The sequence below is a fragment of the Anopheles marshallii genome, chromosome X, assembly GCF_943734725.1.
Source record: "Anopheles marshallii chromosome X, idAnoMarsDA_429_01, whole genome shotgun sequence".
In the NCBI taxonomy this organism is placed as follows: Eukaryota; Metazoa; Arthropoda; class Insecta; order Diptera; family Culicidae; genus Anopheles; species Anopheles marshallii.
The window spans coordinates 15,392,952-15,465,040 of record NC_071325.1 but is presented as its reverse complement, the minus strand read 5'-3'; positions in this window follow the sequence as shown (position 1 = coordinate 15,465,040).

Here is a 72,089-nt window from a genome sequence, read left to right as displayed (position 1 = left end):
TTTAATCGTAAGAGTTGTATTGTAAAACTTCGAGAGCCCAATTTGTAAAGATAGATGAACCGTACTGATACCTGGTACCTTAAAAACGAAACGATGAGGGGGTAATTCAAAAACGCAAAGTGAGAGACGACGCAAGTTAACTTCTATAGGCTATTGACACTGTTCTGTTGACACTGCTGGCATTTAAAAATATTTACAAGTACAGTATCTGACAAAAAAAGTACAACTAGTGCAACGGCATGGAAAAATGGTTATTGCAATTGATATCAGATGTATTGTCAAGAATAATTACAAATTCAGATGAGTTCTCAGGAACCATACCAATACTAAAAAACGAAACTTTGTGTATGATTACGATAAGAGCAATGACAAAGGAAAATCAAATTGCTATATAAGAGAAAGAACAACAGACAGGGATTGGTCACCCCACAATGGTGGAAGCAGATAGACCATCAGAAGTAAGAAAACTATTTAAACTGGAAATGGACATAAGAAATAATAAAATAGGGGCTGGTAGTGAACAATAAAACTACTAAAAACACGCTACGAATAATTGAAATCGCAATTTTTAGAAAGCGAAAATAAGCCCAACATTAGAGGTTGCGCTGCATCAAATATGCCTAACGGAAAAGAGGTAAAATAAATAAGCAAACAAGTGAGCACTACCAACGAATGATAGAATTTTCGAATCTTACTCACTGCAAACAATCAAAGAAATCGCTAATAAGGTGAATTCCGCTAGTGAAATTGTCAAATTTACTCAACCTCCAAGCAGGAAGAAAGGCTGATAATTATTTTCATCGTGTGACCTCTTTGGGAGGACATATAAGCCAGTATAGACACTGTTGCAAAATATGAGACAAATATCGATGGAACAAACGTCAATGAATATCAATAAGGCTATTAAACATACGAAAGAGGAAAAAATCATGACGGTAGCTCCCTCAAAGCCCTATAATGTAATTTCTATAGATACAGTAAGAACATTACCCAAATCCAATAATACAAACAAATATGCAATAACATTACAATGCAACTTAACAAAATATGTAACTGTATTGACAAAATTATATATTATATATTAACAAAATTATATAATTATATATTCACAATATTATTTGCTTTAGCAGAAAACTTTATGCTTATTTTCGGAACTTTTATGGAATTTAAATCCAAGGGCCAAGAATTAGAATATAACAACGAAGTTTAGAGTAAGATTTTCAGAAGCATTACAATTTGAACAAACATTTGCAGCAGGGCTCCTGAAACAATCTGTTTTTTGGAAAAAATAACAAATGTATGAAAGAATATTTTAGAAATTATTCGAATTAACACCACGATGATTGCAAGCAATAGACAAAGTTTTATGTATCCATTTACAATAGCAAAGGACATATAGTTGCAAAATATAATCCATATGAATTAGTATTTGGCAGAAAAGCATATGTTTGTGTCGTCAAGTTATTGGCTTCGTTGATTTGAGACAAAACTTCAAGAGGTTTACTTTTCTAAGCTTACACCGTAAGCTGCACTGAATGTCGTTCAATCTATGATATGTTTATGTTTTAGAAAGAAATCTGGTGATTTTCAACCCATTATAGCAAAGGTTTTTCAAACCTGAAAAATTCCCAGAGGGTAATTCGAAAAGGCACCGCATAGAACGGATAGTTGCATACCTTCGGGGGCTGCTCTGATTCCTAGATGGATCCCCAGATCCCCAGATGGATCCGAATGCAGCGTTCGTCCAATCAAATAATGCTACATTAATATGCCCCATATTCTATGCATCCTGCCGGGCGACTGTTCCAGCAGTACTGTATCGACCAGTACAGCAAGATGAGATGCAACGCCTGAAATATATGTGTGAACCTTAAGCATAGCTTCAGGCACCGAAGCGGGCGTGGGCAAAATAGAACTTTCTGGTGCTGAACAAACCATAGATCAATCAAACCAAACCACGATTCCTTTATATATTTATTAGTTAGTCAGTTGTACTATTTTGTATAGCCCAATGAGTAAACAACAATAATTTAAGTTTAATATCAATAATTTATGTTCCAAATAACCGGGCAACTAAATTGCTAGGGAAAGTTTCTGTGTTAGAAGACTGGATCTATGGCCTTGACAATGAGATCAAATACGGAAAGACAGCTCCCTTGCGTACACTTCGGAGTTCTGATTCGTAGCCCTGTAACCGGGCCGTTGAGCTAGTCAATAGAATCAAATAAAAGTACCTCAATATTATCATCAGGCGTGCAACTGGTCAAATATAGGAGTGATTATTGTAATCTTTTACAATTCCAGGTCGTATTTTTCCGAAAATGTTGGAATTGTCCATTTTTTCATTCTTCATACATTCTTATTTCATTAATTTCATTCTCATATACTCCACAAAATTCACTTCGTCTTTCAGCAGCAGGGGAAACAATTATTATTATTATCATTTTTATTGTTCAATGGACGTATGTCAAATTTAACATGGATTACATGGATTATAAATATTACATTTTACATTTTACATTTACATTACCAATCTCAATTAAAAATTATCCTATCCTATTCGTCCACGTAAGTAACCTGTTAGTTTTAAATGCATTTGTGCTAATGTGAAAGTCATACTGTTTGCATAACTCATTAAATGTTTTGCGTTCCGGTGAGTATAAAATAAATTTCTCTAGCAAGTATGGGGCATCAATTTCATTGGCAAGAAGCTTTGCTACAAATGTTGCCTGGGTTATATGTCGTCTGTAATAAAGTTAATGTCTAACGTTGAATCACAAAACGACCAGTCAGTGTTTTGGAATATTACTGACATTTTTTAAAAGTTAGCTTTGGAAAAGTCATAAGCATTGAAAGCTTTAACGGAGAGATTCCCAGCACTATTATTCGCAGTCAATGTAGCAAACTCGCTCTTTTTAGGTCATTCTTTGAGGAGTTTAGACTTTCCCAGCCTTCTATCCCGCTCTATTGCCGCGATTAAAACAAGATTTATTGCACAACTGCTCTGCAACAACCAATAAGGATGGTGAAAAGGTCACTTAAAAGGTAAAAGGGGCACTTCCGATTTTGAAACTGCTTTTGCTTTTGAACAACAACAAAATGCAAGCAAGACTTGCTCGTTGTTCAGCGCGTAGACCAGATTTGCTCATTGAACATTTGTTCAATGTTTATTGTCTGTAGACCACCGGGTTAAACTTATTGTTGATCCCAGTTACCATCCGTTTACGAAAAGTATCTATTTCTTTTCGTCTCATCGCGACTTCGATGACAGCTGAGAATACTATCATGCGAGTCAACTTCGATAATTTCTGTGATTTGGTCCACATTTTCGACGACGACCTGTCTTTTCTAGATGCAGCTTAAACATAAAGAATGCCTCTATAAATCCAACATCTCATTGGACATCCAACATTGATGTGAAAGTTTTGAGCGTTTGGAACATTCCTTGACCATAGCACCACTTTCGAATGATTTTGGCATTCAATGTCTCGAATAAGTGTCAATGGAATAAAGCGAATGAAAATGCTAGATATTGTTGTAGTCGTGAACGGTCTTCTTAAGTGATATACTAGGTGATTGTAAATTACGAACTGACTGAGGGCTGACTATCTTGAGGCCTGCGCAGGGCTGAGCTACGGGTAAATCTAGTCAACGAAAGTCATAACTGGGTAACTTGACCTCTTGAGATTGTAGTACCACTTATGATAAAGAAAAAAAAAGTCATTGGCTATTTCCTACAACCTATTTTTAACAAAGGTTTTCTTTTACAAACTATATTTTATTGATTTCATTCCAGCCATTTTCATCCACTTTCGTTTAGGTACAATGTCAATGGTATTTTAATGTCTAAACTGATTTAACTTGTTTTGTTGGCCATTGATATTTTCCTGGGTGTCATCATTTTCCACAACCTCCAGGCGTGTCTATTTTTTGTTTTGTTTTGAGAGAGCGTTATCCGTAGATTCATGTTCTGTCGTTTTTGCTCAAGCAATCGTAAAACACATTTTAAACATAATTTACTGTACCTTAAGTTACATACATTTACATACTTATACATTTACGATCGAAGTCCAAAAATATTCCTTACACGGTATTAATGAAAAGATTCTGTATAGTCCTTTAAAACTGATACGTATAATTTGTAACACTACAGCTGCACAGTTAGCTAAGTTGATTAACTGGTGGAGACTACTTTGTTTGAAATAACTAACATTGTGGACCGCGTTTTGGAGATGTTTGCATCTATAGCTGTGAATCGAATCGTGTAAATTAAAAGTTATTTGTTGTCTATTTATGCCAAAAGGATTTGGTGGATATTTTGAGATTTTATATAAGAAAACGTTAAAATGGTATGCTTTGAAAATTTTCAAATTGAAATGTAGCTAGCTGATAAATCAATACTAATAGACAATTCTCATGGTCATCGAATCCGCAAAATGTGTCACCACTGGCCTTTTAAACGCGCATTGCTTAAGCTACATCTGTAGCAGGCTTGCCATGGAGCACTTGCGCGATTCATCATCTGCTAGCGCGATTTTACGGGACTCGCAATAGACATCGTGAAGGGTAGAAGGGTAGCCTGTTGCAATTACGTCACTGTATTGCTGCTTTTTATTGTAGCTGTAAAAGATAATTAGATTTCGTAGTCATTTGTCTAGCGCTTGCGTAATATTTGTTTATTGATCTCACAGTACCTTGATAGATTTGCATAGTCGAGCTCATAGATGGATCTCAGAAACAAAGGTTGATGGTAGCACCACTCACTTAACGAATTCAAGGTCGTTTAGTTGGTTTGTGTATTAACATATGTGGCTGCAAATAGATTTATCCAACGTAGGTTGTAAATGGAATCATTGTGCATATATGTGTTCAGAGTCTGAGTACTCCCAATATACAATTTAATGGTGTAATGAGAATACTTACCAAATCTCACCAAATGTACTCCATTATCACTCCAAGCACCTCTCAAAAGCTCAGTTTTAACACCTTGCTTCAAGTATTTTATTTTCGTGGCTCCATGTGTTTTCTCGATTATTGTCCAACTGTGTGTTCCACCTATCCTGTTCTGCGGCGTTGTCCACTTGTTAGAAACTCTTGCTGTGCGTTATGCACTATTATATGACTATACGACAGCAGAACTTCGTAATCTTCTGCTACATTTGTTTCGTTTAATGCTTCTCTGTATATTTGGTTTGTAATGGAAAAATAAAATCGTTTTCTTGCTGAGGGTGCGTCTGACTCGATCACAATTTTCCAAACTAGTTTTTGCAACCAACAGACAGCGTCTCTCAAAACACTGTGGAGATCGTCAATCGTGGGTGCAGAGCGATGTGCCCTTCTTCTATTATCCGCGTTCATTATTGATTTCTGACTTGTTGCAACCTTTTGTGCTCTGAGTGGCTCACACGCGTATTCGTATCAATTAGCGAAAGATTTCCTTTCAAGGGTTCACTTCTTGCACTTAGAAGGTCATGTAATAACCACAAATTGTTCGCTTTGCCGGTGAGAGCGAAACTAAATGAAGCTCCATGTTGCCCGTTGCGGTATATTCAGCCAATGCACAATGGGCAGTTGTGAACAAAAGTTGGTATAATACATTCTTTTGGTAAACAACCTAATGGAACATGTAATTGTAAATGCTTCACTTTTTCAAATAGAGCTTTGACAACTCATGTTTCTATGATGGAAATATAATAAATCCGTCTGTAAAGATTACAATTTTGTCGCAATTAATTAGAAGATTTTTGGCCCGCCAAAGGTCCATCGTGCGAGTTGAGTATCGCGACAGCGCGCAAGTGTTGTCTGGAGCATTCGCAAATGCTGCTTCATAAATTCTGCTGTAGAAACACAAGTGTTCGAATGACTCATTCCACGTGTCATTCACAGTAGCCAGGGGGCGGAATCATCCATGCAAGCAAAACGATCATCGACAGTGGTACGACGAGAGAATTGTGTTGTCTCGTTTTTACATTCTTTTCACATGCTGTAACGTGCGTCAACTCTACGAAACTCTACAATTTGTGCTTTCTCTATCCTTCTTTTCTGTGTTCTGTTATTTCGATTTTTGGTCTCCGCTGAGAATAGTTGCGTATCATGCATTTTTGTACTCTGGTGTTTGAGAGCGTAAGGGAGGAGAGTTTGTTTTATAAATCACGATGTCTCTTTCCCCTTCCCTTTTATGTGTAAAGCGATTGTGCGTTCGTTAATTTGGGTAAAATTCTGCTAGTTTGCATCTCTTTCTCTCTTGCACTGAGGTATTTTGAATCGTACAGACTGTGGTTTCGATCAGTAAAATACGCCATTATTCGTTTAATGATATTTTGCACGCAACTATTGTGGCTGCGAGTTTGTTAACGATAATTTCGCAATGCAAGATACTCTATGAGTATAAATGTACATTATGATCGATGTATGTATGTTTTCCATTTTCTTCAAGTGAGATCTTCAACTCACTGTAATCCTCCGAGACACTACCGTTCGTATTTGTTAAATTTCGCGATGGCGGGATGAAAGTGTTTGGTTTGGGAGCCCAGTGTCAAAATGACCGTATTAAACATTTGCTTACCTGCTGTTTACACAAAATGCAGGCGCGAGACACAGAAACTACGCTTCCGCATCTTCCGCATTAAACGCTGGATAGTTAATTCGCAAGCTCGATACCGCGATCTGCTTCTCTTCCTAGGACTCAGCGGTTGCAGTGGTTAAATTGTTTATTCGAGAGGCCGGAAAAAACCGAAAAGATACTGTTTTCAGTTTGTATAGAAACCAATAGCCCTTATTAGACCTTAGACCTTCACTTGTTTTCTTTGTCGCGCAAAGGCGAGGTAACGTGCGCGCATTCCTCAATAAAAACGCGCACGAGTGATGTGACTGTTTGCATTGCATGCAAATTGTAAACCGGTTTTGGATTATTATTACTCTATCTTGCTCGGGCACATGGAATAGTGCTTGTAATGCGTGAGTAGAAGCAGCAGAACAATATTTTATTGTCAGATTTTACGAGCGTTTCAAGTCCGACCATCCAGTTCCATCGGAACAGGGAAGACAACAGTGCAGGATCGACGAGGAGGGTGCACAACACACACTCCTCTGCAAAGAGTACAACGCATTTCGGCGCATCGACAGTGTTCGAGGTCGAGGAGTTTTTTTGTTTTTTTTTTTAATTAATTTTATAGAGGCTTTGGACCTTCTGGCTGACATTCGCCTCCTGAGGTCGAGCAGTGGTTTAGCGGGACTGCGCCAAAACGCTAATTCCTTTCCCTCCGGATCTAGATGACCCCGGACGGTGGTTTACAAATGCCCGTGGCAACCGTATCCACCCTCCACTCACGTGTTCGTCTGTTGAAAATTCCGACTCCGTTAGTAAGCAAAGAAAAAAACGCAACACAAGTGATGTTTGGAGCGTTGTAAGCGAGCAATTTCGCGATGGACAGGAGACTTCAGACGAAAGTTTCATTCATGTGTCGCGGTGCTGCATAGGTCAGCATCCCTCAATGATGACAGTCGTTTGTGATTGTGACTCTCCTTGATGCGACTCGCTATCTATCTCGCTCTCTTTTGTTTATCCTCCCAGATGATCGATGATCGGCGACATAAGCGAGTATTGCAAAACTGCAAACGCTCAACCAATACGGACTAAAAATTTTGTAATCTAGGTTTGATTTTGGAGTAAATCAACGCATCATTATAATAATATTAAATGAATATTCGGATTTTCTTAAACTCCATTCGCGTTAGTAAACTTTCCATGCTCAACATAACTTTAAGTTTAACATACTGTTCCGTCTTCTACAGAACGGATTACATCCATACCGCATACTTATCCCTAGCGCATTCCCATCCCTAGCGCATTCCCATCACTAGCGTGTACCCATCCCTATCGCGTTCCCATCTTGAAGTGTCAGAATTTTACCGCCAAGCGTGGAGGGAGTAGTTATATTCCTGAACCATTAAAGAAGTGAAATATTCCAAACCAAATCAAAAGTGTTACAGTCCACTTATACCAGATTATGTTAAGCTCACCCTGACGGAGTTTGTACGAACACATACTTTACTGTATGGTCCCGACTTTACTTTACATACAAAACTGAGACGAGGTCATCTTACACCCTTTTCAATATTTGTATCAAATCAATGTCCAAATACTAACATTTCTTCCTGTTGCATTCCGCTAGATTGATCGATAACATAAAGTGAACTCACTAATTTATTTATGTAAAACACAATTACAATACAACAGATTAAAACACTTTTATCCGTCCGGTCAGTCAACGCTCTCTGTTCTCCGTCCTGAGTTGTACCACGCTCTTACTACTATGGTATACTTACTACTTACTAATGGTAGCGCGTTACTGTCAATGAGAGTAACAGCGTTACAACACAGAATGGTTTCTTTATCTTTATACTTTATACTTTATACTATCTTAAGCGGTGTGTACGAGCAGGGCGTGTGGAAAAGAAGAATGACCCCGAGCTCGCTGAGCTATTTAATAGAATTGATATCCTGACGGGAGTCAAAACCAGAAGGATACGATGGTTGCGACACATGATTAAATTGCCGAACTCATGTCTCACCAGGAAGGTGATCGTCAACGACCCGTTCGACATGAGGCGCAGAGAAATGAGGCGCAACGAGTTCGATGGCTTGATCAAGTAGAGTAGAACCTGTCAAGGATGGGATGCAGCCAGGGGTGGAGGAGAGCAGCGTTGGATCGAGATTGCTGAAAACGAATTGGTGACCTGGCCATGTCAGCACGACATGCTTAACTGTGAGCGGATCAAGAAGAAGAAAAAGGACAACGTTCAACATGCCAAAGCAAGGATCCATCTAAAGACCTTCAAGAAGTAGATTAAAAAAAACGGAGTGACAAGCAGGCCACGTCCGTTAAAGCGCAAGCTCGAAAGCTGTATCATAATCTACTGCGTAGCAAATCCGTATGTGTTTTCATGGACGATGAGTCGTTAAATTCGACTACAAGACGCTTCTGAGAAGTCAATATTGCACCATGCGCGAAGTCCATGTAGTCGATGATGCCGATAAATCGATTATTACTAAAAAATTCGGTTAAATTAGTATGATTAATGTGGTCAGAACCATTTGTGACATGAACGAAACTGCGCCCAAAAGAAGGACCAATCGAAACCAAGGGATACCTCAGAAAACTCGTTAAAGTAGCGGAAACAATCGAAACATTTGCGGAAGATTGGCATAAGGTGTTCAATTTAGTCTGATGAGTAGCGTTAAGGCAAAAGTGCGGTCGTTGGCATATGATTGACATAGTTGTTATTTCTTTCTATGCAATAAACTAAGAACACGATAGTGACATGATTATTAACTAAACAATACACATTTTGCCAAAAGTTGTATATTTTTCCGTATTTTTTATGGTGCTTCTACTTTCTGGAGCATCCTATAGCCAAAGAAGCGATCCGAAACTTCTCCATTGTTTGGTAATTTTGTGCAGAAACGTCGATTGGAGCGTTCTCTTGCAGTCTCTCACTCTTGCTTCCAAAGATGTAATACTTTGATTCGTCACTAAATAACCTTACTTTGCACTCCAAGAAGCGTGATATATCGAAAGATTTAATTTTTCATAACTAATATCTCTTTTTCTTTTTCGCCGGCCATCGATAGTTTATCCATTTTTGTATAATCCGTTGTCTGACTATTTATAGGTCAATGTTCATGGACGTTTGGTTCTAGATTTGGTCATTAATCAAGTCAAGATATGAAAGCAGTTTTTTACGATGTTAACAAATAATGAAGTCTCTCAGATTGTTATGTAATGACTTATATCATGTCGCAGACATATATTAGGTCAACAAACGAGATTGTATCATCCTCACGATAAGGGTTAGTTATACAGTTAGTTAGAGTACACATTTACACATGATCAAATGTTATTAGAAATAGCGATGTTAAGCCTTATTTACACGTTATCAAGGCATTAGTAGTACACGTGATGTTAATAAAATCGCTCATCGCTTTTCAAATCAAATAAAGAATACAAATCAAATATAAATAAAAGGGTCGCGTTCGTAAGAATATGATTAAAAAATATGTAACAACATTGCACTTGTTTTGTCGGATACTGAATATAACCATCGCCTTCCCTGCTCATTCCATCTTGCGATAACACGGCCTACCTACGGCCAAAACGATCCGTTTTACGAGTGAAACTATAATTTAACAGCTATGCTCTCTTTGTTCTTTTCATAACGATAGTTGCCCACCGGACCCGAATAATCAACTTCCCTTTTTTAGTTTTTCATATTGGACTATAAGATTATAATTGCTAAGCCTAATGGGTGGACATATATTTCTTGAATAAAGGAGTAAACGAACGATTAAACTTGTTTAAAATAATGAATGTTGTGGACTGCATCTGCATTTCATGCAAGTTTTGGGTTACTGTACAAGGAGGAGTTCAAATGCTTTGATTAGACAAATTACAAAATGAATTGTGACCAGCTGAGACATCAGTCCTAACTATCAATTTAAATTGAAAGCTTTTCTCTATCTACCGCAATAAGGCATGTCGATTACTTTCGGCATTAGATCGCAGTAACATTTTCGATGATCATCAAAGCTGGCAAGTTGTAGCTTGTAGACTTGTGGTTGGAAGTTTTGAAACTCGCATTGCTGTTGGGTATATCTATAGCAGATTTGCCATGGAGCACTTGCGCAATTCATCGTCTGCTAGCGTAAGTTTACGGGGCGCATAGGCATAGTGAAGGGCAGCCTGTGACGCTTACGTCGCTGTGTTGCTGCGTTTTATTGTAGCTGTAAAAGATAATAAAATGTCTTATTCATGTGTTTAGCACTTGCGTTATAGGATTTGTTTATTGAACTCACATCACCTTGACACATTTGAATAATCGAGCTCATGGACGGATATCAGACACAAAGGTTAATACGGTAACCCCTCACGTTGATTGAATCCTGGGTCGCTTCGTAGGTTTATATAATAGGATATTTCCAGCTGCAAACAGATTCATTCATTGTAGGTTGTTTGTCGACAAATTGTTAAGTACACTACAATAACAATTTAATGGTCTAATGAGAACACTCACCAAACTCCACTAAATACACACAGCTATGTTCATTATCACACTTTTCCGTCCAAAACCTACCAAAATAACTGTTTTTATCGAATTGTTTTAAGATTTTTTTGTTTTAAGGACTCCGTGTCACGAATTGTTTCAGTTTTCAAATCTTCCATCTCCATTCTGTTCCTAACGCTTGCGATTTAATTATCCCCTTATCACGTCGAAGTTCTGCGTATACTTTCCTCAGTTGCACAATATAGTATTATGTGGGCACAATTTAGCAACCTTCGGAAATCAATTGTCCGATTTGCTTCATGATTGGCTCTACGAATCAAATCACTTGCATTGTAAATAAAAAAATCTTTTCTTTCTGAAGGTAATTCAGATTCGTTCACAATTATCCAAATCATCACTACCACCAAATGGATAGCTTTTTTCAATGTATGGTTCAGATCTGCATTCAGGTTAGCGTTGTTCGATGGCCTTCTCCTTCTGTTATTCGCGTTCATTGTTCAGGACTTCAAACTCTTTCACTTCAAAAAGGGTTAACTTTTACTTGCACTCAGCAGATATTGCCTGCTGTTCTATGTAACTGATCGTTGTGGTGGTGCGTTCGCCAACTCGATTCACGCTTAGTAAATAATCACGGCTGTTAGCTTTGCCGATGAAAGAGGAACTAAACAAAGCTTCATACCGCTCGATGCGGTCTACGCTGCCAATGCACAGTGTCGAGATATAATTTTATTTTTGGTAAATAATATAACAAAATATGAAAATTCCATGATACATCATACACGATGATTTCTTCTGAATAAAAAACATTACCAGTTGACAATGGTAAAATAGTAATTCTAATTATTTTACCGAAAGATACAGATTCAAAAACAAATAATTTGTATCTAATAAACGATGTCGAAAAACGGTAACTTTTGCTATCTTTTAAAAAATAAATTAACTTATATGTTGTATATATACTTTGACCATTTAACAGCATACCTATTACAAACTTTTTTCGGAACGTCCTCGAAAAGCCAATTAAGCGTAAAGCAGATTAAGTATTCACTTGAGTAAAAAATCGTCCTATTACAGGAAAATATGTTCGAAGAAGATGTTAAAACATCGAGCTATGGTCAATATTGAGCAACTGTCGAATTTTGCGTTTGAATTTAATGACAATAAATTATCTGCTTATATGTTTGAAAATATAACTATATTTATATGACACAAACAAAAACAATGAATCTTTCGAATTTATTTTGGTTTAAATGGATTTTAACACAATATCAAAGTTTAGATTTTTGCCACGACATACGCCCATCGTGCGAACAAAGTCGAGTGCAAAGCACGTAGTGTTGGAAACGTTGCGATTGCTGATTCATTTGTTGAAATTCGCTGAAAAATAACGCAAGTGTTCGAAGGACGGATACCTCAGTTGACGGGAAACTCAGAGATGGAGGTTTTGTACATGTGTCGCGTAACTGCATGCGTAGGTCAGCATCCCTCAATGATGACAGTCGTTTGTGATTGACTCTCCCAGATGCAACTCGCTGTCTCTCTCGCTCTCTTCTGTTTATTCTCCCAGATGATCGATGATCGACGACATCAAGCGAGCATTGAAAAGTTACAAACATTCAACTAATGTTCTAAAATCCGGACCTAAAATTTTGTACTCTAGGTTTGATTTACTTCAAACAATGCATCATTATAAACATGGTCACAATGGGAGCGCTGACGAAATAATTTTTAAAAGAAGATCTGGATTTTCTTAAACTCCATTCGCGTTAGTAAACTTCCATGCTCAACATAACCTTTTGACTACACATAGTCTACTATCATGTGACAAAACTGAGACGACGTCATCTAACACTCTTTTCAATATTTGCATCAAATCAATGTCCTATTCCTTGTTGCTTTCCGCTGTCTGATAAGAGAAATGGCAGACATGACCAAGTAGATCTTCACGCCTATAAGAAGAAGGCAAGAAAAAGAAAGAAGAAGAGAGATCGTTGCCTCGTGGCACAGTCTACAGTCAAATGCCCATCGTGCGAGTTGAGGATCGCAAAAGCGCCGCAACTGTTGTCTGAAGCTTCGTAAATGCTGTAAATGCTAGAACAATGACAAGCTCTGCTGAAAACAACGCAAGTGGTCGAATGAGGGACCACGTGTCACCGGGATGCATGCAAAACGATCAACGGTATTGGCATGAGGAGAGGAACGCAATAAGAATATGGTACGTCTTCTCCACAATTGTTCGATTGTCTTCTCCACTGATCGCTCAAATAGATGACTCTCTTTCGGCTGGATTCTCTGGTTAGCTGTTATTCATTCCGTTTCGTTTCCGAATCCCGCTATGAAGTCTGATGGACAATTAAATGCAGTTTATTTTTATATTAGCTTTATATCATCATGTGGTATAATAAATGAGAAGCTGCCCTACAGCGTTACTGCTGGTATAACCTGTCAAGATCAGGAGCGTTGTTGACGACAGCACCGCATGATTGGGTCAACACGGCCTGGTAACTGATCGACGGAAACAAAATGCAAGCAAGTCAATTTTAACAAATAAATGATAGCATGCAGGATAAAAATGCTGACTGCGATTGATCAGCATTAAGCTATAAGAAATATTGAAATAGTAGGAAAATGCTGACCGGGATTCAATCATCTTTAAGTTGTAAGCAATATTGAAATGCTGACCGCGATCGATCAGTATAAAACTAGTATATAAGCTGGAATAAATCTTAAATAAAGCGACTTTCAAACCAGAACTCACCAAAGAACTAGCGTTTGATTATTCTCGCCAAGTCGCACGGTAAATCCTACTGTCTTGGCTCTTTCCCAACGAGTTTAGATTCGTTGCGGAAACTTTAAGCGTTATAGTGGCAGCTAAAGCTAACAACGGAAGCGGCAGTTGACACGTACTCTCTTCTAGATTCATACGCCGGCTAGGCAGGACGTTTCATGGGGTAATTATTAAAGTTAGATTAGTTAGGTAAGTTAGGTTAGTATAGCTTAAAATTCTTACAAATGTTATAATAATTAATAAATTTTAATACAAAAATATATATACATCAGATATCCCTGCAATGCTTAACTGCGATTAATATTTATATGCAGACGATTTTGCTATCTAATCATCATCCAAATTTCCCAAAACCTTAAACAGATCACTAAATAACGCCTTGAAATCATATAGCAGAGATTGTACGAAGTGGAAGTTGAAAATAAATGGTGTCAAATCAAAGGCTATATTTTTCACGAGGTACACATCAACACGCAGATTACCACAACAAAATTTGAATATAGAGTTATGGGTATGGAATCACAGCTGTTCATTAAAAACCGAAATACGTGTTTGTCGTTTGGGCGCTGATGCCGATCTGACATCTGACTGATCTGTTGATTGGATGCAGATGTAAAGCTGTCGGTGATAGTGGTGATAGTATCGGTATCTAATAACCATCTATGAAGTTCACGTCTTTATCTTCTATTACACGAATTTCTTTGTAGCGCTCTTGGTGTTTTAATTTGCTTCTTTTTCACAAAAACATGGTTTCTTCTTCTGAAAGGCTAGGTTCTTCTCTTGTTTCATTCAACTTGATAATGCTTTATTCTTTTTTTCTTGCATTTTGTGATGGACGTCTGAATACATTTTCTCCTTCAGTTGTATGCGCTCGTCGAGATATGATGGTATCGGTTGATCACTTCTAAGACCGCGAAACAATTCATTTGGCGAGAGTTTTGTTTCAGAATGGATGGAATCGTTATACGTAGCGATCGCCAAATTCATTTTCGTTAATTCTGTTAGGTCTTTTGTGCTTTCCTTCTAAAACAAAATGTTGTGTATTTCTCGAATTGTTCGATGAACGATTTCAACCGTGCCGTTAGACGATGATTGGGCTACACTGGTGTAATGGAATTTGATCATATTGTCGTTCAAAAACGATTGAACAACGATTGATTTGAAGCTACACTCCTGGTCCTTTACTAACAGTAAAGGTTTTCCTATCTTAGCGATAAATGTGGATATTCCTTTCAGGATATGCACAGTATTCCGTGTTCTTATAGGGACCGCCAGAGCTAATCTTGAGAATCTGTCACAAAATGTGAGATAATATTTATCCTTCATGATAAACATGTCTGTATGAACAGTTTCGAATGGCCTTTTGGGTGTCTTTCGTATTTGGATATTTTACACAACACACACAGATCAATGTTTTTGACTATTTTGGATTTAATTTTCGGAAAGAAATACTTTTTCTTAAGATGTTTTGTACTTTCCGTTACTCCTCTATGGCAGGTACCGTGATACGTTTGAATAATTTGGTCTTGCTCTAGTTTCAAAATGTTCGTGTCACAATATACTTCATTTACATAAGCAGGGTCGGCAAATTTTTGAATAATCTCAGCTAAGCTATCTTTAGTGAAGACGGGTCTTTTAATTATTATTCTACAATATTTGGGAAAGTTTCTAAATGTTTCTTGGCTATTTTCATTATGTTCTAGAAATATTTGATTTCTGAATTCTTTAATCGGTCTTTCAGTACATGGAATGTACTCATTATCAACTGTATTTGAAGAATTTTGGGCCATTAAGCTTTCAGATAAATTTACGTTTATGGCTGGTTCTATTCGCGAAAGTGAGTCAGCATTGCTATTTGTAGTTCCTTTTTTGTACTTTATATCGAATTCAAATTCTACTTGCTCTAATTTCCATCGTAGTAATTTTCTATTCAAATCGTTTTTTTGTCTTAGCCATAATAAAGGTTTATGGTCTGTACGAGTTTCGAACTTATTACCGTAAATGTATGTTCTGAAATGTTTTATAGCATAGATAATAGCGAGAAGTTCTTTTTCTGTAGCAGAATATCTACACTCGGTATTAATGAGAGTTCTGGAAGCATACGCTATGGGATGTTCCTATGAATCCTCGAATCTTTGCGAGAGAACGGCTCCCAATGCAAAATCACTTGCATCTGTTTCAAGGATGATTTTTTTTTAGAAAAATCAGGATATTTGAGGATAGGGTCTAAAACTAGCAATTGTTTACAATCCCTGAAGTCGTTTAAGAAAGTTTCATCGTGCACGATCTTCGAATCTGTTTTAGACAATTTGTTAATGGCTTGGTTAGTTTAGCAAAATCCTTAATAAATTGACGGTAATACTCTAAAATTCCAAGGAATGCTTTAATTTTTTGTAACTGTTTTAGGTAGAGGCCATGAGACAATTTTTTTCGATTTTATTCGGATTAGGCTTGATACCCTCTTGTGCCACAATGTATCCCAAAAATTCACATTCTTTTTGCAAAAATTGGCATTTATCAATTTTAATTTTTAAATTGGCCTATTTTAATCTGTGAAGAACTTTCTGTAGCTTTTCGATATGCTGTTGCAATGAGCTTCCGAAGACGATAATATCATCCAAGATAATACCCTATGCTACATGTACCGATTCGTTAAGTATGTTATTCATTGCTCGCTGAAACGTAGATGCAATGTGGTGAAGTATATACTACGTCCTAACTTGTCTAATATTTCTTCTATATTGGGTATCGGATACTTGTCATCAATCGTCTTTTCGTTAAGTTTTCGATAATCAACGACGATTCGCCATTGTTGTTCGCCTTTTGAATTGGGCTTTTTCGGCACGATCCAGTTTGGTGAAGTCCAGGGAGATATCGAATGCTGGATATAGGAATGCCATCAGCAAGCATTTCGTTAATCTGCTTTTGTATTTCAGCTTTGTGAATGTATGGGTATCTATAGGATTTGCAGTGCATAGGTATTTCATCTACCGTGTTAATATTGCATTTCACAGATGTAACGCAAGATAGTTTTTCGTAGTCCCTGGGAATGATGGAAATATTTTCATACAGCACTTTTATCAAATATTCCTTTTTTTCTTCTTGATTTAAATTAAATTTTCAATTTCAATTTTCGAAGCAATATCAGGCTCTTGTATTGTATTGTTAACTTCGACTTTGAAAGTTATTGCTGGAGTTATTGCTATTGGAATCCCTTTTTTCTTCCAAAATTACTTGCAAGTGCAGTAATATAGCCATTTTTTGCAACATAAAACCCTGATGGAATAACGATATCGGTAACGCGTATATCTTTGGCCAAAAACACATTGCCAGTTTGTTGTGATACGGGTACCTGAATTTGTGTTACAGAATTGGCCTCCACTGTATGTGTTTCTGGGTTAAGAGTTCGTATGCTCAGGTCTATGCTTGTATTCGGAAAAATAAGTTTATTTTAACCCGTATCTAAAACAGCTTGGACTTCAGAGAGGCTTTCATACCCTAGAATGCCGTCGAAATAATTATTTGAAATAATTACACACTATCGATATTGGTCTACAATTTATTTCCTTCGATTTTCGAAACATGTTAGACGCAATAAAATTTGTATCGATCCACTATCGATTAAAATGTTTACGCTTCTATTATCGAAGTGTATCAATATGTAAGGCATGCCAATTACTGCGTTTACCTATGAGGCAGGGGTGTAACGACCTCTTGAAAATTTACTTTGTTATCATAGTGCTGTTCTGCATCCTCGCTAGTATGCGTGAATACCTTCAAACCTGTTCTTGTCGTATCGTCAACTTCCATTAGTGCGTGCTTTTGTTTATAGATGTTTAGTTTCTCGGAACTATTCGGCTTTTTAATAGTGTTGTGTTGTGCACACCTGAAGCCGAGTGTGAGGCACTCACCGATAACCCGCCGTTATCGGTAAATGAGTGGTCCCGGGTTGGCGATCATTCGGATGGCCATAAGGGGGCACTCGATCGTACCGCTCGCACACGACGCACGCATTTTTGTTCTGTGTTGTATTATCTTCGTACTAGTGTATCTTTTAAGTGAATAAACGGCAACGGCCTTTTAAAACGTTAACCTTTGTGAACCATAACAAATAGTGTTGGTAAATGTATTTTGTTTATGTGTTCCAGATTTTGAAATTTGCAAAGGAACGAATATGTAGTTTCCAAATCTTCGGGTTTAGCAGCATGTACGTAGCCAAAATATTCTTTATTTAACCCTTTTACAAAAGCAGCTAAACATTATTGGTCTATAAAATCATTTATAGCCTGCCAGTGATTACTATACAAATCCTTTTTTTTTGCCAAACACTTCATACTATGGGCAATCTCTTTTGTACGCTTGTAGTACAGATGGATCGAACAATCCATTTTCATAGACCACAACATCGTTTGATACGTAGCCATGTCTTTTTTGTCGCCAAATGAAGCATCTAATACTTCGATGACCTCATCCAACGATGTAGGATTACCGTATCTCTAGCTTTACCTTCCACTTTATTATCACTACCTGTTCATACATAGCGTAAACTGCGGCAGAGACAATAGGCTGGTACATGCTTAGTGTTTTTTTAACAGTGGCAATCCATGATGCCAAATGAGTTTTATTTCCATCGAACGATGGTATACTTTTCAAAGGGTCAGGAGCTTTGAAAAGATCGTTTTGATTAACACCCGAAGGTCCGGGGGAAGAGAACACGTTTGGTTAATCTAAAATAAAATAACTGTCTAAATAATTCGCCATTTTGCAACTGGAGAGCGATCATGCGCTGCTCCAAGGTGGATCATTTTTGGAGGGTGGACATCTAGGCATAAGCTTTTTACAACAATGTTTACCTCAGTGGGAGTAGGTACGGTGCCTATTCTCCTGATTGTAATCCTCTAAGGTGTTTTAGTTTACCTGAATGTCACCGCAAATCGTCCACGGGTCGGAAGATGGTTAACACCGAATGATACCACAAAATAAATCACAGGTCACTGCACTTATCACATGGAATACTAAAATACATTTAGGAAAGGCCCGAACGGCTACGCCAGTTATGAGTATGGAACCACAGCTGGAACCACTGAAAACCGAAATACGTGTTAGTCGTTTGAAGGCTGATGCCGATCTGACATCTGACTGATCGATTGGGTGCAGATGCAAAGCTGTCAGTGAGAGTGGTGATAGTATCGGTATCTAATACAAGTGTAACGCAGGATCGCACTGCGTTATCCCGTCTGGTCATAACTATAAATTCTTCAGAATTCCCTGGAAAGACTCAGTGAAACACCTTGGTCTAACACTAGATAAATGACTGACGTATAAATACCACATAGAAAAATCGTGCATTAAATCTGGCAAATTACTAAAATCTCTGTACCCTTTTCTGAACCGGAAATTCAAACTAAATTTAAAACATATTTTGCAATAAGCATTTGCAAATGTTTTGGGAATGAATTTATGATAGATAAGAAACTGCACTTATTTATAATGTAAAAATCCATATGGATGGGAACTACTGGAACTAATGTTACTAATGTTAGAACTAATGTTATAAGGCTTCCTATCGTACTTGTTTTAGTTACAAATCGCGCAGCTAAAAATATAATCACGAATCCATTTTAGCATACATGAAAAAAAATATGATCGTCGCAGTTGATTTTCTACTTCACATATTCCGCTATGTGCCCCATCGTGCTCTGATGTTACAAGAAAGTTCTGTTATTCGGGGATTGTAACATCTTCCAAGAAATTTGTAGTAATAACAAAATGAACTTTTGTGAATTGGTGGTTACATAGGGTTTCTTGTAATATTTGCATTATGTTTTCTGGGGCGAGAATCGCTGTTTGTCTACCATTATGATACGTGGTTATGTGTTGCCTAATATTATTCGAATCCAATTTATCTTCCGTGATTATTGTTCTAACAATATTTGGAAAACGGGTTTCTTGTGTAATTGAGTTCGCATCCCCGAATTTAAATACTAACTGAATAGTGTAATAATTTATAGGTCAAGCCGTGTAGTGAATATAACAGTCGTTTGATTTTACAGCTGAATGAATGGTTGAGTCAGCTGATGAATGGTTTGCTTGCATTATCGCTATTTCCAGATTCTATGCTGTGTTGTGAATCTGTAATAGAGGAAGTATTAATTTCTTGCAAACAGCTTGTATCATTGGGTCTCCTACTCAATGCGTCGGCAACAACGTTAGTTTTTCCCTCTTTGTATTTGACTTCATAATCAAAGCTTTCTAATTCTAAACGCCAATTTAATATTTTGAGTTCTTGAAAGAGGTTTTCATAAAAGTAAGTGGTTAGTGATCCGTTATCAAAGTGAATTTTTGTCCGTAGAGATAAGGCTTACACTTTTTAACTGCCCAAATTATTGCGAGGGCCTCTTTCTCAGTTGCAGGATAATTTGACTCAGTGCTATTGAAGGTTCTACTAGCAAATGCTATAGGTCTTTCTCAATTGTCTTGAATTTGTGACAAAACTGCTCCCAATGCAAAATTGCTTGCATCGGTAGTCAATATGAATGGTAGTTCAAAGTTTGGATAAACAAGAATTTGATCAGAACCAATTATTTGTTTAAGTTGTGTGAAAGCCTTTTCATAATCATTATCTACGTGCAATATTGTTGCTCCTTGTTTGAAGTATTTTGAAAAGGCCTTGTTATTTTCGCATAATCTCTAACAAATCTATGATAGTAGCCAGTTAGCTTGAGAAACTGTTTAATTTCTTTTTGATTTGAAGGCAATTTCCACTCAATGATTTTTTCTTATTTGATCGGGATTAGGCTTAATACCATGCTGAGTTCTTATGTGCCCTAAGAATTCAGTTTCTCGTTTGTGGAATTTACACTTGTCTACTTGGATTTTTAGATTGAATGACGCTAATCTTTTTAAAACTTTATCTAAATTATCTAAATGCGAAGTTCAATTAGAACCAATTACAATAATATCTTCCAAGTAGACAAAACAAAATGAACCAATGTATTCTGCTAATACGTGATTCATAGCACGTTGAAACGTTGCAGGCGCGTTTTTCAACCCAAACGGCCGTTTTTTGGCGATGTATGGGATCCATTTCTGTCTGGTGGAATCCAGATTTTAGATCAAGCGTCGTAAAATTTTCAGATTTTCCCAAACAATCTAAGATTTCCTCTATTTGAGGAATAGGATACTTATCATTGATAGTTTTCTCGTTTCGTTTGGGGTAATCTATCACAACTCGAACTTTTCGCACTTATGATATGTCGGTTATTTTGGTACAACCCAAAAGGGTGACGAGTATGGACTGTTAGAAGGTACAATTATACCATTATCGAGTAACTTATTAATCTGTTCTTCAACGTCTTTTTTTAAATGGTTGGGAAATCGGTAGGTTTTTGTGTACGTTTTAGTTAATATTCTGTGCTTTATTACGGTAGTTGAAGAAAGTTTTTCATTGTGCTTGAGAAGTACTTGCTGATTTTCCAAAATGACATTTAAAAGATTATCTTTCTCAAAAGGTGTTAAATGTTGCGAACGTATAAGCATGTTTATGGATTGTTTATCAAGTTGATCAGTATTTCTCAGCGCAATTCGAAATTATGAACTTTCAGATGAAATGTCTGTAATAATTTTGGACGTATTCGGGATTGGCTCAAAATATTGACCGCAGACTTATTTCCATTTGAATTATAAAGCCCTGGCTCAATTATGATATTATCACATAGTTTTGAATAAAAAAGAACAAACCAATCACCATTTTCTAACGAGTTAACAAAAACAAAATGATGAAAATATTTTGGAGCAGGACAATATTTTACGAATGGAACAGTTCTATCTCCAAAGTAAATTATTTCTTTGTCATAATCAACCAATGCTCTACATTTAGCTAAATATTCTGTTCCGATAATTCTATAAAAAAAACATGGAAAATCATTTCCTAATAGAGTTAGTCAGGATGATTTTTTCCAATTAATTTGATAATTCCTTTTCGAGTTGCGTTATGGTTTCCAACTATATTTTTGATAAAAGTATTATTTGCTTGCATTGAAGAAACAATACCGCTTCTTAGAATGTTTTTGTTGGCACCAGTGTCTATAAGCAATTTAAATTGATTTGCGGTATCAGGATGTGTCCCTATTATGTATGGTAGAAAGTTTAATTCGGTGCTTTTGTTTTTACAGCCTCCCAAAAATTTACCAAAATATCATAGTCGTCGATTTTTGACGCTCGAGGTTCATTTGAAGCGAACGTTTCATTCGAATTGAACCCTTTTCTGTTCAATGTTAGTTTAGCTCTGCTAGTCTCCGTTTCCATAGGAACAGGATAGTTAGAGGATAAAGGTGGCGTGCTACTAGTGTTTTGCTTGTTATAACTTGATCTCGGAGACTGATTCATCTCTTTGCGGAATATATTTGAATAAGTTGGCAAACGCTCTTGAGGTGATTTCGAAAACTTTGGGTTTGTTTCCACCGTTTTTTTTTATTGCACATTTAGTGCTGTAGATTCGTAGGATTTAAATTTGCAAAAAACGAACATGCTTCTTCTAAATCTTCAACACGTGCAGCTTGAACATATCTAAATTATGGATGAGAAAGTCCAGCAATGAATGCAGCTAAGCTTGTTCATCGATAAAACTGTTAATTGCAGACCAACTGCCTTTATATTTTTCATTCCGTTTGGCCAACATTTCAATTTTTTTAATAAACTCCTTTGTTTGGAGATAATAATTTCTCCATATATTAGAATTGCTTTTCATTTTATTTTGCCATAGCTGGCTCATATGAGTTGACAAATCAAATTTATCACTTAATCCTTTTAATAGAATTTCTTTCACCTCAATCAATTCATGTGGGGTGCCCTCGAGACAAATTATGTCTCTTGCACGCCACTGCACAATATTTATAACAGCATCCTCATACATTCGGAAGATACCTGGATGAATGTTATTTTGAAAAATATTCAGAGCATTTTCAGCGGTTTTAATCCACAAAAATAATGTTTTTTGTTCCCGGTATCGCTTTTATTGTATCCGATATTTTGTAAAATGCGTTTATCGACAAGGTAGGGTCAACGTCCAAAGCAGTACCGTTGCTTGAACCATCCTTGTTCGTAGATGACAACGATAGGATTTGTTGCGTTTGACGCTCCTGCGTTAGGGCAAGTGTCTGAACAAGGTGCGTAAGCTGTTCGATTTATGATTGTATTTGTTCCATGGCACGATTATTTTCGATGTGTAAATTACCAATTGGAAGATCTGCTTTTATTGGTATGTGAGAGAGATTATCCGAATCGTGAGATAACGGAACTGAATCTGATGCACTTTCTGTAACAGAATTTCTCCAATCCATGTACAGGGATAACCACGTTAGTTACATAATAATGAGGAGAGTATAAATATCGAACCTGTTATGCCAAGGCAAAAACAAAAACCGTGTACCAATAACACAGTATATTTATGTAACCAATAAATACACACTACTACTATTTCTCTACGGACGGCCCGGTGGCATTATGCAAGCGGCGCCGGTCTTCACATGAACAGACCGGACCAAAATTCCATCCGGACCAATCCCCCGTAGCAAGAAATTACTATCCGGCTACGTGCTAAAATGAGTCATTCGTTTACCATTAAAAAAACAATTTTTTACCATATTACCACTGTCAAATAACTATCAAATGAAAACATCTGTTATGAAAGCTCGGTATAAGGCTCATAACTGGGAGGAAATATCAAAAAAACATTTAATTTCGGCAAACTTTGTCTTGGCCCCTTGACCGCTGTTGCGTTACCGCAACAGACTTTTCGAATCTTCGATTTAAATATGCTCCTTCGACACCACAAGTTCTTTCAACACGTTTATTAGTCTTTCACGAGTGTACATGAGGATTAAAAAATTTACTTGTGTTCAGCTAGTCAAAAAAGAGGCTCGAATGAGCGCCGGCACGTGCTTATTTCTAGTCGATCCTTGGACGTCCACCCAGCCTCTTCGGTCATCGCTCCAACGCTGTTTCGGGCTCCTTCGGGTTCTGCGAGTCGACCTCGAACGGCTGGGTATAACAATTTCGGTCAGACTGTTTACATTTGTTAACAGCCGTTGTAATGGAAAATAAAAAAAGCAAGTAAAAACATCTTTCCTCATCTTTCCCCCAATATTTTTCATTGAGGTTTTCTTTTACAAACTATATTTTATTGAATTCGTTTTATTCATTTTCAATCACATCTGTAAAAGCACACTGTCAAAGGTACTTTAATGTCTAAACTGATTTAACTTATTTTGTTGGCCATTGATATTTCCCAGGGTGCCATCATTTTCCATAATCTCCAGGCGTGTCTATTTTTTGTTTTGTTTAGGGATAACGTTATCCGAAGATTCGTGTTCTGTAGTTTTTGCTCAAGCAATCGTAAAACACATTTTAAACATAAGTTACTGTACCTCAAGTTACATACATTTACATACTCATACATTTACGTTCGAAGACCAGAAATGTTTGTTGCACGGTATTAACAAAAAGATTCTGTATAGTCCTTTGAAACTGATACGTATAATTTGTAACACTACAGCTGCACAGTTAGCTAAGTTGATTAACTGGTGGAGACGTAGGCAAAAACATCTTTCCTCATCTTTCCCCCAATATTTTTCATTGAGGTTTTCTTTTACAAACTATATTTTATTGAATTCGTTTTAGTCATTTTCAATCACATCTGTAAAAGCACACTGTCAAAGGTACTTTAATGTCTAAACTGATTTAACTTATTTTGTTGGCCATTGATATTTCCCAGGGTGCCATCATTTTCCATAATCTCCAGGCGTGTCTATTTTTTGTTTTGTTCAGGGATAACGTTATCCGAAGATTCGTGTTCTGTAGTTTTTGCTCAAGCAATCGTAAAACACATTTTAAACATAAGTTACTGTACCTCAAGTTACATACATTTACATACTCATACATTTACGTTCGAAGACCAGAAATGTTTGTTGCACGGTATTAATGAAAAGATTCTTTATAGTCCTTTGAAACTGATACGTATAATTTGTAACACTACAGCTGCACAGTTAGCTAAGTTGATTAACTGGTGGAGACTACTTTGTTTGAAATAACTAACATTGTGGACCGCGCCTTGGAGATGTTCGCATCTATAGCTGTGAATCGAAACGTTTCAATTAAAGGTTATTTGTTATCTATTTATGCCAAAAGGATTTGGTGGATATTTTGAGATTTCATATAAGAAAACGTAAAAATGATTTGATTTGAAAATTTTCAAATTGAAATGTAGCTAGCAGATACATCAATACTAATAGACAATTTTCATGGTCATCGAATCCGCAAAATGAGTCACCGTTGGCCTTTTAAACGCGCATTGCTTAAGCTACACCTGTAGCAGGCTTGTCATGGAGCACTTGCGCGATTCATCATCTGCTAGCGCGATTTTACGGGACTCGCAATAGACATCGTGAAGGGTAGAAGGGTAGCGTGTTGCAATTACGTCACTGTATTGCTGCTTTTTATTGTAGCTGTAAAAGATAATTAGATTTCGTAGTCATATGTCTAGCGCTTGCGAAATATTTGTTTATTGATCTCACAGTACCTTGATAGATTTGCATAGTCGAGCTCATAGATGGATCTCAGAAACAAAGGTTGATGGTAGCACCACTCACTGAACGAATCCAAGGTCGTTTCGTTGGTTTGTGTATTAACATATGCGGCTGCAAATAGATTTATCCAACGTAGGTTGTAAATGGAATCATTGTGCATATGTGTGTTTAGAGTCTGAGTACTCCCAATATACAATTTAATGGTGTAATGAGAATACTTACCAAATTTCCCCAAATGTACTCCATTATCACTTCAAGCACCTCTCAAAAGCTCAGTTTTAACACCTTGCTTCAAGTATTTTATTTTCGTGGCTCCATGTGTTTTCTCGATTATTGTCCAACTGTGTGTTCCACCTATCCTGTTCTGCGGCGTTGTCCACTTGTTAGAAACTCTTGCTGTGCGTTATGCACTATTATATGACTATACGACAGCAGAACTTCGTAATCTTCTGCTACATTTGTTTCGTTTAATGCTTCTCTGTATATTTGGTTTGTAATGGAAAAATAAAATCGTTTTCTTGCGGAGGGTGCGTCTGACTCGATCACAATTTTCCAAACTAGTTTTTGCAACCAACAGACAGCGTCTCTCAAAACACTGTGGAGATCGTCAATCGTGGGTACAGAGCGATGTGCCCTTCTTCTTTTATCCGCGTTCATTGTAAATTTCTGATTTGTTGCAACCTTTTGTGCTCTGAGTGTCTCACACGCGTATTCGTATCAATTAGCGAAAGATTTCTTTTCAAGGGTTCACTTCTTGCACTTAGAAGGTCATGTAATAACCACAAACTGTTCGCTTTGCCGGTGAGAGCGAAACTAAATGAAGCTCCATGTTGCCCGTTGCGGAATATTCAGCCAATGCACAATGGGCAGTTGTGAACAAATGTTGGTATAATACATTCTTTTGGTAAATAACCTTATGGAACATGTAATTGTAAATGCTTCACTTTTTCAAATAGAGCTTTGACAACTCATGTTTCTATGATGGAAATATAATAAATCCGTCTGTAAAGATTACAATTTTGTCGCAATTAATTAGAAGATTTTTGGCCCGCCAAAGGTCCATCGTGCGAGTTGAGTATCGCGACAGCGTCGCAAGTGTTGTCTGGAGCATTCGTAAATGCTGCTTCATAAATTCTGCTGTAGAAACGCAAGTGTTCGAATGAATCATTCCACGTGTCATTCACAGTAGCCAGGGGGCGCAATCATCCATGCAAGCAAAACGATCATCGACAGTGGTACGACGAGAGAATTGTGTTGTCTCGTTTTTACATTCTTTTCACATGCTGTAACGAGCGTCAACTCTACGAAACTCTACAATTTGTGCTTTCTCTATCCTTCTTTTCTGTGTTCTGTTATTTCGATTTTTGGTCTCCGCTGAGAATAGTTGCGTATCATGCATTTTTGTACTCTGGTGTTTGAGAGCGTAAGGGAGGAGAGTTTGTTTTATAAATCACGATGTCTCTTTCCCCTTCCCTTTTATGTGTAAAGCGATTGTGCGTTCGTTAATTTGGGTAAAAGTTCTGTTTCTGTTTTCAGTTTGTATAGAAACCAATAGCCCTTATTAGACCTTAGACCTTCACTTGTTTTCTTTGTCGCGCAAAGGCGAGGTAACGTGCGCGCATTCCTCAATAAAAACGCGCACGAGTGATGTGACTGTTTGCATTGCATGCAAATTGTAAACCGGTTTTGGATTATTATTACTCTATCTTGCTCGGGCACATGGAATAGTGCTTGTAATGCGTGAGTAGAAGCAGCAGAACACTCTTTTATTGTCAGATTTTACGAGCGTTTCAAGTCCGACCATCCAGTTCCATCGGAACAGGGAAGACAACAGTGCAGGATCGACGAGGAGGGTGCACAACACACACTCCTCTGCAAAGAGTACAACGCATTTCGGCGCATCGACAGTGTTCGAGGTCGAGGAGTTTTTTTGTTTTTTTTTTTTATTAATTTTATAGAGGCTTTGGACCTTCTGGCTGACATTCGCCTCCTGAGGTCGAGCAGTGGTTTAGCGTGACTGCGCCAAAACGCTAATTCCTTTCCCTCCGGATCTAGATGACCCCGGACGGTGGTTTACAAATGCCCGTGGCAACCGTATCCACCCTCCACTCACGTGTTCGTCTGTTGAAAATTCCGACTCCGTTAGTAAGCAAAGAAAAAAACGCAACACAAGTGATGTTTGGAGCGTTGTAAGCGAGCAATTTCGCGATGGACAGGAGACTTCAGACGAAAGTTTCATTCATGTGTCGCGGTGCTGCATAGGTCAGCATCCCTCAATGATGACAGTCGTTTGTGATTGTGACTCTCCCTGATGCGACTCGCTATCTAACTCGCTCTCTTTTGTTTATCCTCCCAGATGATCGATGATCGGCGACATCAAGCGAGCATTGAAAAACTGCAAACGCTCAACCAATACGGACTAAAAATTTTGTAATCTAGGTTTGATTTTGGAGTAAATCAACGCATCATTATAATAATATTAAATGAATATTCGGATTTTCTTAAACTCCATTCGCGTTAGTAAACTTTCCATGCTCAACATAACTTTAAGTTTAACATACTGTTCCGTCTCCTACAGAACGGATTACATCCATACCGCATACTTATCCCTAGCGCATTCCCATCCCTAGCGCATTCCCATCACTAGCGTGTACCCATCCCTATCGCGTTCCCATCTTGAAGTGTCAGAATTTTACCGCCAAGCGTGGAGGGAGTAGTTATATTCCTGAACCATTAAAGAAGTGAAATATTCCAAACCATATCAAAAGTGTTACAGTCCACTTATACCAGATTATGTTAAGCTCACCCTGACGGAGTTTGTACGAACACATACTTTACTGTATGGTCCCGACTTTACTTTACATACAAAACTGAGACGACGTCATCTTACACCCTTTTCAATATTTGTATCAAATCAATGTCCAAATACTAACATTTCTTCCTGTTGCATTCCGCTAGATTGATCGATAACATAAAGTGAACTCACTAATTTATTTATGTAAAACACAATTACAATACAACAGATTAAAACACTTTTATCCGTCCGGTCAGTCAACGCTCTCTGTTCTCCGTCCTGAGTTGTACCACGCTCTTACTACTATGGTATACTTACTACTTACTAATGGTAGCGCGTTACTGTCAATGAGAGTAACAGCGTTACAACACAGAATGGTTTCTTTATCTTTATACTTTATACTTTATACTATCTTAAGCGGTGTGTACGAGCAGGGTGTGTGGAAAAGAAGAATGACCCCGAGCTCGCTGAGCTATTTAATAGAATTGATATCCTGACGGGAGTCAAAACCAGAAGGATACGATGGTTGGGACACATGATGAAATTGCCGAGCTCATGTCCCACCAGGAAGGTGATCGTCAACGACCCGTTCGCCATGAGGCGCAGAGAAATGAGGCGCAACGAGTTCGATGGCCTGATCAAGTAGAGTAGAACCTGTCAAGGATGGGATGCAGCCAGGGGTGGAGGAGAGCAGCGTTGGATCGAGTTTCATGAAAACGGATTGGTGACCTGGCCATGTCAGCACGACGTGCTCAACTGTTGGCGGGTCAAAAAGAAGAAGAAGTCGAAGAACAACGTTCAACATGCCAAAGCAAGGATCCATCTAAAGACCTTCAAGAAGTAGATTGAAAAAATCGGAGTGACAAGCAGGCCACGTCCGTTAAAGCGCAAGCTCGAAAGCTGTATCATAATCTACTGCGTAGCAAATCCGTATGTGTTTTCATGGACGATGAGTCGTTAAATTCGACTACAAGACGCTTCTGAGAAGTCAATATTGCACCATGCGCGAAGTCCAGGTAGTCGATGATGCCGATAAATCGATTATTACTAAAAAATTCGGTTAAATTAGTATGAGTAATGTGGTCAGAACCATTTGTGACATGAAGGAAACTGCGCCCAAAAGAAGGACCAATCGAAACCAAGGGATACCTCAGAAAACTAGTTAAAGTAGCGGAAACAATCGAAACATTTGCGGAAGATTGGCATAAGGTTTTCAATATAGTTGCGAAGAAGTCTGTGTTGAGCCTGAGGAGTAGCGTTAAGGCAAAAATGGGGTCGTTGGCATATGATTGACATAGTTGTTATTTCTTTCCATGCAATAAACTAAGAACACGATAGTGACATGATTATTAACTAAACAATACACATTTTGCCAAAAGTTGTATATTTTTCCGTATTTTTTATGGTGCTTCTACTTTCTGGAGCATCCTATAGCCAAAGAAGCGATCCGAAACTTCTCCATTGTTTGGTAATTTTGTGCAGAAACGTCGATTGGAGCGTTCTCTTGCAGTCTCTCACTCTTGCTTCCAAAGATGTAATACTTTGATTTGTCACTAAATAACCTTACTTTGCACTCCAAGAAGCGTGATATATCGAAAGATTTAATTTTTCATAACTAATATCTCTTTTTCTTTTTCGCCGGCCATCGATAGTTTATCCATTTTTATATAATCCGTTGTCTGACTATTTATAGGTCAATGTTCATGGACGTTTGGTTCTAGATTTGGTCATTAATCAAGTCAAGATATGAAAGGAGTTTTTTACGATGTTAACAAATAATGAAGTCTCTCAGATTGTTATGTAATGACTTATATCATGACGCAGACATATATTAGGTCAACAAACGAGATTGTATCATCCTCACGATAAGGGTTAGTTATACAGTTAGTTAGAGTACACATTTACACATGATCAAATGTTATTAGAAATAGCGATGTTAAGCCTTATTTACACGTTATCAAGGCATTAGTAGTACACGTGATGTTAATAAAATCGCTCATCGCTTTTCAAATCAAATAAAGAATACAAATAAAATATAAATAAAAGGGTCGCGTTCGTAAGAATATGATTAAAAAATATGTAACAACATTGCACTTGTTTTGTCGGATACTGAATATAACCATCGCCTTCCCTGCTCATTCCATCTTGCGATAACACGGCCTACCTACGGCCAAAACGATCCGTTTTACGAGTGAAACTATAATTTAACAGCTATGCTCTCTTTGTTCTTTTCATAACGATAGTTGCCCACCGGACCCGAATAATCAACTTCCCTTTTTTAGTTTTTTATATTGGACTATAAGATTATAATTGCTAAGCCTAATGGGTGTACATATATTTCTTGAATAAAGGAGTAAACGAACGATTAAACTTGTTTAAAATAATGAATGTTGTGGACTGCATCTGCATTTCATGCAAGTTTTGGGTTACTGTACAAGGAGGAGTTCAAATGCTTTGATTAGACAAATTACAAAATGAATTGTGACCAGCTGAGACATCAGTCCTAACTATCAATTTAAATTGAAAGCTTTTCTCTATCTACCGCAATAAGGCATGTCGATTACTTTCGGCATTAGATCGCAGTAACATTTTCGATGATCATCAAAGCTGGCAAGTTGTAGCTTGTAGACTTGTGGTTGGAAGTTTTGAAACTCGCATTGCTGTTGGCTATATCTATAGCAGATTTGCCATGGAGCACTTGCGCAATTCATCGTCTGCTAGCGTAAGTTTACGGGGCGCATAGGCATAGTGAAGGGCAGCCTGTGACGCTTACGTCGCTGTGTTGCTGCGTTTTATTGTAGCTGTAAAAGATAATAAAATGTCTTATTCATGTGTTTAGCACTTGCGTTATAGGATTTGTTTATTGAACTCACATCACCTTGACACATTTGAATAATCGAGCTCATGGACGGATATCAGACACAAAGGTTAATACGGTAACCCCTCACGTTGATTGAATCCTGGGTCGCTTCGTAGGTTTATATAATAGGATATTTCCAGCTGCAAACAGATTCATTCATTGTAGGTTGTTTGTCGACAAATTGTTAAGTACACTACAATAACAATTTAATGGTCTAATGAGAACACTCACCAAACTCCACTAAATACACACAGCTATGTTCATTATCACACTTTTCCGTCCAAAACCTACCAAAATAACTGTTTTTATCGAATTGTTTTAAGATTTTTTTGTTTTAAGGACTCCGTGTCACGAATTGTTTCAGTTTTCAAATCTTCCATCTCCATTCTGTTCCTAACGCTTGCGATTTAATTATCCCCTTATCACGTCGAAGTTCTGCGTATACTTTCCTCAGTTGCACAATATAGTATTATGTGGGCACAATTTAGCAACCTTCGGAAATCAATTGTCCGATTTGCTTCATGATTGGCTCTACGAATCAAATCACTTGCATTGTAAATAAAAAAATCTTTTCTTTCTGAAGGTAATTCAGATTCGTTCACAATTATCCAAATCATCACTACCACCAAATGGATAGCTTTTTTCAATGTATGGTTCAGATCTGCATTCAGGTTAGCGTTGTTCGATGGCCTTCTCCTTCTGTTATTCGCGTTCATTGTTCAGGACTTCAAACTCTTTCACTTCAAAAAGGGTTAACTTTTACTTGCACTCAGCAGATATTGCCTGCTGTTCTATGTAACTGACCGTTGTGGTGGTGCGTTCGCCAACTCGATTCACGCTTAGTAAATAATCACGGCTGTTCGCTTTGCCGATGAAAGAGGAACTAAACAAAGCTTCATACCGCTCGATGCGGTCTACGCTGCCAATGCACAGTGTCGAGATATAATTTTATTTTTGGTAAATAATATAACAAAATATGAAAATTCCATGATACATGAAACACGATGATTTCTTCTGAATAAAAAACATTACCAGTTGACAATGGTAAAATAGTAATTCTAATTATTTTACCGAAAGATACAGATTCAAAAACAAATAATTTGTATCTAATAAACGATGTCGAAAAACGGTAACTTTTGCTATCTTTTAAAAAATAAATTAACTTATATGTTGTATATATACTTTGACCATTTAACAGCATACCTATTACAAACTTTTTTCGGAACGTCCTCGAAAAGCCAATTAAGCGTAAAGCAGATTAAGTATTCACTTGAGTAAAAAATCGTCCTATTACAGGAAAATATGTTCGAAGAAGATGTTAAAACATCGAGCTATGGTCAATATTGAGCAACTGTCGAATTTTGCGTTTGAATTTAATGACAATAAATTATCTGCTTATATGTTTGAAAATATAACTATATTTATATGACACAAACAAAAACAATGAATCTTTCGAATTTATTTTGGTTTAAATGGATTTTAACACAATATCAAAGCTAAGGTTTTTGCCACGACATACGCCCATCGTGCGAACAAAGTCGACTGCAAAGCACGTAGTGTTGGAAACGTTGCAAATGCTGATTCATGTGTTGAAATTCGCTGAAAAATAACGCAAGTGTTCGAAGGACGGATTCCTCAGTTGACGGGAAACTCAGAGATGGAGGTTTTGTACATGTGTCGCGTAACTGCATGCGTAGGTCTTCTTCTTCTTCTTCTTTGGCTCGCTCTTATTGTTGAGCACGTCGTGCTGACATGGCCTGGTCACCAATACGTTTCCAGGAAACTCGATCCAGGGCTGCCGCTCTCCATCCTCTGCTGCACCCGATCTCCGATAGGTTCTGCTCCACCTGATCCAGCCAACGGGCTCGCTGCGCTCCTCTGCGTCTCGTGCCGAACGGGTCGCCGACGAGGACCTTTTTGGTGGGGCACGAGTCCGGCATCCTCATGACGTGCCCCAACCAGCGTATCCTTCCGGCCTTCGCCACCGTGAGGATGTCAGGTCCCCCAAACAGCTCAGCAAGCTCGTGGTTCATTCTCCTCCTCCACCCGTCGTGCTCCAAGATACCGCCAAAGATCGTCCTTAGCACACGGCGTTCGAAAACACCGAGTGCATTGGCATCCTCTGTGAGCATGGTCCAAGACTCATGACCATAGAGGACAGCCGGCCGTATCAATGTACGGTATATTGTGCATTTCGTGCGCAGGAGAAGGTTTCTGGATCGTAGGAGTTTGTGGAGCCCGTAGTAGGCACGATTCCCCTGAACAATGCGCCTTCGGATTTCGCTGCTTACGTTGTTGTCCGAAGTTATGATCGTACCGAGGTAGCAGAACTCCTCTACTACCTCGAGATCATCGCCGTCGACCGATACGCTGCTTCCCAGCATGGCCCTATTACGGTCAGAGCCTCCGGCAAGCAGGTACTTTGTCTTCGTCGCATTGATCAGCAATCCAATCCTTGAGGCTTCGCGCTTCAGTCTGGTGTACGCCTCGCACACCGCCGCAGATGTCCTTCCGATGATGTCGATGTCATCCGCGAAGCCAAGGAATTGGATGGAACGGGTGAAAATCGTGCCCCGCATATCGAAGCCCGCGCTTCTCATGACACCTTCCAGAGCGATGTTGAACAGCAGACAGGAGAGTCCGTCACCTTGCCTCAATCCCCGGTGAGACTCGAACGCATCCGACAGCATGCTCGATACTCTCACCTTGCACTGCACCCTGTCCATGGTGGCCCTCAACAGCCGCACCAGCTTTCCCGGAAAGCCGTACCGCTGCATGGTGTTCCATAGCTGCATCCGATCTATGGTGTCGTAGGCCGCCTTAAAGTCGATGAACAGGTGGTGCGTGGGGATTTGGTGCTCTCGGCATTTTTGGAGGATCTGCCTGAGAGTAAAGATTTGGTCGGTCGTCGATTTTCCTCCAACAAAACCGGCTTGATAGCTCCCGACGAAATCTGAGGCAAGTGGGGCAAGTCTGCAGAAGAGAATTCGGGACAGGATCTTGTAGGCAGCGTTCAGGACTGTAATGGCACGGTAGTTCCCACAGTCCAGCCTGTCGCCCTTTTTGTAGACTGGGTGGATGATGCCCAGCTTCCATTCCTCCGGTAGTTCTTCCTGTTCCCAAACTTTCACGATCAGCTGGTGCATACTGACGGCAAGCCTCTCCGGCCCCATCTTGAAGAGCTCGGCAGCTAGGCCATCGCTGCCTGCTGATTTGTTGTTCTTCAGCTGCTTGATGGCACTAATTACCTCTTCCAAAGATGGCGTGGGCACCTCGTCACCTGCCACCAGACTGATGTGCTGCTCGATTCTGCATTCTGCCCCCAAATCGGGGTCTCCTGCCTGTGCTCCGTTAAGATGTCCGTCGAAGTGGCACTTCCACCTGTCGATCACCTCTCGTTCGTCCGCCAGAATACTCCCCTCTGCATCGCGGCACATTGTGGTGTTGCGGACATCACCACTCCGCGCCGCGTTCAGCATCCTGTAGAACTTACGAGTTTCCCCCGACTGAGTAAGCCGCTCCATCTGCTGCTCTTCCGACTCCCCCAGAAGACGCTTCTTCTCCTGAAACAGTCGGGTCTGCTGCCTCCTCAGCCGTCTGTAGTTCTCCACGTTCTGACGAGTTTCCCGTTGCAGCATTCGGGCGCGTGCTGCATTCTTCTCGGATAGTGCTCGCCTGCACTCATCATCGAACCACTCCTTCCTCTGGCTGCGTGTCACGTAGCCGACATGTCGTTCCGCTGCTTTGCTGATGGCACGCTCCACTATACGCCAGTGGGCTGTGGGGGACATCGTGGTGACTGCGTCGTCGTCCGGCAGAGCCTCCCCGAGGGCTGCCGCGTAGTCCCCTGCCACATCAGCTAGTTTCAGCCGGTCCGTGTTTAGCCGCGGGGTAGGCTGTGACCGTGACTTGTTAGCCACGGACAGTTTTTGGCGAAGCTTAACCATGAGTAGGAAGTGGTCCGAGTCGACGTTTGCACCCCTGAGGGTTTTGACGTCGATGATATCCGAGAAGTGTCGTCCGTCGATCAAAACGTGGTCAATCTGGGAATAAGTGTTCTGCGGTGATCTCCAGGTGTAGCTGAAGCGAGGTTTGTGCTGGAAGTAGGTGCTGCGGATAATCATGCACTTGGAGTAGGCGAAATTGGCAAGGCGCTGGCCGTTGTCGTTTGACAGCTGGTGGACGCTGAAGTTGCCTATCGCTGGTTTATACACCTCCTCCCGTCCGACCTGAGCATTAAAGTCCCCGATGACGATCTTTACATCGTGTTTGGGGCAGCGATCATACTCCCTCTCCAGCTGCCCGTAGAAATCGTCCTTATCGTCATCAGTGCTCCCAAGGTGCGGACTGTGCACGTTGATGATGCTAATGTTGAAGAAACGGCCACGTATCCTCAACCTGCACATTCTGTTGGTGATCGGCCACCACCCGAACACCCTCTTGCGCATCTCACCTAAGACGAGGAACGGCGTACCGAGCTCGTGCTTATCTCCACCACTCTGGTAGATCATACAATCGCTGCGATACGGACGCTCCATCACTCCCTTCCAGCGCACCTCTTGAAGTGCCACTATTTCGAAGCCACGGGCCCTCACCTCGTCCGCGAGTATTCGGGTACTCCCAGCGGACGTGAGGGATCGGCAGTTCCATGTCCCGAGTTTCCAATCGTTAGTCCGTTTTCGTAGCGTAGGTCGGTCATCGTTTGGTCCAATCGGTATTTTATATTGATGGCTGTTCGTTGCGGTAATACAGGGGGTGGCTTGCAAGGCCTCTCCCCCCGCCACCTGTCTCGTCGGTGGGCCGACGCACCCTAGCTGTTTAACGTCCTGTAGGATGCCAGGACAAGGGGGATGCCTATTTGACCAGGCTACCCCCTCCCCTTCACAAATTTAGCCAGCTCCTCCCACCTCCCAAGGGGTTGGGTTTCCCCGTATACCCAAGCTCGGCTATAGGATAGAGACTGTTACCGTTCTGTACGACGGGGACGTATTTGAGTAAGAGTAGGGGCAGGAGAGCCTATGTGACCTTCGAGAGGTGTCGGATCCTGTCCCGTACCGGAGGTGTATTGCTACACAACCGTCAACAGAACCCGCATGCGTAGGTCAGCATCCCTCAATGATGACAGTCGTTTGTGATTGACTCTCCCAGATGCAACTCGCTGTCTCTCTCGCTCTCTTCTGTTTATTCTCCCAGATGATCGATGATCGACGACATCAAGCGAGCATTGAAAAGTTACAAACATTCAACTAATGTTCTAAAATCCGGACCTAAAATTTTGTACTCTAGGTTTGATTTACTTCAAACAATGCATCATTATAAACATGGTCACAATGGGAGCGCTGACGAAATAATTTTTAAAAGAAGATCTGGATTTTCTTAAACTCCATTCGCGTTAGTAAACTTCCATGCTCAACATAACCTTTTGACTACACATAGTCTACTATCATGTGACAAAACTGAGACGACGTCATCTAACACTCTTTTCAATATTTGCATCAAATCAATGTCCTATTCCTTGTTGCTTTCCGCTGTCTGATAAGAGAAATGGCAGACATGACCAAGTAGATCTTCACGCCTATAAGAAGAAGGCAAGAAAAAGAAAGAAGAAGAGAGATCGTTGCCTCGTGGCACAGTCTACAGTCAAATGCCCATCGTGCGAGTTGAGGATCGCAAAAGCGCCGCAACTGTTGTCTGAAGCTTCGTAAATGCTGTAAATGCTAGAACAATGACAAGCTCTGCTGAAAACAACGCAAGTGGTCGAATGAGGGACCACGTGTCACCGGGATGCATGCAAAACGATCAACGGTATTGGCATGAGGAGAGGAACGCAATAAGAATATGGTACGTCTTCTCCACAATTGTTCGATTGTCTTCTCCACTGATCGCTCAAATAGATGACTCTCTTTCGGCTGGATTCTCTGGTTAGCTGTTATTCATTCCGTTTCGTTTCCGAATCCCGCTATGAAGTCTGATGGACAATTAAATGCAGTTTATTTTTATATTAGCTTTATATCATCATGTGGTATAATAAATGAGAAGCTGCCCTACAGCGTTACTGCTGGTATAACCTGTCAAGATCAGGAGCGTTGTTGACGACAGCACCGCATGATTGGGTCAACACGGCCTGGTAACTGATCGACGGAAACAAAATGCAAGCAAGTCAATTTTAACAAATAAATGATAGCATGCAGGATAAAAATGCTGACTGCGATTGATCAGCATTAAGCTATAAGAAATATTGAAATAGTAGGAAAATGCTGACCGGGATTCAATCATCTTTAAGTTGTAAGCAATATTGAAATGCTGACCGCGATCGATCAGTATAAAACTAGTATATAAGCTGGAATAAATCTTAAATAAAGCGACTTTCAAACCAGAACTCACCAAAGAACTAGCGTTTGATTATTCTCGCCAAGTCGCACGGTAAATCCTACTGTCTTGGCTCTTTCCCAACGAGTTTAGATTCGTTGCGGAAACTTTAAGCGTTATAGTGGCAGCTAAAGCTAACAACGGAAGCGGCAGTTGACACGTACTCTCTTCTAGATTCATACGCCGGCTAGGCAGGACGTTTCATGGGGTAATTATTAAAGTTAGATTAGTTAGGTAAGTTAGGTTAGTATAGCTTAAAATTCTTACAAATGTTATAATAATTAATAAATTTTAATACAAAAATATATATACATCAGATATCCCTGCAATGCTTAACTGCGATTAATATTTATATGCAGACGATTTTGCTATCTAATCATCATCCAAATTTCCCAAAACCTTAAACAGATCACTAAATAACGCCTTGAAATCATATAGCAGAGATTGTACGAAGTGGAAGTTGAAAATAAATGGTGTCAAATCAAAGGCTATATTTTTCACGAGGTACACATCAACACGCAGATTACCACAACAAAATTTGAATATAGAGTTATGGGTATGGAATCACAGCTGTTCATTAAAAACCGAAATACGTGTTTGTCGTTTGGGCGCTGATGCCGATCTGACATCTGACTGATCTGTTGATTGGATGCAGATGTAAAGCTGTCGGTGATAGTGGTGATAGTATCGGTATCTAATAACCATCTATGAAGTTCACGTCTTTATCTTCTATTACACGAATTTCTTTGTAGCGCTCTTGGTGTTTTAATTTGCTTCTTTTTCACAAAAACATGGTTTCTTCTTCTGAAAGGCTAGGTTCTTCTCTTGTTTCATTCAACTTGATAATGCTTTATTCTTTTTTTCTTGCATTTTGTGATGGACGTCTGAATACATTTTCTCCTTCAGTTGTATGCGCTCGTCGAGATATGATGGTATCGGTTGATCACTTCTAAGACCGCGAAACAATTCATTTGGCGAGAGTTTTGTTTCAGAATGGATGGAATCGTTATACGTAGCGATCGCCAAATTCATTTTCGTTAATTCTGTTAGGTCTTTTGTGCTTTCCTTCTAAAACAAAATGTTGTGTATTTCTCGAATTGTTCGATGAACGATTTCAACCGTGCCGTTAGACGATGATTGGGCTACACTGGTGTAATGGAATTTGATCATATTGTCGTTCAAAAACGATTGAACAACGATTGATTTGAAGCTACACTCCTGGTCCTTTACTAACAGTAAAGGTTTTCCTATCTTAGCGATAAATGTGGATATTCCTTTCAGGATATGCACAGTATTCCGTGTTCTTATAGGGACCGCCAGAGCTAATCTTGAGAATCTGTCACAAAATGTGAGATAATATTTATCCTTCATGATAAATATGTCTGTATGAACAGTTTCGAATGGCCTTTTGGGTGTTTCTGTTAGTTTGAATTTGATCATATACGGGTGTCTTTCGTATTTGGATATTTTACACAACACACACAGATCAATGTTTTTGACTATTTTGGATTTAATTTTCGGATAGAAATACTTTTTCTTAAGATGTTTTGTACTTTCCGTTACTCCTCTATGGCAGGTACCGTGATACGTTTGAATAATTTGGTCTTGCTCTAGTTTCAAAATGTTCGTGTCACAATATACTTCATTTACATAATCAGGGTCGGCAAATTTTTGAATAATCTCAGCTAAGCTATCTTTAGTGAAGACGGGTCTTTTCATTATTATTCTACAATATTTGGGAAAGTTTCTAAATGTTTCTTGGCTATTTTCATTATGTTCTAGAAATATTTGATTTCTGAATTCATTAATCGGTCTTTCAGTACATGGAATGTACTCATTATCAACTGTATTTGAAGAATTTTGGGCCATTAAGCTTTCAGATAAATTTACGTTTATGGCTGGTTCTATTCGCGAAAGTGAGTCAGCATTGCTATTTGTAGTTCCTTTTTTGTACTTTATATCGAATTCAAATTCTTCTTGCTCTAATTTCCATCGTAGTAATTTTTTATTCAAATCGTTTTTTTGTCTTAGCCATAATAAAGGTTTATGGTCTGTACGGAACTTATTACCGTAAATGTATGTTCTGAAATGTTTTATAGCATAGATAATAGCGAGAAGTTCTTTTTCTGTAGCAGAATATCTACACTCGGTATTAATGAGAGTTCTGGAAGCATACGCTATGGGATGTTCCTATGAATCCTCGAATCTTTGCAAGAGAACGGCTCCCAATGCAAAATCACTTGCATCTGTTTCAAGGATGATTTTTGTTTAGAAAACCAGGATATTTGAGGATAGGGTCTAAAACTAGCAATTGTTTACAATCCCTGAAGTCGTTTAAGAAAGTTTCATCGTGCACGATCTTTGAATCTGTTTTAGACAATTTGTTAATGGCTTGGTTACTTTAGCAAAATCCTTAATAAATTGACGGTAATACTCTAAAATTCCAAGGAATGCTTTAATTTTTTGTAACTGTTTTAGGTAGAGGCCATGAGACAATTTTTTTCGATTTTATTCGGATTAGGCTTGATACCCTCTTGTGCCACAATGTATCCCAAAAATTCACATTCTTTTTGCAAAAATTGGCATTTATCAATTTTAATTTTTAAATTGGCCTATTTTAATCTGTGAAGAACTTTCTGTAGCTTTTCGATATGCTGTTGCAATGAGCTTCCGAAGACGATAATATCATCCAAGATAATACCCTATGCTACATGTACCGATTCGTTAAGTATGTTATTCATTGCTCGCTGAAACGTAGATGCAATGTGGTGAAGTATATACTACGTCCTAACTTGTCTAATATTTCTTCTATATTGGGTATCGGATACTTGTCATCAATCGTCTTTTCGTTAAGTTTTCGATAATCAACGACGATTCGCCATTGTTGTTCGCCTTTTGAATCGGGCTTTTTCGGCACGATCCAGTTTGGTGAAGTCCAGGGAGATATCGAATGCTGGATATAGGAATGCCATCAGCAAGCATTTCGTTAATCTGCTTTTGTATTTCAGCTTTGTGAATGTATGGGTATCTATAGGATTTGCAGTGCATAGGTATTTCATCTACCGTGTTAATATTGCATTTCACAGATGTAACGCAAGATAGTTTTTCGTAGTCCCTGGGAATGATGGAAATATTTTCTTACAGCACTTTTATCAAATGTTCCTTTTTTTCTTCTTGATTTAAATTATATTTTCAATTTCAATTTTCGAAACAATATCAGGCTCTTGTATTATATTGTTAACTTCGACTTTGAAAGTTATTGCTGGTTTGGTCCAAACATTTTATTTCCTTTTTTCTTCCAAAATTACTTGCAAGTGCAGTAATATAGCCATTTTTTGCCACATAAAACCCTGATGGAATAACGATATCGGTAACGCGTATATCTTTGGCCAAAAACACATTGCCAGTTTGTTGTGATACGGGTACCTGAATTTGTGTTACAGAATTGGCCTCCACTGTATGTGTTTCTGGGTTAAGAGTTCGTATGCTCAGGTCTATGCTTGTATTCGGAAAAATAAGTTTATTTTAACCCGTATCTAAAACAGCTTGGACTTCAGAGAGGCTTTCATACCCTAGAATGCCGTCGAAATAATTATTTGAAATAATTACACACTATCGATATTGGTCTACAATTTATTTCCTTCGATTTTCGAAACATGTTAGACACAATAAAATTTTGTATCGATCCACTATCGATTAAAATGTTTACGCTTCTATTATCGATGTGTATCAATATGTAAGGCATGCCAATTACTGCGTTTACCTATGAGGCAGGGGTGTAACGACCTCTTGAAAATTTACTTTGTTATCATAGTGCTGTTCTGCATCCTCGCTAGTATGCGTGAATACCTTCAAACCTGTTCTTGTCGTATCGTCAACTTCCATTAGTGCGTGCTTTTGTTTATAGATGTTTAGTTTCTCGGAACTATTCGGCTTTTTAATAGTGTTGGTAAATGTATTTTGTTTATGTGTTCCAGATTTTGAAATTTGCAAAGGAACGAATATGTAGTTTCCAAATCTTCGGGTTTAGCAGCATGTACGTAGCCAAAATATTCTTTATTTAACCCTTTTACAAAAGCAGCTAAACATTATTGGTCTATAAAATCATTTATAGCCTGCCAGTGATTACTATACAAATCTTTTTTTCTTGCCAAACACTTCATACTATGGGCAATCTCTTTTGTACGCTTGTAGTACAGATGGATCGAACAATCCATTTTCATAGACCACAACATCGTTTGATACGTAGCCATGTCTTTTTTGTCCCCAAATGAAGCATCTAATACTTCGATGACCTCATCCAACGATGTAGGATTACCGTATCTCTAGCTTTACCTTCCACTTTATTTATCACTACCTGTTCATACATAGCGTAAACTGCGGCAGAGACAATAGGCTGATACATGCTTAGTGTTTTTTTAACAGTGGCAATCCATGATGCCAAATGAGTTTTATTTCCATCGAACGATGGTATACTTTTCAAAGGGTCAGGAGCTTTGAAAAGATCGTTTTGATTAACACCCGAAGGTCCGGGGGAAGAGAACACGTTTGGTTAATCTAAAATAAAATAACTGTCTAAATAATTCGCCATTTTGCAACTGGAGAGCGATCATGCGCTGCTCCATGACAGAAAAATTTGCCATAAGCGCTTGGAGATCGGCCGGTTCCATTTTTTTCACAAAAGATAATGCTTTCGCTTTTGGAAGGTGGATCATTTTTGGAGGGTGGACATCTAGGCATAAGCTTTTTACAACAATGTTTACCTCAGTGGGAGTAGGTACGGTGCCTATTCTCCTGATTGTAATTCTTTAAGGCGTTTTAGTTTACCTGAATGACACCGCAAATCGTCCACGGGTCGGGAGATGGTTAACACCGAATGATACCACAAAATAAATCACAGGTCACTGCACTTATCACATGGAATACTAAAATACATTTAGGAAAGGCCCGAACGGCTACGCCAGTTATGAGTATGGAACCACAGCTGGAACCACTGAAAACCGAAATACGTGTTAGTCGTTTGAAGGCTGATGCCGATCTGACATCTGACTGATCGATTGGGTGCAGATGCAAAGCTGTCAGTGATAGTGGTGATAGTATCGGTATCTAATACAAGTGTAACGCAGGACCGCACTGCGTTATCCCGTCTGGTCATAACTATAAATTCTTCAGAATTCCCTGGAAAGACTCAGTGAAACACCTTGGTCTAACACTAGATAATTGACTGACGTATAAATACCACATAGAAAAATCGTGCATTAAATCTGTGCAAATTACTAAAATCTCTGTACCCTTTTCTGAACCGGAAATCCAAACTAAATTTAAAAAATATTTTGCAATAAGCATTTGCAAATGTTTTGGGAATGAATTTATGATAGATAAGAAACTGCACTTATTTATAATGTAAAAATCCATATGGATGGGAACGAATGGAACTAATGTTACTGTTGACGACAGCACCGCATGATTGGGTCAACACGGCCGATCGACAAAATGCATGCAAGACAACTTTAAAAATAAACGATATCGAGCAGGATAAAAATGCTGACCGCGATTGGTCAGCATTAAGTTAAGCAAAACTGAAAATTGTATAAAACTGCTGACCACGATCGGTCAGCAGAAAATTAGTTTATAAACTAGAATAAATCTTTAATAAAGCGACTTTCAAACCAGAACTCAACAAGAACTAGCGTTTGACTGTTCTCGCCAAGTCGGACGGTAAATCCTCATGTCTTGGCTCTTTCCCAACGAGTTTAGATTCGTTATGGAAACTTTAGTTACTAATGTTAGAACTAATGTTATAAGGCTTCCTATCGTACTTGTTTTAGTTACAAATCGCGCAGCTAATAATATAATCACGAATCCTTTTTAGCATACATGAAAAAAATATGATCGTCGCAGTTGATTTTCTACTTCACATATTCCTCTATGTGCCCCATCGTGCTCTGATGTTACAAGAAAGTTCTGTTATTCGGGGATTGTAACATCTTCCAAGAAATTTGTAGTAATAACGAAATGAACTTTTGTGAATTGGTGGTTACATAGGGTTTCTTGTAATATTTGCATTATGTTTTCTGGGGCGAGAATCGCTGTTTGTCTACCATTATGATACGTGGTTATGTGTTGCCTAATATTATTCGAATCCAATTTATCTTCCGTGATTATTGTTCTAACAATATTTGGAAAACGGTTTTCTTGTGTAATTGAGTTCGCATCCCCGAATTTAAATACTAACTGAATAGTGTAATAATTTATAGGTCAAGCCGTGTAGTGAATATAAAAGTCGTTTGATTTTACAGCTGAATGAATGGTTGAGTCAGCTGATGAATGGTTTGCTTGCATTATCGCTATTTCCATATTCTATGCTGTGTTGTGAATCTGTAATAGAGGAAGTATTAATTTCTTGCAAACAGCTTGTATCATTGGGTCTCCTACTCAATGCGTCGGCAACAACGTTAGTTTTGCCCTCTTTGTATTTGACTTCATAATCAAAGCTTTCTAATTCTAAACGCCAATTTAATATTTTTGAGTTCTAGAAAGAGGTTTTTATAAAAGTAAGTGGTTTGTGATCCGTTATCAAAGTGAATTTTTATCCAGCTTACACTTTTTAACTGCCCAAATTATTGCGAGGGCCTCTTTCTCAGTTGCAGGATAATATGACTCAATACTATTGAAGGTTCTACTAGCAAATGCTATAGGTCTTTCTCAATTGTCTTGAATTTGTGACAAAACTGCTCCCAATGCAAAATTGCTTGCGTCGGTAGTCAATATGAATGGTAATTCAAAGTTTGGATAAACAAGAACTTGATCAGAACCAATTATTTGTTTAAGTTGTGTGAGTGTCTTCTCGTAATCATTATCTACGTGCAATATTGTTGCTCCTTGTTTGAAGTATTTTGAAAAAGGCCTTGTTATTTTCGCATAATCTCTAACAAATCTACGATAGTAGCCAGTTAGCTTGAGAAACTGTTTAATTTCTTTTTGATTTGAAGGCAATTTCCACTCAATGATTTTTTCTTATTTGATCGGGATTAGGCTTAATACCATGCTGAGTTCTTATGTGCCCTAAGAATTCAGTTTCTCGTTTGTGGAATTTACACTTGTCTACTTGGATTTTTAGATTGAATGACGCTAATCTTTTTAAAACTTTATCTAAATTATCTAAATGCGAAGTTCAATTAGAACCAATTACAATAATATCTTCCAAGTAGACAAAACAAAATGAACCAATGTATTCTGCTAATACGTGATTCATAGCACGTTGAAACGTTGCAGGCGCGTTTTTCAACCCAAACGGCCGTTTTTTGGCGATGTATGGGATCCATTTCTGTCTGGTGGAATCCAGATTTTAGATCAAGCGTCGTAAAATTTTCAGATTTTCCCAAACAATCTAAGATTTCCTCTATTTGAGGAATAGGAAACTTATCATTGATAGTTTTCTCGTTTCGTTTGGGGTAATCTATCACAACTCGAACTTTTCGCACTTATGATATGTCGGTTATTTTGGTACAACCCAAATGGGTGACGAGTATGGACTGTTAGAAGGTACAATTATACCATTATCGAGTAACTTATTAATCTGTTCTTCAACGTCTTTTTTGAAATGGTTGGGAAATCGGTAGGTTTTTGTGTACGTTTTAGTTAATATTCTGTGCTTTATTACGGTAGTTGAAGAAAGTTTTTCATTGTGCTTGAGAAGTACTTGCTGATTTTCCAAAATGACATTCAAAAGATTGTCTTTCTCAAAAGGTGTTAAATGTTGCGAACGTATAAGCATGTTTATGGATTGTTTATCAAGTTGATCAGTATTTCTCAGCGCAATTCGAAATTATGAACTTTCAGATGAAATGTCTGTAATAATTTTGGACGTATTCGGGATTGGCTCAAAATATTGACCGCAGACTTATTTCCATTTGAATTATAAAGCCCTGGCTCAATTATGATATTATCACATAGTTTTGAATAAAAAAGAACAAACCAATCACCATTTTCTAACGTGTTAATAAAGACAAATATTTTTTAAATAAAAGTATTATTTGCTTGCATTGAAGAAACAATACCGCTTCTTAGAATATTTTTGTTGGCACCAGTGTCTATAAGCAATTTAAATTGATTTGCGGTTTCAGGACGTGTCCCTATTATGTATGGTAGAAAGTTTAATTCGGTGCTTTTGTTTTTTTGTTCAGCCTCCCAAAAATTTACCAAAATATCATAGTTGTCGATTTTTGACGCTCGAGGTTCATTTGAAGCGAACGTTTCATTCGAATTGAACCCTTTTCTGTTCAATGTTAGTTTAGCTCTGCTAGTCTCCGTTTCCATAGGAACAGGATAGTTAGAGGATAAAGGTGGCGTGCTACTAGTGTTTTGCTTGTTATAACTTGATCTCGGAGACTGATTCATCTCTTTGCGGAATATATTTGAATAAGTTGGCAAACGCTCTTGAGGTGATTTCGAAAACTTTGGGTTTGTTTCCACTGTTTTTCTTGATTGCACATTAAGTGCTGTAGATTCGTAAGATTTAAATTTGCAAAAAAAACGAACATGCTTCTTCTAAATCTTCAACACGTGCAGCTTGAACATATCTAAAATATGGATGAGAAAGTCCAGCAATGAATGCAGCTAAGCTTGTTCATCGATAAAACTGTTAATTGCAGACCAACTGCCTTTATATTTTTCATTCCGTTTGGCCAACATTTCAATTTTTTTAATAAACTCCTTTGTTTGGAGATAATAATTTCTCCATATATTAGAATTGCTTTTCATTTTATTTTGCCATAGCTGGCTCATATGAGTTGACAAATCAAATTTATCACTTAATCCTTTTAATAGAATTTCTTTCACCTCAATCAATTCATGTGGGGTGCCCTCGAGACAAATTATGTCTCTTGCACGCCCCTGCACAATATTTGGAACAGCTTCCTCATACATTCTGAAGATACCTGGATGAATGTTATTTTGAATAATATTCAGAGCATTTTCAGCGGTTTTAATCCACAAAAATAATGTTTTTTGTTCCCTTCAAATACCGGTATCGCTTTTATTGTTTCCGGTATTTTGTAAAATGCGTTTATCGACAAGGTAGGGTCAACGTCCAAAGCAGTACCGTTGCTTGAACCATCCTTGTTCGTAGATGACAACGATAGGATTTGTTGCGTTTGACGCTCCTGCGTTAGGGCAAGTGTCTGAACAAGGTGCGTAAGCTGTTGATTTGTGATTGTATTTGTTCCATGGCACGATTATTTTCGATGTGTAAATTACCAATTGGAAGATCTGCTTTTATTGGTATGTGAGAGAGATAATCCGAATCGTGAGATAACGAATCTGAATCTGATGCACTTTCTGTAACAGAATTTCTCCAATCCATGTACAGGGATAACCACGTTAGTTACATAATAATGAGGAGAGTATAAATATCGAACCTGTTATGCCAAGGCAAAAACAAAAACCGTGTACCAATAACACAGTATATTTATGTAACCAATAAACAAACATTACTACTACTTCTCTACGGACGGCCCGGTGGCATAATGCAAGCGGCGCCTGTCTTCACATGAACAGACCGGACCAAAATTCCATCCGGACCAATCCCCCGTAGCAAGAAATGACTATTCGGCTACGTGCTAAAATAAGTCATTCGTTTACCATTAAAAAAGCAATTCTTTACCATATTACCACTGTCAAATAACTATCAAATGAAAACATCTGTTATGAAATATTTCCCACAAACCGAACAAGCTCGGTATAAGGCTCATAACTGGGAGGAAATGTCAAAAAACATTTAATTTCGGCAAACTTTGTTTTGGCCCCTTGGCCGCTGTTGCGTTACCGCAACAGACTTTTCGAATCTTCGATTTAAATACGCTCCTTCGACACCACAAGTTCTTTCAACACTGTAGAGTTGTAAATGTGTAAGGTACAAATAGTGCGTATGTAGGATTAAGTAGTAGTAAGAGATTATATGTATCTATATGGTAAGAATAAACAGTCGCATACGGAGAGTCAAAGAGTACGCATCACAGTAGACACAACAGTTGGCGACGAGGATAATTGGATCCGTGTGTAAAAGTCAAGAATCGAAACAGTCGAAAATGTCGTTAATCGGGGAAATAGAACCCTTTGTCATGGGGGAAAGTATTCGCGAATACTTGGAAAGAATGGATATTTTTTTTCAAGTGAACGAGATAGAGGTGTCAAAAAAAACTGTGATGCTGTTAACGCTAGGAGGAGCATCACTATACAGTCTTATATCGAAGATGTTGTCACCTGAAGAACCGAAACTGTGTAACTATGAAAAGCTGTGTATAAAGCTTAAAGAACAATTGGAGCAGAAAGTGAACGTAGTAGCAGAGCGTTACAATTTCAGACATTGTATGCAAAAGGAACATTCCATTGCTAAATATATATTATGGAATTGAAGGCTAACGCACAAACGTGCAAGTTCCAATCGTTTTTGTCGGAAATGTTGCGTGATCAATTGGTGACCGGTGTACGGGACGATGGTCTGAGGAAGCGTTTATTAAGAGAGCCGGATCTGTCGTTCGAGCAAGCGGAAAGTGTCGCAAGAACGTGGGAAGCAGCGGATGAACAGAATGAGGCTTTCGTGGTAAAAGGACAGTCTAGAGAAATGGCGGTAATTAGGCACGCGCCAAAAAGTAGCGTCGGTACGCAGCACTACAAATACGACGGGAGCAGTTACCATCCACACAAGCAAATCAACGTGCATGCAAGCGACAGAAAGTGTTCCCGGTTTGGAAGATTACACAATCCACAGACATGTCCAGCGCGATCGTGGCAGTGTTTTACATGTAAGAAGATAGGGCATGTGTCGTCGTGTTGCAGGAGTAGAAGAATAAGAGTACAAAGTTTGAAAACGCACGATAGAGAGATACCGCTCGCACACATATCAAATGAAAATAATTTAAATGAACCTGAAGAGTGTGTACTGAACGTTAATGGTATTGTTGCGTTACCGCAACAGACTTTTCGAATGTTTCTGTTTTAATACTCCCTTTCGACACCACAAGTCCTTTTAACACGTTTATTCGGTACCCGGTACGGCACCAGGGTACATCAGGGTTAAAAAATTCACTTGTACTTGTTTGCCAGTCAAAAAAGAGGCTCGAATGAGCGCCGGCACGTGCTTATATGCGATCCTCGGTCGTCAACCCAGCCTCTCCGGTCATCGCTCCAACGCTGCTTCGGGCTCCTTCGGGTTTTGCAAGTCGACTGTGGCGCCCTCCATCGGCAAATATCGCTACCTCGATCGGCTGGGTATAACAATCTCGGTCGGACTGTTTACATTTGTTAACACTCCCCCGCAGTGTTTTCATCCGTGTAGACACTCCTTGTTTGTCCGACATCGATGACAGCTAGTTTGACGACCGGTCGTTCCAATATTTTTCCGGACGTTAGTTGCACGTGAGCACGGCGTACTTCTCCGTCCTTCGACTTTACTGTGTTTACTACTCTGCCCTTTGGCCAGCAACCACGAGGCAGGTTTTCGTCTATCAACAGCACCAGATCCCCTTCACATAGGGGCTTCGTTCGTTGGAACCATTTGGTGCGCTTGGTGAGGGTTGGTAGGTACGTTGAAATCCACCTACGCCAGAAAACGTCCGCATAGTATTGAGAAGTTTTCCATGAATCTTTTAGTGTTCCTGTCGCGACATCGAATTGGACCATTGGTTTAGCTCCAGATGACGAACCCAGCAGAAAATGGTTCGGTGTTAACGGGGCATCCTCCTCACGATCAACGAGTACGTCAGTCAACGGACGGCAGTTGCTAATGTGCTCCACTTCGATCAACCAGCTTTGCAAGATCGCGTCCGTTGGATATCTAGTGAAACGTACAAAGTCCAGTGATTGTTTTATTGATCGTACTAACCTTTCCCATGCCCCTCCGAAGTGCGGTGCTGCGGGAGGGTTGAAGGTCCATTTCGTTCCGGTAAGGTTGGCTTCTTCTTCCACCTGATTCATGTTCACTTCTTTTAGGGCCTCACGCAGCTCACGACTCGCCCCGACGAAATTCGTTCCTTGATCAGACACTATTTCATTTGGCGTACCACGACGTGCTATGAAATTCCTAAGCGCTATAAGACACGATGCGGTGGACATGGAATGAGCCACCTCGATATGCACAGCACGTACTGTCAGGCAAGTAAACAATACTCCCCACCTTTTTTCGGTCTTCCGACCATTGACTACTACAAATGGACCGAAGTAATCGATCCCGGTAAAGGTAAAGGGTCTCGTGAAGGCAGACAAGCGACATGAAGGGAGATCGCCCATAAATGGCAGGATCGGTTTCGCGTTCTTAACTCGACACAGTTGGCATTTGTTTCTTATCCTGCGACAAGTGGCTCTTAGCGCAGGGATCTCGTACTTTTGTCGCACCTCGTTTACAACGATGCTGTGGTTCAAGTGCCGGTATCGACGATGGTAATCATCAACGATGAGGTCGGTGACTGCTGCTGATTTTGGAAGAATAATCGGCCTTTTCGCGCTGTCTTCGACGAAGGAGCACGCGTCAATTCTTCCTTTCACGCGCAAGAGGCCCTTGTCGTCCATGTATGGGCTACGCTTGAACAGAGCGCTTTGCCGATTGAGCTGCATAGTTTGGTTAGGGTTGTCTCGAGCATCGCGTAGTATTTGATATTCCTCGTTGAATGATTGCTGCTGCAACTCTCGAAGGATGGTGAGTTCTGCATCTTGCAGCTCGGCTTGTGATAACGGCCCCCGTTGTCGAACAGCATTGGTTGGCGATCGAGCATTGGTTCTGAAACGCAATACATAGGCTATGGCTCTATGCAACCTCGTCCATCGAGAAAATCGTGTGGGATCAAACAACGGTGCCTGCTTGCAATGAACATTAACACATTTTCGTTCTTCTTCGTGTGTTTCGTTGCTTTCTAATTTTTCTGACGGCCACTCTGGTGTAGGGCGACCAAGAAATTCTGGTCCTTCAAATCATCTGCTGGAATCTAAATGTCGATGTAGCTGTGACCATTTTGTCCCTTCGTCAGCAACGTTGGATTTGGTAGATATCCACGACCACTCTTTACTGTCGGTAGTCTCCATGATTTCTCCTACACGGTGGGCCACAAAGGTACTATATTTTCTGTGGTCAGAACTAATCCAGCAGATGACGTCTCTTGAATCAGTCCAGAAGTAACGTTGATTTATTTGTTGTCGATGAGCGTTTGCTATTGCGGTGGCTAATCTTGCGCCTAAAACAGCTGACTGAAGCTCGAGTCGTGGAACGGAGATATATTTTAACGGCGCTACTCGGGTTTTTGCGGACACTAGGGCTACCTCAATCGTTCCTTGTCTTTCGTAACGGAAGTATGCAACCGCTGCAAAACCGTCCTTGCCGGCATCCACGAAAACGTGAAGTTGCAATACACCACCGTCTAAAGGCAATGATCGTCTATAGCATCGTGGAATTGAGACCTTCTCCAGCTGAGGCAAACAGGTTAACCATTGTTTCCATCGCAGTTCTTGCTCGAACGGTATGGGATCGTCCCAACCAACGCCACTTTTCCAGACCTCCTGGAGTAAGACCTTCAAATATAAGAGCAGACCAGCGATCAAACCTAGGGGGTCATAGATAGTCATTAGAAACTGCAGCAGTTGGCGCTTAGTTGGTGTTACTCCGTCTTGAAGAATCTCTTGTCTGCGAGTGGGTATCTTGAAGCGAAACGTATCTGTACTCGTTTCCCACCACATGCCTAGTACCTTTTGCGCCGATGGCGTCGAGGCCATATTAAGATCTTTTTCGCCAAACTCCTCACCACCCACCTCGCGAAGCACTTCTTGCGAGTTATAAAGCCAATTGTGTAACAGGAATCCACCTTCGGCGTGGATACGCGTAACATCACGCGCTATATCAATTGTTTCTAGCGTACTCTCGCAGCTGGTGAGCATGTCGTCGACGTAATGCTCATTTTTTATGCAATCGACCGCGCGTGGATGTGTGTTGATAAACCGGTCGGCATTCAGATTCTTGACGAACTGGGCGCAACTGGGTGAACAGGATGCACCAAAGGTCATCCTCAGCATAATGTACTCAACAGGCTCACTTTGTGTGTTGCTCCAACGCCATAGAAATCGTTGACTGTGCTGATCCTCTTTGTTCACATATACTTGATGATACATTTCGCGTATGTCTGCAGAAACAGCTACTCGATATTCTCTGAATTTCTGTAACACATTCGGAAGAGGTGATAGCAGATCTGGCCCAGTTAATAGCATCGAGTTCAACGATACGCCTCTAAATGATGCTGCCGCATCCCATACTATTCTGACCTTACCCGGTTTGTTGGGGTTCACTACAGGAAAGACCGGTAGGTACCACTTTCTTGGATGTTCAGTCGACTTTTCTTCTGCGGACAACTCACGAATATACCCTTTACGAAGATAGTCTTTTATTTTCTCATTTATTGTTTCTTGTAGTTGTGGCTCTTTCTTCATTCGACGCTCTAGACACTCTAGCCTTTTCAATGCCATGAGGCGGTTGTTTGGCATACGTACGTCATCATAACGCCACAATAATCTCGTTTCATACCTGTCTCCAATCTTGTGGGTATGATTAGTTAATATCTTAAGTGCGCGCTCGTTTTCTTTTGATAGGAAGGCTTTTGCGTTTGATGATCTAACGTCTTCCAGGGCAAAGCTTCCTTTCAACGCTGCATCTATTCGTTCTTCAATGTTTTGGCATTCACAGACGGCTATGCCATGGTTAAACACTCGTTCGTTGCCCCTCTGACCGTCTAAGCGGCAACGACCGGATACTACCCATCCGAGTCGAGTTTTTGTAGCAACTGGTTCGTTTGACGTTCCTTCTATGGTTTTGAGGGGTCGCGTTAGACGGTAATTGTCGATGCCAATTAGTATACGCGGGACAGCTGACTTGAAGGAAGGAATCGAAGAGCGTTTAAGTGTCTGTACTTTTCGCCAAGCACCTTTGCACAGACAGACTGCGGTGGGAGCCCCAGGGATCGTATGGTGCGCACTGCGGATATTTCGTACTGATGATTACTAGCCCGCGCTCCCGAAATGTAGAGATTCGTTTGTACGGAATCATTTTCTTCGCGTATCTGTCCACCAGTCCAGCTAAGACAGAGTGGCTTAGTGGAACCCTCCAGACCTAATTCATTCAACAATCGATGCTCCATTAAGGTAACCGTAGAGCCTTCATCGAGTAGCGCAACTGTATCTACGCTTTTACCGCGTCCGTGCAGCGTCACGGGCACGTACCGTAATAATACTTCCGGATGCGAACCTGAGAAATGCGAAAGATTACCGAGATACTTGCTATTCTCCGCTTCTGGCGTCGACGGTTTGTCGTGCAACAGGGGATGATGCTTCAGCGCGCAACCATTTCTTCCGCATATCCTCCTATCTCGACACTTGTCACGATGACGTCTCAAGCACCCACTGCAGAAATGGTTCTGACGCACATGCTTCCAGCGGTCGGCAGCCTTCATCTGTAGAAATATCTCACAGCAGTCTAGTTGTCGGCATCGGTCATCACAAGCACAGGTCGTTGTTGAGGGTTGAGTATTACGCACTGGGGTGTGAACGTTAATTTGCTTCACGATTTTCTTGTCGTCCCGTTTGGAAGATGGTGGGGTGACTAATAGTACAGCATCCTTAATATTCCGCATCCACTTGCCGAAGTCTGCTAGCGTTGCTACGGGTTTTCCCACGCAATGCAGTCCCCATAACAGCTTTACCATTCCAGGCAGTCTGCTTACTAGCTCTTGCAGGAGAGGTCCATCGAAACGGTTTTCCGTGCAGCTCATTCGAACGGTGGCACATATCTCTTCAACCTCTATGCTATAGTCAACCAGAGACTCCAAGTTTTCCGTTTTCGGTAGCGGCGTACGCCTGACCTGATCCAATAATGTGTTTATCACTATTTCGGGACGCCCGTATCTCGACTTTAAAGCCTCCATCACTTCTGGCAAGTTATCCGCATGACGCAAGCGGCACTGTACTTCTTTCAACGCTTTGCCTTTCAGTGCCAGCTGAAGACGCAGGATATTTTCACCGTCGGTGTACCCACAGAGGCGGGTTGTTGCTTCATAGCTCGCCATGAACATAGACCACTGACCGGGATCACCAGAAAACTGTGGTAGCTTCCAGTAACTGCTTGTCTCGCGGAACGCTGCACTCGCGTTAATTCGTTGCCTTCTTCCGTCGATGTTTGACCCCATGCCGTCGATGAAACAGGTGGTGCACCATGAGATGCACGTGGAGTAGACGCCATCATGTTTTCCTCCATTTTCCGTTCCATGGCTTTGAGCCTAGCTAAAACAGCGTTCATAGGGTTCTGCGTTTCCATCTTTTCTAGCTTACAGAAAGCGCATAACCACTCGTTGCGTTCTGCCCCGGATAATCCCACTGGCAGGCACATGACATGCGTTCGTCGATCGCAATTTTGACAAGCGATCATCTCGTTGGTTTCGGGTCCATTGCACGCGTAGCAAATTCGCACAGAACGGTCCTGGCGTATCGCTTTTCTGGTCAATGCACGCCTTTATTTCCTCAAAGAGGCGACTGATCTCCCGCATGGCTTCTCCCTGCTGGTGATTCGGCGACGACGATCTCGGTTCGGTCGTTTTTTCGATACACGGCGGACAAAACCATTCTCGATTAAGCACGGAATCGTCTACATTAACGCATTCAAAACGATACGGTGCCTGACACGCGTCACACAAAACGAAATTTTCATCTCCCGGCTGGGAGCACACACGACACGACAGCTTTTCACTCTCAGCTTCCATAGTGTGCGTTTGGTCGACCGACATAACCCGATTTCCTCAGGGCTCGATGAACGTAAATCCGATTTCCTCAGGATCACACTTCACGACACTGTCCGGTTACCACTAACGCGAATCCGAATTACTCAGGATTACTTAATGTCTCCGGTAAAACACGTGTGAATCCGACTTTCTCAGGATTTCCCACTCGTAACACGAATACACACACACACACGAACCCGAATTTCTCAGGGTGAAACGCGCGCGGTACCGAGTATTGAATGTGCGAATTTTACACGAGTTACAAAAGTGAATTTTTTAAAATGTTGCGTTACCGCAACAGACTTTTCGAATGTTTCTGTTTTAATACTCCCTTTCGACACCACAAGTCCTTTTAACACGTTTATTCGGTACCCGGTACGGCACCAGGGTACATCAGGGTTAAAAAATTCACTTGTACTTGTTTGCCAGTCAAAAAAGAGGCTCGAATGAGCGCCGGCACGTGCTACCTCGATCGGCTGGGTATAACAATCTCGGTCGGACTGTTTACATTTGTTAACAGGTATGGATGTAGTATTCGAAATTGATTGCGGTGCGTGTACTACTGTGTTAAAAGAGGATATATACATTAAAAAATTCAACAATGTTAAGTTAGAACCAACACAACTAAGTTTTATAACGGCGTCTGGAGAAAGGTTAATCCCTGTGGGTAAAATGTGTGTAGAAGCGACACGGAAAAATAAAACGGTTTCACTGCAAATCGTCATAAACCCTACTGGAGAAAAAGGAAGTGCGTTATTAGGACGAGATGGCTTAGAAGTGTTATTCCCGGAATGGAGAAAAACGTTTAAGTTAAACCAAATGGAAGAAATGGATTCGGATGAAGAATTGAGAGTGAAGTTTCCTAGTTTAATTGATGGAAATCATAAAGAAACGATTGAAGATTTCGAAGCAAATTTGATATTAAAACCGAACTACACACCAATATTCCATAAGGCATATACGGTGCCGTTCGCTCTTGTTGCAAAAGTAGAAGAAAACCTAGAGAATTTAGTGAAAGATGGGATACTAATACCAACGAGATCATCGGCTTGGGCAAGTCCGATAGTAGTGGTAGAAAAGAGTGATGGTTCTGTACGTATTTGTATTGACGGAAAAGCGACAATAAACCGATACCTGTCCGTTGAACACTACCCATTGCCTAAAATAGATGATATATTGGCCAAGATAGCAAACTGGAAAATATTTTGTAAGATAGATCTTACCGGAGCATACTTACAAGTAAAATTATCAAAAAATGCACAAGATATTTGTACAATAAACACACACAAAGGATTATATAAGTACACGAGGATGCCTTTCCGAGTACAATCAACACCAGCTATATTCCAATCAATAATAGACCAAATACTAATTCGAACACCAGGTATAGCATACATGGATGATATTTTAGTAGGAGGGAAAAACGAAAACAGAATGTATGGAGAATCTGATGGAAGTGTTGGCGAGGTTAGAAAAACACAAAGTCAAGATAAATGAAAAAAAATCAGAATTCTTCAAAACGAAAATAGAATACTTGGGTTACGTGATAACGCAAAATGGAATCACGCCAAACTTAGAGAAAGTTAAAGCTATAGATAATGCTCCAGCACCAGAAAATGTAATGCAGCTACAAGCATATTTAGGCATGCTAAATTATTACGGAAGGTTCCTACCAGATTTAGCAAATGTATTAAGACCATTACACGAATTGTTACGAAAAAATGTGAGATTTATATGGTCCAAAGAATGTCAGGTGTCTTTCGATAAGACAAAATCACTGCTAAAGGCAAATCACATATTAGAACCGTACGATTCCAAGAAACCGATAATATTGACGGTAGATGCTAGTCCCTATGGGGTAGGTGCAGTATTATCGCATGAAGTGGAAGGGCAAGAGAAGCCAATCTATTTTGCGTCAGCGACTCTAACACAAGCTCAAAAAAACTATGCCCAAGTGCAAAAAGAAGCGTTAGCAGTTATTTACGGAGTGCAAAAATTCCACAAATATATTTACGGAGTAAGGTTCAAACTAGTAACGGATAATGCAGGAGTGAAGGAAATATTTAAGCCTTCAAGAGCAACGTCATCAATTGCAGTGGCTAGATTAAGCCGTTGGGCGTTAATTTTAGCAAACTAAGAATATGTGATTGAGCATAGGCCTGGGAAAAATATGGGTCATGTAGACGCTATGAGCAGGTTACCATTAGCAGAAGAGTCATTTGTAGAAGAGGTTGAAGTGTCACTTAACGTATTATCGTCAAATGAAATTATGGACATTGAAATGATAAAAAAGTACCAGAAGAACGATGTACTATTGAAACAAGTGTATGAGAAGGTAAAATGCGGTTGGTCAAAGATTATGCCAAAGTCAAAAATAACTTGGGAATCGAAAATGGAATACTTCTATTCAATTATAGAGTGATAATACCTGAAAAACTAAAAGAGGAAATAGTAAAATTGTTCCACATAAATCATGATGGCCTAGTGAGGATGAAAATGGCAGCAAGAAAATTAGTATGGTGGAAAAGCATGGACAAGGATTTTTATAACGCAATTAGATGTTGTCAAATATGCCAGTCTAGACAAGTCATACCTAAGGAATTGGTTTCAACAAAATGGCCAAAAAGTCTACGTCCTTTTGAGAGGATACATATAGATTTTTGTTATTTCGAGAATAGTACGTTAATGATAATTATAGATAGTTTCTCGAAATTCATTGAAGTCAAAATTATGAAAAGTATAAAAGCAGAGTATGTCGTAGAAGTTTTAGAAACATTCTTCGCATGTTTCGGAATGCCAGAAGAAATAGTGTCAGATAACGGACCTCCCTTCAACTCAGAAAAATTTGTCATATTTTTAAAGTCAAAAGGTATTAAGGTCAGCAAATATCCACCATATCACCCACAATCCAATGGATTAGCTGAAAGGGCGGTGAGAACGGTGAAGGATTCTTTGAAGAAATATCTGTTAGATACAATATTCAAAATATTAAATCTACAGAGAAAACTTAACCAGTTCTTGATAAGTTATAGAAACGACCCATGTACAGTAACAAAAGTCACACCATCAGAAAAAATATTTTGTTTTGTGCCACATACCTTAATCTCAAAAATTAATCCAACAATAGCACACAAAAGAGTCAGTCAGGAAAATTGCAAGGAACAAAGGGAAATTATTATGAACAAAAATGTGGGAGAGGAATTTTATGAAGAAGAAGAGGTATATTATAGGAACCATTTCAAAGAAATTTTAAGATGGATTCCAGCGGTAGTGAAAAAGCGATTAAGTGAAGTCATATATTTAATAAGCATAAATGGGATAATACGAAGAGTACATAAGAATCAATTAAGAAGAAAAATATTACACGATAAGTCGATGATAACTAGGGCATTGCCAACAAAAAACTGGTCGTACAAAAGAAAAAGAAGTAAGTCGAGTCCACCACCAGTGCGTAGATCACAAAGACTAGAAGGACAACCCCGTTTTAAATACCCAAGATAAGTAAACTTCGTTAAGGGGGAGATGTAACAGGATTAGATAGTAAACTTCGTTTAAGAGGGAGAATGTAGAGTTGTAAATGTGTAAGGTACAAATAGTGCGTATGTACGTTTAAGTAGTAGTAAGAGATTATATGTATCTATATGGTAAGAATAAACAGTCGCATACGGAGAGTCAAAGAGTACGCATCACAGTAGACACAACAAACACGTATATTAGTCTTTCACGAGTGTACATGAGGGTTAAAAAATTTACTTGTGTTCAGCTAGTCAAAAAAGAGGCTCGAATGAGCGCCGGCACGTGCTTATTTCTAGTCGATCCTTGGACGTCCACCCAGCCTCTTCGGTCATCGCTCCAACGCTGTTTCGGGCTCCTTCGGGTTCTGCGAGTCGACCTCGAACGGCTGGGTATAACAATTTCGGTCGGACTGTTTACATTTGTTAACAGCCGTTGTAATGGAAAATAAAAAAAACAAGTAAAAACATCTTTCCCCCAAAAAATTTATCATTAAGGTTTTCTTTTACAAACTATATTTTATTGATTTCGTTTCAGTCATTTTCAATCACATCTGTAAAAGCACACTGTCAAAGGTACTTTAATGTCTAAACTGATTTCACTTGTTTTGTTGGCCATTGATATTTCCCAGGGTGCCATCATTTTCCATAATCTCCAGGCGTGTCTATTTTTGTTTTGTTTAGGGATAACGTTATCCGAAGATTCGTGTTCTGTAGTTTTTGCTCAAGCAATCGTAAAACACATTTTAAACATAAGTTACTGTACCTCAAGTTACATACATTTACATACTCATACATTTACGTTCGAAGACCAGAAATGTTTGTTGCACGGTATTAATGAAAAGATTCTTTATAGTCCTTTGAAACTGATACGTATAATTTGTAACACTACAGCTGCACAGTTAGCTAAGTTGATTAACTGGTGGAGACTACTTTGTTTGAAATAACTAACATTGTGGACCGCGCCTTGGAGATGTTCGCATCTATAGCTGTGAATCGAAACGTTTCAATTAAAGGTTATTTGTTATCTATTTATGCCAAAAGCATTTAGTGGATATTTTGAGATTTCATATAAGAAAACGTTAAAATGGTATGCTTTGAAAATTTTCAAATTGAAATGTAGCTAGCTGATACATCAATACTAATAGACAATTTTCATGGTCATCGAATCCGCAAAATGAGTCACCGTTGGCCTTTTAAACGCGCATTGCTTAAGCTACACCTGTAGCAGGCTTGTCATGGAGCACTTGCGCGATTCATCATCTGCTAGCGCGATTTTACGGGACTCGCAATAGACATCGTGAAGGGTAGAAGGGTAGCCTGTTGCAATTACGTCACTGTATTGCTGCTTTTTATTGTAGCTGTAAAAGATAATTCGATTTCGTAGTCATTTGTCTAGCGCTTGCGTAATATTTGTTTATTGATCTCACAGTACCTTGATAGATTTGCATAGTCGAGCTCATAGATGGATCTCAGAAACAAAAGTTGATGGTAGCACCACTCACTTAACGAATCCAAGGTCGTTTAGTTGGTTTGTGTATTAACATATGTGGCTGCAAATAGATTTATCCAACGTAGGTTGTAAATGGAATCATTGTGCATATGTGTGTTTAGAGTCTGAGTACTCCCAATATACAATTTAATGGTGTAATGAGAATACTTACCAAATCTCACCAAATGTACTCCATTATCACTCCAAGCACCTCTCAAAAGCTCAGTTTTAACACCTTGCTTCAAGTATTTTATTTTCGTGGCTCCATGTGTTTTCTCGATTATTGTCCAACTGTGTGTTCCACCTATCCTGTTCTGCGGCGTTGTCCACTTGTTAGAAACTCTTGCTGTGCGTTATGCACTATTATATGACTATACGACAGCAGAACTTCGTAATCTTCTGCTACATTTGTTTCGTTTAATGCTTCTCTGTATATTTGGTTTGTAATGGAAAAATAAAATCGTTTTCTTGCTGAGGGTGCGTCTGACTCGATCACAATTTTCCAAACTAGTTTTTGCAACCAACAGACAGCGTCTCTCAAAACACTGTGGAGATCGTCAATCGTGGGTGCAGAGCGATGTGCCCTTCTTCTATTATCCGCGTTCATTATTGATTTCTGACTTGTTGCAACCTTTTGTGCTCTGAGTGGCTCACACGCGTATTCGTATCAATTAGCGATAGATTTCCTTTCAAGGGTTCACTTCTTGCACTTAGAAGGTCATGTAATAACCACAAACTGTTCGCTTTGCCGGTGAGAGCGAAACTAAATGAAGCTCCATGTTGCCCGTTGCGGTATATTCAGCCAATGCACAATGGGCAGTTGTGAACAAATGTTGGTATAATACATTCTTTTGGTAAACAACCTAATGGAACATGTAATTGTAAATGCTTCACTTTTTCAAATAGAGCATTGACAACTCATGTTTCTATGATGGAAATATAATAAATCCGTCTGTAAAGATTACAATTTTGTCGCAATTAATTAGAAGATTTTTGGCCCGCCAAAGGTCCATCGTGCGAGTTGAGTATCGCGACAGCGCGCAAGTGTTGTCTGGAGCATTCGCAAATGCTGCTTCATAAATTCTGCTGTAGAAACACAAGTGTTCGAATGACTCATTCCACGTGTCATTCACAGTAGCCAGGGGGCGGAATCATCCATGCAAGCAAAACGATCATCGACAGTGGTACGACGAGAGAATTGTGTTGTCTCGTTTTTACATTCTTTTCACATGCTGTAACGTGCGTCAACTCTACGAAACTCTACAATTTGTGCTTTCTCTATCCTTCTTTTCTGTGTTCTGTTATTTCGATTTTTGGTCTCCGCTGAGAATAGTTGCGTATCATGCATTTTTGTACTCTGGTGTTTGAGAGCGTAAGGGAGGAGAGTTTGTTTTATACAGGGTTTTACACTTTAGTTTTGACTGGCAGCACACATTTTTTGATGCGCCGCACTCAATTTCTTGTCGCCGGCACATATTTTTGATTACAAGCACCGAATTTTTGAACGGGAGCATTTAATTTTATCAGCCCGATTCTTGAAAGCTTTTAGGCCGCATGTTTATAACCCCCTTGTGAAAGATTGGTTTGAGTTTGAAGCACTTGTTTATATGCAATATTGTTTGTTTTTTTTGGTTACTTGATAATTTTTTGGGCAAAATATATTTAATAAATTATGAGAAAATTTATAAAACATATATTGGGTTACGTATTTGAAGTATTATGCCCAAATCCCTCAAATTGTATGTATGCAACAGATTTGTTTAAATGTGCAGTGGTGGATCCTTGGAGATAACCTATGTCAATGGGATTGGTTCAACCTAGCTGCCAAATTGTGCTAACCGACAGAATCGCGGCAGATTTGAAATCTTCTCGAGAGTTATTCACGGACAACGGTGTAAAAACTTCGCAAAACTGAATATATTCGCACATAATACTGCTGCTGCTAACAATAGTGTTGTGTGTAATTAGACAGGTACGTAATTGTTCGTTCGAAACTTAGAGAATCTGTTCACCCACGATCTTGTTTACAGGTATCACACAGGTATCAAAACGTGTTACACTTTTGCAACACATGAAGCTACGCATTCAAAAGAGGTACTGTATATTTTATCCTTGCAATACAACAAGGAAATAATTCTGTTTACATGATAATCCTACAGCAAACATGGATATACATATAATATACATGGATGGATACAATATAATCCTTTAATTTGTCGTGCAATTGTTGTCGTACTGACACGCACGCCGTATTGGTTAAACACCATGTCCGCCAACACTTTCAATGTTAATGTGCAGTCGTTATCTATCCACAAGCGAATGCTATTTACTGCATCATCTGGCAAGAGCTTAGGACGTTTACCTCCACGTTTTGCAGCCGCAATCTCCCAAGTCTTTTGGTACTTCTTTATAATATGGTACACTGTTCCTCGATTAATATTGAGCATTTCTGCTATTTCTTTGCCAGATGCACCATTCTCGTACGCTGTAACAACACGGTTTCTATCTACGTCAGACGTAGTTTTGTTACGGCGTCGAGGTACAGCCTCCGATGTATCCATGTTTGCTGTAGGATTATCATGTAAACAGAATTATTTCCTTGTTGTATTGCAAGGATAAAATATAAAGTACCTCTTTTGAATGCGTAGCTTCATGTGTTGCAAAAGTGTAACACGTTTTGATACCTGTGTGATACCTGTAAACAAGATCGTGGGTGAACAGATTCTCTAAGTTTCGAACGAACAATTACGTACCTGTCTAATTACACACAACACTATTGTTAGCAGCAGCAGTATTATGTGCGAATATATTCAGTTTTGCGAAGTTTTTACACCGTTGTCCGTGAATAACTCTCGAGAAGATTTCAAATCTGCCGCGATTCTGTCGGTTAGCACAATTTGGCAGCTAGGTTGAACCAATCCCATTGACATAGGTTATCTCCAAGGATCCACCACTGCACATTTAAACAAATCTGTTGCATACATACAATTTGAGGGATTTGGGCATAATACTTCAAATACGTAACCCAATATATGTTTTATAAATTTTCTCATAATTTATTAAATATATTTTGCCCAAAAAATTATCAAGTAACCAAAAAAAACAAACAATATTGCATATAAACAAGTGCTTCAAACTCAAACCAATCTTTCACAAGGGGGTTATAAACATGCGGCCTAAAAGCTTTCAAGAATCGGGCTGATAAAATTAAATGCTCCCGTTCAAAAATTCGGTGCTTGTAATCAAAAATATGTGCCGGCGACAAGAAATTGAGTGCGGCGCGTCAAAAAATGTGTGCTGCCAGTCAAAACTAAAGTGTAAAACCCTGTAAATCACGATGTCTCTTTCCCCTTCCCTTTTATGTGTAAAGCGATTGTGCGTTCGTTAATTTGGGTAAAATTCTGCTAGTTTGCATCTCTTTCTCTCTTGCACTGAGGTATTTTGAATCGTACAGACTGTGGTTTCGATCAGTAAAATACGCCATTATTCGTTTAATGATATTTTGCACGCAACTATTGTGGCTACGAGTTTGTTAACGATAATTTCGCAATGCAAGATACTCTATGAGTATAAATGTACATTATGATCGATGTATGTATGTTTTCCATTTTCTTCAAGTGAGATCTTCAACTCACTGTAATCCTCCGAGACACTACCGTTCGTATTTGTTAAATTTCGCGATGGCGGGATGAAAGTGTTTGGTTTGGGAGCCCAGTGTCAAAATGACCGTATTAAACATTTGCTTACCTGCTGTTTACACAAAATGCAGGCGCGAGACACAGAAACTACGCTTCCGCATCTTCCGCATTAAACGCTGGATAGTTAATTCGCAAGCTCGATACCGCGATCTGCTTCTCTTCCTAGGACTCAGCGGTTGCAGTGGTTAAATTGTTTATTCGAGAGGCCGGAAAAAACCGAAAAGATACTGTTTTCAGTTTATATAGAAACCAATAGCCCTTATTAGACCTTAGACCTTCACTTGTTTTCTTTGTCGCGCAAAGGCGAGGTAACGTGCGCGCATTCCTCAATAAAAACGCGCACGAGTGATGTGACTGTTTGCATTGCATGCAAATTGTAAACCGGTTTTGGATTATTATTACTCTATCTTGCTCGGGCACATGGAATAGTGCTTGTAATGCGTGAGTAGAAGCAGCAGAACAATATTTTATTGTCAGATTTTACGAGCGTTTCAAGTCCGACCATCCAGTTCCATCGGAACAGGGAAGACAACAGTGCAGGATCGACGAGGAGGGTGCACAACACACACTCCTCTGCAAAGAGTACAACGCATTTCGGCGCATCGACAGTGTTCGAGGTCGAGGAGTTTTTTTGTTTTTTTTTTTTATTAATTTTATAGAGGCTTTGGACCTTCTGGCTGACATTCGCCTCCTGAGGTCGAGCAGTGGTTTAGCGGGACTGCGCCAAAACGCTAATTCCTTTCCCTCCGGATCTAGATGACCCCGGACGGTGGTTTACAAATGCCCGTGGCAACCGTATCCACCCTCCACTCACGTGTTCGTCTGTTGAAAATTCCGACTCCGTTAGTAAGCAAAGAAAAAAACGCAACACAAGTGGAGCAGTTTGGAGCGTTGTAAGCGAGCAATTTCGCGATGGACAGGAGACTCCAGACGAAAGTTTCATTCATGTGTCGCGGTGCTGCATAGGTCAGCATCCCTCAATGATGACAGTCGTTTGTGATTGTGACTCTCCCTGATGCGACTCGCTATCTAACTCGCTCTCTTTTGTTTATCCTCCCAGATGATCGATGATCGGCGACATCAAGCGAGCATTGAAAAACTGCAAACGCTCAACCAATACGGACTAAAAATTTTGTAATCTAGGTTTGATTTTGGAGTAAATCAACGCATCATTATAATAATATTAAATGAATATTCGGATTTTCTTAAACTCCATTCGCGTTAGTAAACTTTCCATGCTCAACATAACTTTAAGTTTAACATACTGTTCCGTCTCCTACAGAACGGATTACATCCATACCGCATACTTATCCCTAGCGCATTCCCATCCCTAGCGCATTCCCATCACTAGCGTGTACCCATCCCTATCGCGTTCCCATCTTGAAGTGTCAGAATTTTACCGCCAAGCGTGGAGGGAGTAGTTATATTCCTGAACCATTAAAGAAGTGAAATATTCCAAACCAAATCAAAAGTGTTACAGTCCACTTATACCAGATTATGTTAAGCTCACCCTGACGGAGTTTGTACGAACACATACTTTACTGTATGGTCCCGACTTTACTTTACATACAAAACTGAGACGACGTCATCTTACACCCTTTTCAATATTTGTATCAAATCAATGTCCAAATACTAACATTTCTTCCTGTTGCATTCCGCTAGATTGATCGATAACATAAAGTGAACTCACTAATTTATTTATGTAAAACACAATTACAATACAACAGATTAAAACACTTTTATCCGTCCGGTCAGTCAACGCTCTCTGTTCTCCGTCCTGAGTTGTACCACGCTCTTACTACTATGGTATACTTACTACTTACTAATGGTAGCGCGTTACTGTCAATGAGAGTAACAGCGTTACAACACAGAATGGTTTCTTTATCTTTATACTTTATACTTTATACTATCTTAAGCGGTGTGTACGAGCAGGGCGTGTGGAAAAGAAGAATGACCCCGACCTCGCTGAGCTATTTAATAGAATTGATATCCTGACGGGAGTCAAAACCAGAAGGATACGATGGTTGGGACACATGATGAAATTGCCGAGCTCATGTCCCACCAGGAAGGTGATCGTCAACGACCCGTTCGACATGAGACGCAGAGAAATGAGGCGCAACGAGTTCGATGGCCTGATCAAGTAGAGTAGAACCTGTCGAGGATGGGATGCAGCCAGGGGTGGAGGAGAGCAGCGTTGGATCGAGATTGCTGAAAACGAATTGGTGACCTGGCCATGTCAGCACGACATGCTTAACTGTGAGCGGATCAAGAAGAAGAAAAAGGACAACGTTCAACATGCCAAAGCAAGGATCCATCTAAAGACCTTCAACAAGTAGATTGAAAAAATCGGAGAGACAAGCAGGCCACGTCCGTTAAAGCGCAAGCTTGAAAGCTGTATCATAATCTACTGCGTAGCAAATCCGTATGTGTTTTCATGGACGATGAGTCGTTAAATTCGACTACGCTTCTGAGAAGTCAATATTGCACCATGCGCGAAGTCCAGGTAGTCGATGATGCCGATAAATTGATTATTACTGAAAAATTCGGTTAAATTAGTATGAGTAATGTGGTCAGAACCATTTGTGACATGAAGGAAACTGCGCCCAAAAGAAGGACCAATCGAAACCAAGGGATACCTCAGAAAACTCGTTAAAGTAGCGGAAACAATCGAAATATTTGCGGAAGATTGGCATAAGGTGTTCAATTTAGTCTGATGAGTAGCGTTAAGGCAAAAGTGCGGTCGTTGTCATATGATTGACATAGTTGTTATTTCTTTCTATGCAATTAACTAAGAACAGGATAGTGAAATGATTATTAACTAAACAATACACATTTTGCCAAAAGTTGTATATTATTCCGTATTTTTTACGGTGCTTCTACTTTCTGGGGCATCCTATACATGACCAGAGAAGCGATCCGAAATTGAAACTACACCATTTTATGGTGATTTTGTGCAGAAACGTGGATTGGAGCATTCTCTTGCAGTCTCTCGCTCTTGCTTCCAAAGATGTAATACTTTGATTCGTCACTAAATAACCTTACTTTGCACTCCAAGAAGCGTGATATATCGAAAGATTTAATTTTTCATAACTAATATCTCTTTTTCTTTTTCGCCGGCCATCGATAGTTTATCCATTTTTGTATAATCCGTTGTCTGACTATTTATAGGTCAATGTTCATGGACGTTTGGTTCTAGATTTAGTCATTAATCAAGTCAAGATATGAAAGCAGTTTTTTACGATGTTAACAAATAATGAAGTCTCTCAGATTGTTATGTAATGACTTATATCATGTCGCAGACATATATTAGGTCAACAAACGAGATTGTATCATCCTCACGATAAGGGTTAGTTATACAGTTAGTTAGAGTACACATTTACACATGATCAAATGTTATTAGAATTAGCGATGTTAAGCCTTATTTACACGTTATCAAGGCATTAGTAGTACACGTGATGTTAATAAAATCGCTCATCGCTTTTCAAATCAAATAAAGAATACAAATCAAATATAAATGAAAGGGTCGCGTTCGTAAGAATATGATTAAAAAATATGTAACAACATTGCACTTGTTTTGTCGGATACTGAATATAACCATCGCCTTCCCTACTCATTCCATCTTGCGATAACACGGCCTACCTTCGGCCAAAACGATCCGTTTTACGAGTGAAACTATAATTTAACAGCTATGCTCTCTTTGTTCTTTTCATAACGATAGTTGCCCACCGGACCCGAATAATCAACTTCCCTTTTCTAGTTTTTCATATTGGACTATAAGATTATAATTGCTAAGCCTAATGGGTGGACAAATATTTCTTGAATAAAGGAGTAAACGAATGATTAAACTTGTTTAAAATAATGAATGTTGTGGACTGCATCTGCATTTCATGGAAGTTTTGAGTTACTGTGCAAGGAGGAGTTCAAATGCTTTGATTAGACAAATTACAAAATGAATTGTGACCAGCTGAGACATCAGTCCTGACTATCAATTCAAATTGAAAGCTTTTCCCTATCTACCGCAATAACCGCATGTCGATTTCTTTCGGCATTAGATCGCAGTAACATTTTCGATGATCATCAAAGCTGGCAAGTTGTAGCTTGTAGACTTGTGGTTGGAAGTTTTGAAACTCGCATTGCTATTGGCTATATCTATAGCAGATTTGCCATGGAGTACTTGCGCAATTCATCGTCTGCTAGCGTGAGTTTACGGGTCGCATAGGCATAGCGAAGGGTAGCCTCTTGCGCTTACGTCACTGTGTTGCTGCGTTTTATTGTAGCTGTAAAGATAATTAAATGTCTTATTCATGTGTTTAACGCTGGTGTTATAGGATTTGTTTATTGAACTCACATCACCTGGACACATTTGCATAACCGAGCTCATGGACGGACACAAAGGTTAATACGGTAACCCCTCACGTTGATTGAATCCTGGGTCGCTTCGTAGGTTTATATAATAGGATATTTCCAGCTGCAAACAGATTCATTCATTGTAGGTTGTAGATCGACAAATTATTAAGTACACTACAATAACAATTTAATGGTCTAATGAGAACACTCACCAAATTCCACTAAATACACACAGCTATGTTCATTATCACTCTTTTCCGTCCAAAACCTTCCAAAATAACTGTTTTTATCGAATTGTTTTGAGATTTTTTTGTTTTAAGGACTCCGTGTCACGAATTGTTTCAGATTTCAAATCTTCCATCTCCATTCTGTTCCAATCGCTTGCGATTTAATTATCTTCTTATCACGTCGAAGTTCTGCGTATACTTTCCTCAGTTGCACAATATAGCATTATGTGGGCACAACTTAGCAACCTTCGGAAATGAAAAGTCCGATTTGCTTCATGATTGGCTCTACGAAGCAAATCACTTGCACTGGAAGTAAAAAAATCTTTTCTTTCTGAAGGTAATTCAGATTCGTTCACAATTATCCAAATTATCACTACCACCAAATGAATAGCTTTTTTCAATATACGGTTCAGATCTGCATTCAGGTTAGCATTGTTAGATGCCCTTCTCCTTCTGTTATTCGCGTTCATTGTTCAGGACTTCAAACTCTTTCACTTAAAAAAGGGTTAACTTTTACTTGCACTCAGCAGATATTGCCTGCTGTTCTATGTAACTGATCGTTGCGGTGGTGCGTTCGCCAACTCGGTTCACTCACGCTCAGTAAATAATCACGGCTGTTCGCTTTGCCGATGAAACAGGAACTAAACAAAGCTTCATACCGCTCGATGCGGTCTACGCTGCCAATGCACAGTGTCGAGATATAATTTTACTGTTGGTAAATAACATAACAAAATATGAAAATTCCACGATACATGATACACGATGATTTCTTCTGAATGAAGAATATTACCAGTTGACAATGGTAAAAAAGTAATTTTGATTATTTTAACGATAGATACAGATTCAAAATTCACTATTCACTTGAGTCAAAAATCGTCCTTTTATAGCAAAATATGTTCGAAGAAGATGCCCAAACGTCGAGATATTGTCAATATTGAGCAACTGTCGAATTTTGCGTTTGAATTTAATGACAATAAATAATCTGCTTATATGTAACAATTAAATAATAACTATATTCACATGACACTAACAAAAACAGTGAATCTTTCGAATTAATCTTGGTTTAAATGGCTTTTAACACAATATCAAAGCTTAGATTTTTGCCACGACATACGCCCATCGTGCGAACAAAGTCGACTGCAAAGCACGTAGTGTTGGAAGCGTTGCGATTGCTGATTCATGTGTTGAAATTCGCTGAAAAAAACGCAAGCGTTCGAAAGACGGATTCCTCGGTTGACGGGAAACTCAGAGATGGAAGTTTCGTGCGAGTGTCGCGTAACTGTATGTAAAGAGCAACATCCCTCAATGATGACATTGGATTGTGATTGACTCTCCCTGATGCAACTCGCTGTATCTCTCGCTCTCTTTTGTTTATTCTCCCAGATGATCAATGATCATCTCTTATCAGATCGATCAAACTAGCGGAAAGCAACAGGAAGAATAGTTCGGATTAGGACATTGATTCGATACAAATATTGAAAAGGGTGTAAGATGACGTCGTCTCAGTTTTGTATGACAGTAAAGTATGTGAAATTAAAAGGTTATGTTGAGCATGGAAAGTTTCCTAAAGCGAATAGAGTTTAAGAAAATACAAATTTTAATTTAATATTATTATAATACTCCAAAATCAAACCTAGTTTACAAAATTTTTAGTCCGTATTGGTTGAGCGTTTGCAGTTTTTCAATGCTCGCTTGATGTCGCCGATCATCGATCATCTGGGAGGATAAACAAAAGAGAGCGAGATAGATAGCGAGTCGCATCAGAGAGAGAGTCACAATCACAAACGACTGTCATCATTGAGGGATGCTGACCTATGCATGTCAGCCAGAAGGTCCAAAGCCTCTATAAAATGAATCAAAAAAACAAAAATAAATTCCTCGACCGCGACTTCGAACTCTGTCGATGCGCTGAGATGTGCAGTACTCTTGGCAGGGGAGTGTGTGTTGTGCACCCTCCTCGTCGATCCTGCACTGTTGTCTTCCCTGTTCCGATGGACCTGGATGGTCGGACTTGAAACGCTCGTAAAACCTAGCAATAAAATATTGTTCTGCTGCTTCTACTCACGCATTACCAGCACTATTCCATGTGCCCGAGCAAGATAGAGTAATAATAATCCAAAACCGGTTTACAGTTTGCATGCAATGTCACATCACTTGTCAGTCACATCACTCGTGCGCGTTTTCCTTGAGGAATGCGCGCACGTTACTTCTCCTTTGCGCGACAAAGAAATAAAGGTACAAAGGTGCAAGGTGAAGGTACAAAGGTCTAATAAGGGCTATCGGTTTCTATGCAAACTGAAAACAGTATCTTTTTGGTTTTTTCCGGCCACTCGAATAAACAATTTGACCACTCCACCCGCTGAGTCCTAGGAAGAGAAGCAGATCGCGGTATCGAGCTTGCGAATTAACTATCCAGCGTTTAATGCGGAAGATGCGGAAGCGTAGTTTCTGTGTCTCGCGCCTGCATTTTGTGTAAACAGCAGGTAAGCAAATGTTTAATACGGTCATTTTGACACTGGGCTCCCAAACCAAACACTTTCATCCCGCCATCGCGAAATTTAACAAATACGAACGGTAGTGTCTCGGAGGATTACAGTGAGTTGAAGATCTCACTTGAAGAAAATGGAAAACATACATACATCGATCATAATGTACATTTATACTCATAGAGTATCTTGCATTGCGAAATTATCGTTAACAAACTCGTAGCCACAATAGTTGCGTGCAAAATATCATTAAACGAATAATTGTTTGGTTTGGGAGCCCAGTGTCAAAATGACCGTATTAAACATTTGCTTACCTGCTGTTTACACAAAATGCAGGCGCGAGACACAGAAACTACGCTTCCGCATCTTCCGCATTAAACGCTGGATAGTTAATTCGCAAGCTCGATACCGCGATCTGCTTCTCTTCCTAGGACTCAGCGGTTGCAGTGGTTAAATTGTTTATTCGAGAGGCCGGAAAAAACCGAAAAGATACTGTTTTCAGTTTGTATAGAAACCAATAGCCCTTATTAGACCTTAGACCTTCACTTGTTTTCTTTGTCGCGCAAAGGCGAGGTAACGTGCGCGCATTCCTCAATAAAAACGCGCACGAGTGATGTGACTGTTTGCATTGCATGCAAATTGTAAACCGGTTTTGGATTATTATTACTCTATCTTGCTCGGGCACATGGAATAGTGCTTGTAATGCGTGAGTAGAAGCAGCAGAACAATATTTTATTGTCAGATTTTACGAGCGTTTCAAGTCCGACCATCCAGTTCCATCGGAACAGGGAAGACAACAGTGCAGGATCGACGAGGAGGGTGCACAACACACACTCCTCTGCAAAGAGTACAACGCATTTCGGCGCATCGACAGTGTTCGAGGTCGAGGAGTTTTTTTGTTTTTTTTTTTAATTAATTTTATAGAGGCTTTGGACCTTCTGGCTGACATTCGCCTCCTGAGGTCGAGCAGTGGTTTAGCGGGACTGCGCCAAAACGCTAATTCCTTTCCCTCCGGATCTAGATGACCCCGGACGGTGGTTTACAAATGCCCGTGGCAACCGTATCCACCCTCCACTCACGTGTTCGTCTGTTGAAAATTCCGACTCCGTTAGTAAGCAAAGAAAAAAACGCAACACAAGTGGAGCAGTTTGGAGCGTTGTAAGCGAGCAATTTCGCGATGGACAGGAGACTCCAGACGAAAGTTTCATTCATGTGTCGCGGTGCTGCATAGGTCAGCATCCCTCAATGATGACAGTCGTTTGTGATTGTGACTCTCCCTGATGCGACTCGCTATCTAACTCGCTCTCTTTTGTTTATCCTCCCAGATGATCGATGATCGGCGACATCAAGCGAGCATTGAAAAACTGCAAACGCTCAACCAATACGGACTAAAAATTTTGTAATCTAGGTTTGATTTTGGAGTAAATCAACGCATCATTATAATAATATTAAATGAATATTCGGATTTTCTTAAACTCCATTCGCGTTAGTAAACTTTCCATGCTCAACATAACTTTAAGTTTAACATACTGTTCCGTCTCCTACAGAACGGATTACATCCATACCGCATACTTATCCCTAGCGCATTCCCATCCCTAGCGCATTCCCATCACTAGCGTGTACCCATCCCTATCGCGTTCCCATCTTGAAGTGTCAGAATTTTACCGCCAAGCGTGGAGGGAGTAGTTATATTCCTGAACCATTAAAGAAGTGAAATATTCCAAACCAAATCAAAAGTGTTACAGTCCACTTATACCAGATTATGTTAAGCTCACCCTGACGGAGTTTGTACGAACACATACTTTACTGTATGGTCCCGACTTTACTTTACATACAAAACTGAGACGACGTCATCTTACACCCTTTTCAATATTTGTATCAAATCAATGTCCAAATACTAACATTTCTTCCTGTTGCATTCCGCTAGATTGATCGATAACATAAAGTGAACTCACTAATTTATTTATGTAAAACACAATTACAATACAACAGATTAAAACACTTTTATCCGTCCGGTCAGTCAACGCTCTCTGTTCTCCGTCTTGAGTTGTACCACGCTCTT